This window comes from Rhincodon typus, chromosome 7, assembly GCF_021869965.1.
Source record: "Rhincodon typus isolate 14 chromosome 7, sRhiTyp1.1, whole genome shotgun sequence".
Lineage (NCBI taxonomy): Eukaryota > Metazoa > Chordata > Chondrichthyes > Orectolobiformes > Rhincodontidae > Rhincodon > Rhincodon typus.
In genome coordinates, this window is record NC_063338.1 from 14,242,808 (window position 1) to 14,314,896 (window position 72,089).

The 72,089-nt window shown below is 43.0% G+C and overlaps 2 protein-coding genes across 2 annotated transcripts; both read right to left on the reverse strand.

The window, feature by feature from the left end:
* Nucleotides 1-17,507: 17,507 nt before the first annotated feature.
* gbx2 (gastrulation brain homeobox 2) lies at nucleotides 17,508-19,421 on the reverse strand. The gene is made up of 2 exons (XM_048599421.1): nucleotides 18,872-19,421; nucleotides 17,508-18,064 (listed from the first exon to the last, which is right to left on the reverse strand). Exons 1-2 carry the CDS (start codon nucleotides 19,419-19,421, stop codon nucleotides 17,508-17,510), a joined length of 1,107 nt encoding a protein of 368 aa, XP_048455378.1.
* Nucleotides 19,422-30,855: 11,434 nt separating this feature from the next.
* asb18 (ankyrin repeat and SOCS box containing 18) lies at nucleotides 30,856-50,905 on the reverse strand. Its single transcript, XM_048599485.1, is given in 6 exon segments — nucleotides 30,856-31,041; nucleotides 33,472-33,585; nucleotides 36,973-37,474; nucleotides 41,204-41,471; nucleotides 44,229-44,296; nucleotides 50,661-50,905. Coding segments are annotated over 6 exon segments (1,383 nt in total).
* Between the last annotated feature and the right edge of the window lie 21,184 nt (nucleotides 50,906-72,089).

The window sequence follows — 72,089 nt, forward strand, 5'->3', positions numbered from 1 at the left end:
CTTTTGGACTTGAGCTTTGCAAATCAGAATGAAATTTTGTTTGGTGACTGAAATAAGTTTTACTGTGTTGTAGGCGGTTTATAAATGCAAGTTGTTGTTATTGCGCCAATGGTACAAACGCTGGTCATTAAGAACCTGAAGTCATTGGAAATTCATAATGGACCTGACTGTACTAAAAGAAATGAGGCTGGCAGTGAAGGAATTGTTGCAGTAATTTTTCAACGCTCATTGGCCACAAAGCTGATAATAAAGGAACATATGATGCTTGGAATTAGAGACCTGTTAGCTTGACATCTACAATGCAAAAAATATTGGAGGCCATTAAAATGAAACAATTCAGGAGTGGGAAGAACCAATGAATCCGAACCATCGTGGATTTAGGAAACGCACTTGGGCAATGATTTTATTGGTATATTTATTTCAGAGTGTAACAGTTAGTGGGTGAAAGTAATAATGACGATGAAATATATCATTTGTAAGCACTCAAAACAGCTCACAGAGCCAGGGAGGAAGTTACAAACCAGATAAATGGGCTGAACAATGGGAGGACATAGGTTCCAATTGTACGGTTTGGTACTTGGAAAGATTTGTCCTGGGAATGCTGATTTCACTGGGAGAGAACCGGACTGTCACCTGGTTCAGGTGGAGCTAGATACCAAGTGATATAACTTGGGGGGGATCTCCTGGTAAAATCAGAGAGGAATTTTTCCAATCTTTCTTTCCCCTTTAATTTTCTTCAGATTTGTTTTCCTCTTATTTGCCTCTTTGACAACATTATATCCTTTTCAGGATGGGACTACCTAGGTGGTCTTTTCTTGTCAGACCCTTCTTGCTCGACAAACTTATCTTCAAAGTTTCTGGATTTAAATTGCCTCTGTCTTTACTTCTCACTTCCATCTTTCATTCTGTTTTCCTTTAACTCTTAATGTTGTTTTATTTAATTTCTAAAATCCCAATTGCCCTTAGCCCACCGAGAGCAATCATTGTCATGGACTCTAACCTCCTTTAGCATCAACAGAACCTTGACTTAAAGGATCAGAACTAATTCGCCTAAAAGGATTGGTCTTGCTCCTCAGATCACTAACCTTTAATGATATCCCGCCATGGCAAGGTTGCATCTAGGTATCCATCCAAATCTTCCATATTTCCTGAATCTGCCCTTTAATGGGTTTGTCTGGTTTAAAGATGGTCGCTTCCCAGTTAAACTCCTGAATGAAAATATTCAAAATTTCAATTGTCTCAAATCTTGTCTGATTTACCAGTGATGTGGACTTACATGACATATTTTCACTAACAATGCCTTGCATTTCCTTCATATACAAGTTCATGGATTACTTAATTGGTTGATACTCTTCATTAGATCCACAATAATAACAACAGTTGGCATTTATATAGAGCCTTTAGCATAATCAAACATCCCAAGATACTTTTCATGAGTGTTAGCGAAGAAAATTTGATCTGCCCCACACCTTGAAGGGCTTGGCCCACATTCCGTTGGTCCTAAGTGTCAGATGTGCCATTTGACAGCACGAGTAATGAAAACAAAATGTAAAGATGAGAGAGGAGGACCCTGCACTTCTGAAACAGCCCAAGAGAGAGCATTAGGAACAGTAATAAAGAGAAAAGTGGACCTGTGTGAGATGGGCAGCAGTAGTGGGAGATAAAAAGTCAGCAGCGGAAAGCCCCTTCAAGCTGTCAGAACTGAACTGTGACGTCACAGGAATTGATGACTGGTGGGTATTTCTTCTCTGTCTCATTTGATTAGCCAAGTGGTTTAAACCAAGAGATGTTGTTGCAGCTATAGAGTACAATTAGAACTTCATTTCTAAAATACTTAGGATCCAAATAAATTAACTCAATGGAATAGACAAGGCCGTGCAGGCGATGTGTTGCAGCTGCAGTATGTGGGAGCTGGTGGACTCCAGTGCGATCCAGAGGTGAACACATCTGCAGCAAGCGTTGGCTGGTCAAGGATCTTCAGTTCAGAGTTGGTGAGCTGCAGACACTGCAGCACGTCAGGGACAGGGAGAGGTATACATGGATGCTGTGTTTCAGGTGACAGTCACACCCCTTAGATAAATGACATCAAATTTGGTCTGTGGTCATGGATGGGAGAGTATGACTGTGAGTGATTAGGAGCCAGAATTTAGCTTTCGTGGAGACTCAGCCACCACCCTTATTCAATAGGAACAAGGTTCTTGCTCCCAGTGTGGAACGAGGATACGGGTTGAAGGAAGGATGAGCAAACCTCATGGTCCAGACGGCCATTCAAGTGGAGAGAGAAAAGAGAAATATAGTAATAGGGAATAGCATAGTTAGGGGAATAAATACTATTCTCTCCAGTAAAGACAGAGAGTCTCAAAGATTAGTTACCTACCTGGTGCCAAGATTCAGGAAATCTCTTCCATGCGAGAGAGGAACTTGCAATGGGTGGGAGATGGGAGTGCGATGTTTGGGGGAAGGGGTGATAAGGATCCAGTTGTCTTAGTCCTCATAAGTACTAATGACATAGATAGGACTAGAAAAGTGGTACTGCTGAGGGATTAAGAACAGCTCAAGGCTAAACTAAAAACCAGAATTCAAAAGTAATACTCTCAGGATTCCTATCTGAGCCACATGCAAACTGGCATAGGGTAAATGAGATTAGAGAGGTAAATGCATGGCTCAAAGATTGGCATGTGAGAAATTGAGTCTGATTCATGGGGCACTGGCATGAGTACTGGGGAAAGAGAGAGCTGTTTCAGTGGTAGATCTTCATTTGAACCATGCTGACTCCAGAGTCCTGGCAAATCAAATAACTAACATTGTAGATTGAACTTTAAACTAATTAGTGGGAGGGGTTGGGAGAGGATTCAAATGACGTGAAGTATGAAAAGTGAAAAAGGAACAAAAGAGCAGAAGTGTTGGATGATAATCAAAGTTTGACAGGAATGGGTAGAAAATAAATGCAATGGTGTGTAGTAGAAAAGAGAACTGGAGTAAGTTCTACTGGTAAAAAGTCAAAGCTTAACGCTAAATGCATGCAAAAGGATAGATAAGTCGAAGGCGCAAATAGAAACAATGGACAATGACTTGATAGCTATTTCGGATATGTTGTTGATGATCAAGACTGGGGACTCAATATTCAAGAGTATTCAATGTTCCAGAAGAATAGACAAAATGGAAAAGGAGTTGGGGTAGCTTTGTTAGTAAATGAAGATATCAGTGTGGTGGTTTGTAATGATATAAATGTAATGGGTTGTGATGTGGAATTGGTTTGTGTGGAAATAAGGAATAGTAACAGAAAGAAGTCATGGGTAGAAGTCATCAATAGGCCCCAAAGAATTGCCTCACTCCAAGACAAAGTGGGAGATAATGGAGGTGTGTAAGAAGAGTCCTACAATTGGCACTGGTGACTTTAATCTGCATAGTGACTGAACAAATCAGATGGGTGAAGGTAAATTTGAAGATTGTATCACTAATTGTTTCTTAGAGCTGTACATCACAGAACATAACCAGGAACAGACTATTTTAGATCCAGTAATGTGTAATGAGTTAGGATTAATAAGAGACATCCTCGGTAAGGATCCTCTAGGAGGTGACAATAACAACATGGTAGAAGCTCAAATTCAGGTTGAGCGAAAACAACGCGGGTGTCAAATCAGTGTCTTCAACTGAAATAAGGGCAATTACAGCGGTAGGAGGAAAGAGTTGTCTAAAGCAGACAGGAAAAATAGGCTGGAGGAAGGTCAGTGGATGAAAGGGGCTAAACATTTAAGTAGATATTTCATAATATTCAGCAATACTTTATTCTGGTCAAAAAGACAAACATTTAGAAGTAGGATGAACCAGCCGTGATTAACAAAGGCAGTTAAGGAAAGTATGCATTTGAAACATAAAACATAATAAATGACAAAAGCCAATGGTAGGTGACAGGATTGGAAACTTTTAGGAACCATTAGTGGGTGACTAAAAAGCTAATCAAAAAGGGGAAAACTGATCATGAAAGTAGAAGGCAAGAAATATAAAAACAAACAGCAAGAGCTTTGGTGGGTATATAAAAAGAGAGTAGCTAAAGTATGTGAGGGACACTTGGAGGATGCAACTAGGAATTAATAATGGGGAACAGGGAATTGGCTGATAATTTAAATAAATATTTTGCATTAGGTCTTCATAATGGAAGACATCCAAAGGTAACAGATAAGCAAGGTATTAATGTGAGGAAATATCTGGTAACAGTCTCTATTAAGAGGGACAAATATTTGACAAACTAATGGGGTTGAATACAGACAAGTCACCAGGACCTGATGCCTGAATTCAAGGGTTTTAAAGGACGTAGTTGCAGAGGTCGTAGAGGTGTTGGTTGAAATATTCCAGAACTCACTGAGGATAGTGTGATGTCCCTGTTCAAGAAAAGAGGAATACAGAAAGCAGGAAACTGTAAGGCGATTAACATAATACCTATCATTGGGAAAATGCCAAAGATAATAATTAAGGAAGAAATTGCAAGGCATTTAGAAAAGGTTAAAAACTGAAAGAAATGCGGATGCTCAGAACTACAGAAGGGTCACCAGACCCGAAACGTTAGCTCTGATTTTTCTTCCCAGATGCTGCCAGACATGCTGAGCATTTCTAGCAGCTTCTGTTCTTTTCCCCCCTATATTTAGAAAAGATTAACACAATCAAACAGAGTCAATGTGGTTTTGTGAAAGGCAAATGATGTTTGGCAAATTTGCTAGAGTTCTTTCAAGATTAACGACCAGAGTTGATAAAGGGGCACTGGTAAATATAGTGTATTTGGATTTCCAGAAGATATTTGAGTAGGTGCTGCATTAACGGTTATTTCATAAGATAAGAGTTTGTGGTATTGCAGGTATGCTATTAACTTTAATTGAGGTTGGTTAACATATAGAAGATAGAGTCTGATTGCATGTGTCTTTTTTTTCGGTTGAAAGAACATAGCTAATGGAGTGTCACAAGGATCATGCCTAGGGCCTCAGTTATATACTCTCTATATTAATGATGTAGAAAAGGAAACAGAGTGTAATGTATCCATATGCATGATATTATTTATATTTATATAGTTCTCCTATAATAAAGAAGAATCAGTGGGAGAGCAAAGGACCGAAGGAATCTGCAAGGGCTTATAGACAGGTTGAGTTACAAAAACTTGGCAGATGGAGATTAATGAAGAAAAGTGCAAAGTCATGCGCTTTGATAGGAAGAATTAAAGGATAGGCTATTAATTAAATAGAGAGACACTCCAAAAAGGTGTAATACACAGGGATCTGGGTGTTCTTGTGCATGAAACACAAGAAGATAGTATGCAGCTGCCACTTGTAAACAAGAAGGCAAATATAATGTTGACCTCTATTGGAGTTTAAAAACAGGAAAGACTTGATACAACTGTATGGGGTGTTGGTGAGGATGCATCTGGAGTACTATATACTGTTTTGGTCCTGGTATTTAAAAAAAAAATACTGATAATGGAGACAGTTCAAAAGAGACTGATTCCTAGGATGAAGGAATTGACTTATCAAGAATGTCTAAACAGCTTACACCTTCAGTCATTAGAGTTCAGGAGAATGAGGAGTAATCTTATTGCAACTTACAAGATTTCAAGAGGGGTAGGCAGAGTAAATGTTGAGAAGATCTTTCTACCAGAGGGGGAATATCAAACTAGGGGACACGGTTACAGAATAAGGAGGCATTCATTCAAAAATGAGAGGCGAAAAAGTTTCTCCTCCCAGACGGTAGTTAATGGTTGAAATTCTATACCCTAGAGAATCGTGGAGGCTACATCACTGAAAGTATTTTCTCTGCTCTCCTGGTAACTGCTGGCTGTGATGGAGTTCGGATTTAAGTTTGTTTTAGGAATCCTGTGTCAGGCATATGGGCAATGGGACTCACTCAACATAGCTGATCGATTAGGAATCTGTGCCTCAATACTGAGGGATGTCGGCTTGAGAGAGGACACTGATAACGGAGCACCGACCCTGCCAGTGGATTGGCAGGATGTCACAAAGACATTGCTGGTGATCTTTCTCAGGGGATTCCTGCACGTTGCCTATGCCTCTGACACATATAGCTGCCCTGTAGACTACAAGCTTGGTGTCAGGCTTGAGATCTATCATCAAACACACTGTTCCTCATGTGGCCAAAGGCTGTACTGACACACTGGAGGTGATGTTGAAGTTCATTGTCAATGTCCATCCTCACCGACTGGAGTTCATCAGGGCATGAGAATTGATCCATATTGTCCAATGCCTTGCTGTGGATTTTGATGATCAAGAACAGAGTCAGATGCCTCATGAAGTCAAATAAGAAGTTCTTGCTGCTTTCTGCATGTTCCTTGGACTTGTCTTGCTGTGAAGACCATGTCCACTGTGTCCATTGATGGTTGGAATCTGCTTTGTGACTCCTGAAGCTGCTCTTCAGTCACTGGGAGGAGATGATTGAGGAGGATCTTTGCAATGACCCACCCTGTGGCAAGACGGCAGGAAGACACCCCTGTAAGTTACCACAAATGGTCTTATCTCCTTTCTCATAGTTAATCATAGTTATGGCATATTGGAGATTACTTGGCATGCTCCCAGTTGGGGAGAGATGTCATGTATTCATGAAAGCTGAGAGTGTTTCTCCACTGTATTTCAGCAGGGATTCTGTCTGCCCTGGGGGCCACTTTGGTTCTCAGCTTCCAGATGGCCTTTCCAGCTTGATGTCGGGCTGAGACAATGACAGGGTTGAATGCTATGGCTGAGTGCACTCACATGGAAGACTAAGTCATGGTCGAGGAGATCCTCAAAGTGTCCCTTCCAACAAGGGGTGACTGCCTCAAGTGAGAATATGCCGGAGAAACTCAGCAGGTCTGTCGGCATCTGTAGAGAGAGGAGCAGAGTTAACGTTTTGAGTCAGGTATGACTCTTCTTCAGAACTGACTGAAAAGTGCTGTCTGCCTTTATATCCTTGATGAGGCTCACAGTGGTAATATCCAAAATCTGGACCAGAGGTCTGGATTCAAGTCCCACCTTCACATGTCGAAATATGTTATTTAAAAAAGTTACAACTAGTTAAACAGTGGGATAGGCTAGATGGAATGAATGGCCTATCCCTTTCTACCTAGAGAGAGGTACCTCTAACCCACTATATGGGTGGTTTAGCCACGGGAAATGCAGGGTTACTGGGACAGGGTAGGGGGTTGGGCCTGGGTGGGATGATCTTCGAAGGGTCAGAGTGGACTCGATGGGCTGAATGGCCTGCTTCCTCACTGTAGGGATTCAACGATTCCACATTAATATAGGACACTCAGTCTGAAGAAGGGTCAATGGACCAGAAATGTTAACTCTGATCTCTCTTCGCAGATGCAGCTTTTCCAGCCATTTCTGTTTTTATTATTGTTAATGTAGGATACTATCTCTGACTGTAGAACCATTATCCCTGAAAGTAAATCATTAAGATTCTCACAGGAGATGAATCAACCCCCAAGTGCTGCCTCTAGGCACACAATGAAATGGTGAGCTACAATCGCAGTCACAACATTTCTAGGTAAATACTCGAACAGAATTTCAGGGCTCCACATCCAGACAGCAGAGGATCTCGCTCAAACTCAGTGGAAAGTGTGCCTGCGTTGCGAAAAAGTAGCTTTTTCTTCCTCTCTGTTAAGTGAGTCTGCAGACCAGGCCCGGAACATCATGCAGATTGATTCCAACTATTAATGGGGATCAGTTCAGTGTAATCCCGCTTGATCCGTGTGTAATTCAAGCAATGCCTCACATCACCGCATTCACAAACTGGAGGGAAGGAGCTCTTTAAACAAGTGGCGGTCACATCACAAAGGCAGCGCTGTCTGTGGGACAAAGGCGGCAGAATCAAATCCTAAAGCCGATTAGAGTGAATCCCGCAGTCAATGCACTCCCGGGAGGGAGGCGAGAGGGTTCAGCTCCTGGCGCCGCCCCGTGTCTCTGCTCAAGTTGTGTGTTTTGCATTGCTATAGAAACGGGCCACTTTCAAAGTCTGTGTCATTGGACCAGCTCCCCTGACCACAGAGAAGACTGTTGCTGATTCCAACCGCTTGCGGAGCTGATTGTGGACAGCCGAGACAGATTCGAAGGGCTGAATGGTCTCCTTCGGTGCTGTAACCATTCTTTGTGCATTTACAGTGGTTAGAACCGGTTAGTGTGCGAAATGTTTCGGTGCAGAAGGAGGCCTTTCGGCCCATTCTACCTGTACGATTCCGCAATACCGTACCAATTCAGCACATACGGTGGGCAACATACTGGAACAATCGGTGTAGAGTCACTGTACTCCAGTGTATATTTGTAACTTTCAGTGTATCTCATTAACATCTTATTGTTAAAGGAAGACTTCCATTTCTGTGGCATTTTTTTTCACAAGCACTGGAGGTCTCAAAGTACTTTTGAAATGTGTCACTGCTGGAATTGAAGCAGCCAATTTGCGCACTCTTGGAGGATAATGTGATCATTATCAGATAAATGTAATATTGATTGAGGGGTAACCATTAGCCAGTACACTTGGAGTAACTCCCCCCGCTCTTCTACAAAATAGTGCCATGGGATATTTTCCACTCACAATACTGGGCAGATGGTCCTTTTGCCTAATGTCTTGTCTGAAAGACAGCACCTTCAAAATGTACATCATTAATAGTCAGTGTACATTCATCGGAGACAGTGGAAACCTGTAAAAGTCAGCACACATCAAAAATTGACAGTAAGTAACAGTCAATATACAGGTGTAACAGCCACTTTTAGCAGTTAGTATTCATCAGTGACAGGCAGTGTACAACTGTAACAGTATATGTATAAAACAGGAGTATCCTGTCAACAGTCAACTTACATCATGTAATGGTCAGTACCACCAGGAAATCTATAATAGCTGGTATGTCAGTGGAATACACAGTGTAAAGTTGTCATAGTCCTTGGGGACCATAGGCTGCTCTCTCATTTGAGAGACGTGACTGGTGGTGGTTTAACTTTAGTGTTACCACACCTCAGGTGAGGGGAGACATTGAGAAGGACAACCCTTCATGGTAACCTCAGTTGGTGCAGGAATTGAATGCATGATATTGGCATCATTACAAGCTAGCCACCCCCCAAAACACAGCATACATGATTAATAGTCAGTGTACATCATGAAAGAGCAGTGTGAAAATGTGACAGTCAAGGTACTTTGATAATGGTCAGTCTGTAACTGCAACTGTGAACATCGGCTATAGTGTACCCTTGTAACTCTACACACGTAGTATATCAGTAGTAGTTAATGTACACCTGAAATACTCAGACGATATTATTAATATATTACTCAGACCATGTACACCTATACTGGTTTATGCATGCCTGAAGCAGTCAGTGTTCATCTGAAACAGTCATTTTATATGTGTAACAGTCTGTGTGTCAGCATTGACAACAAAATGCCATGTATATTTGCAGCTTCTAGTGTATGTCACTGTGAGGGCAGGCATGCAACAGCGAGTTTGGTAGCTGTAACTCCAAACACTCATAGTAAATAGCTGTGATAGTATACATTGTATTAGTGTTTACTTATACCTGTCAGTCAACAACAGTAACAATCAGCAAACATCTGCAACATTCTCTGTACATGTTTAACAGTCAGTGTACAACAGTAACAGACAGTACAAATCATTGCTGGTCAAAGTCTGCCACTAAGTGTCAGCATACATCAGAGACAATCAGTGAAGGCCAGTAACAGTTACTGTGCAATGTTAATGGTTATCATAAACCGGAATCGCTAATTGTAAATTATAGTCAGTCAGTACGAACAGCCAGGACACAACATTCAGCTTTCACCTAATATGGTCCGCATACATCAGGACCAGTGAGTGTAAAAATAAAACAGTGAGTGACTAATTCTTTATACTCAGATTAATAGTTAATGTACAGCTTTAACAGTTGGTGCACATCAACAAAAGTGATTACCCCTAGCCATCAATGAATGTCAGTAACAGTGAGTGAACATATTTGACATTCAGTGTGTACACCTGTAATAGTTTGTGCACACCTGTAACAGTTGATGTACATCCATGATAGTCAATATCCACCAGCTCCAATCAGCTTGTGTCAGTGTAGATTTATAACAGTCAGTGTAGAAATATAACACAATAAACCTGAAACACAAAGTGTGAGTCATTAGCCGTCCGTGCACAATGAGAGCAGTAAATATCTTCCTTTAAATGTCAGTATGCACCTGGAAGAGTGACTGCTCGTCATGACTAGACAATGTATAGATGGAAAAGTGAGTGCACATCTGTAACATTTTGTGTACACCTATAACAGTCAGAATACACCAGAAACTGTGTGAACTTGCAACAGTGTACACAGTGTACATGTGTAAATTTCAGTATATGCCTGTAACAGTCATTGTTCATCTGTAAAAGAGTGCACATTGGTAACAGTCAATGCACACTTGTAATTGTCAGTGTAGATCAGCAATAGTCAATGTACATGTATGACATTCAACATAGAGCTGTAACAGGCAGTGCAAATATGTAATAGTCTTTATACATCAGTAACAGTTAGTATATACTTGCAGCATTCTGTATACAACTATAACCATCAGCATTCATCTGTCACAGCTTTAGAACATCAGTAGCTGTCAGTGTTCACCTCTAACAGTCAAGCATACATCTGCAACACTCAGTGTTTACCACTAAATGCTAATGTAACAGCAATGGTCAGTACACATCTATAACTGTTAGTGTACGCTAATAGCATTAAGTGTATTGTTAACAGTCAGTGTACATCATTACTCATCAATGTACTTTAGTTACAGTTAGGTTGTCTAAGAAACAGACATTGTACACCAATAACAATTAATTTAACATTCAGTGCACATCTGTAATGTTCACTGTACTTCATTAACAGGATGTGCCTGTTGGTAACATACAATGTATACCTGTAGCATATGGTGTACAGCAGTAGTAGTGTATTCCAGAACAGTCACACCTACCTGTAACAGCCAGTGTATACCTGTAATAATCTATATACACACTAACAATCAAAACATGTGAAACAGTTTGGAAAATTAGTCACAGACAGTTTAGATCGGTAACAGTAAGTGTACATCAACAACAGTGTACATTAAAAGCACTGTATATTTTACTACTTAGTGTACTTAAGTAGCAGTTAGAATATACCTGTGGCAATCAGTATTCATCGGTAACTAGTGTATAAAAGCAACAATTAGTGTCCATTTTTAATAATCAATGTATATTACTTACAGTCATTATGTTCCTGTAACAATCACTGTGCATTGGAAGCAGAGTACGTCAATAACACGTGGGTTACTGTTAGCTAAGTCACAGTGCCCCTTTAACATTCAATGTTTACAAAAGCCACTGTGCATGTGTAACGGTCACTGTGAACATGCACAATATGTCAGTGAATACATGAAACACTCAGTGCACACGTCACTTTCCGCATACTTTCACTTTCCGTAATGGTGGTGTATATTGTTATCATTAGTACATTTGTCCTTGTCAGCCATCAGTAACAGGCAATATACACTTGTACTTGTCGGCATACACCCGTAAGCGTCAGCTTACACATAAGATAATCAGTGTAAATCGGTAATACTTAATGTATACCTCCAACACTTCACATGGTAACATTGCCCATCTCTAACTGTACATCAATAATCAGTGGGGTATGCAATAAAAAGTCAGTGTGCGCCCATAATAGTGATTGTGAATCAGTATCGGTGCAATCGGTCACAGTGTAACGACAGTGTAGCACTCCGTGTAAATCAGCAATAACTTCTTTATGTCAGTACCAGTCAGTGTCCATCTGTGACTGTCAATTTCAATCACGTCGTTCATCTGTACCGTTCAGAATGGGTTATGGTTAAGGCACATCTCAGATCAGTAAAGCGGTGAACATCTGCAGCAAGCAGTCTCTTTTTTTTAAACCGTGCGGACTGAAGGAGTCTGCGAGCATTATTGCTGGTTAGTGAGCATCTGCGCCCCTTACTAGAGTGTCTGTTACAGAACGCGTTTGAAACCATTTGTCTCTGTGAACGAACGAAGTGAGCTGTCAATGCAGGAACAGCCCCTGAGATCCCGGCGAGAGTAAAACAGAATCTGGAACTCGGTGTACTCACAGTCATTCGCATTTGGACCTTTGTTCCTGGTTTTCCACTTTTCACCCTTTGAACAGGGCGGAAGTTTGGTATTGATTTGAGCTGTCATTGGGAGCCACATGCAATAACAGAGCGCTCACTCGCACTGAACTGGCAGGTTTGGGGTAGATGAGGGATTGTATTCCTGTAGGCTGCACACCAATTTCATAATAAACCCTACACCTCTATCCCAGTAGCAAGGTCATTCTATATGCCTCGCCTCTTCCTCAGGACGGAGTATCTGCAGCAATAAACTATTGAAATAAATATTTGAAAGACCGAGGCTGGGTGCATTTGTTACATCTTGATTTTGCTTTCATTTCACAACCCTTGAATGCTTACGGTTTATCAGATGTCACTGGCTCCCTGGTTAACAACTGTTAAAATGCCCGACTCTACAGTGTGAACCGCTCAGTGACTGGGTGAGGGGAGAGAATCCTTAATTAACACCCTTTTCTTCGGGGAAAAAGAAACAAAACCTGACATAAGCAAATCATGTGTTTCGAGACCTTGATGAGCTGTGAAGTTTAGCCTGTCTGGTTCTGGTTCCCTCTTGCATGAAACCTCTCGCTGTAGAGACACACTGGAGTTTTACGATCATTTCAGGCTGGTGCAGTGAGTTCAAGACACAATCAGCGCGAGGTGGGAGAACAGATCTCCATTAATATCTGTCTAATAGGTTTTTATTAGGTTCTATCTCGCTTCATTTTAACAGTGAATATCACCCGCACATATATTAAGCTCCCTTGCAAGGCACCCGGCTGATGCCAAGTCGCAGTGAGACAGACAACTTCTGTAAGCCCCTGCGCGCAGAACAACGTGGCCACTTCCAATGCAAATATCATGTTATCTGAATGAAAGCGCACCTCGACCGTGCACTGTATCCTATCATGAGGATCGGCCGCTAGGTTCAAAAAGCTGTAATTCGAGAAATGAATCCTCCCATCTTTATGTCTGCCCCCACACTTCCAATGCCCATGTTGCTACACGTGCATTTCCCCCTTCCAAAAGATCACAAGTTTCCCGTGACATTTCGGTTCGTTTCAGCGAGGTTTATAAAATAGACATAAACCGATGTGTCGTTGAGTTGGTCAGGAACTGATGTGTTTTGGGAGCGCCTGTGTGAATGAATTCCTGAGGCAGGGATGAAAGGAGAGAAGACACACATCCTGCACTTAACATTATTGCAGAGTTGAATTCCTGCTCCTGGAGCCTTTTGACTATCTGGGAGTATCGCCCGTTGGCGGGTAAAGGGGAGGAGATGGGAAAGGTCTGCTTTCAGACTGCTGCCAGCTATATGCCATGTACATCAAGACCCGGAAGACCATTCCAAATAACCCTACATATCTGGTCAAAGTCATATTAATAGGTGTCTCTATCAATTATTTTATAAACAAGCCAAAGCTTCTTTTCGGCAAATGGTTCTTTACTCATTTCCCCGCGTTGAATACTCCTATTAACTTCAATCAATCCTGGACATTGTCATGCAGCTTCTAACTACACACCACCGTTTCTTCAAACTCTCTTTTTTTGTTCCCTCTCTCTGTCACTTAAAGATTATGCAAATTGTTAAACTTCTAAGATCACCGAACCCGCCGCCCAACATAAATACATCGGAGATGGCTCAAAAACTCGATTTTGAGTTCGCCCTGGCCCACAATTTCACAGCAGTTGGGCGTTTTCTGTCATGTGGGCTGGGCGTGCGGTTTTTGTTTTGCGCCAAACGGGCGTTGATGAATGCTGTTTAATCAGAGCCACTCTCTAATTATTGCCCCTCTCCAAGTTCCAGGTAATGAGCTCATTAGATACAAAGGGCGATTAAGAAACCTTTTCTTCCAAAAAAAAACCACTGGCCGATGACCCCTGTGATCCATGACATTACAACCAGACACGATCCCTGCCAAAAAGAGCAGCTGTCCAGGGGGGAGTGAAATTATTAAGTATTTTCAGAGAAGCGAGAGTGGGTTTCTATTGGAAATGTGAGCAAGATAGCTTCGAAATGGATTTGTATATAGATACCCCATGTATGTTCATTTATCTCCCATCTACACAAGAGAGTTCAGTCACAGTGTGCTTCCTGAAGTGTTGTCATTATTAATAGTTTTCTGACTTTAACAAATAACCCCTCCCCCCGGCGATTTATCGGTTGTAAGTAGGCAACTTACACAAGGAGAAGGGAATAATATTCAGTGCTGAAGCCCTGTTCATTGTAGGAAGCAGCGCGGGCCAGTAACTATTAGGACGAGCTAGTCTATAGCCTCCCCATCAAAATTAATCATTTGGACTTAATTTTAAGCGCAGACAAGTTGCTGTTAATTTAGTGCAGCGTGTATGAGATGTAATGAAAAGCGAGGTGCTGCTAGCTATCTCTCCTGGGGCCCATTAATCACTGGGCTGAGACGTTCGTGCTTGATTACAATTTGCGAAAAAATTCATTAAAAGCCACGGCGATTGACAATTTTTATCTCTCCCCGTGATCTGACTCATTAGGCAGCCAAATTAAAGCGCTGATGATGGCGATAGTGACAGCGATCAAATGCCCCGTTGTTTATCTTGTACTCGCTACATCCTGACGTGTATCGTTTATTCTGGGTCAGGGCTACAACAATACAACACTGTCACCATTGCTGCCAACACTTTGGAGTGTGCGTGTGTGTGTGTGCACTTGTAAGAAGGAAGAAAGTGTGTGTGTTAATGTGTGGGAGGCAGAGGTGCAGAGGCAATTTTGGGCTTTTTCATTGTTGGTGGTGGGGGCGAGAAATTGCTGAATGTGGGGCTAAATGATTTTTCTCTCAATCGTTTTGACCTGTAATTTGATTTAGCCACGGGGACAATCAGGAAGTTTAGTAACTGCTGTGTGTAGCAAGTGATCATTGGCATTTTCTTGTGTGTGTTAATTCTACCGATTTGTAGATAATGTTTTCTCTCTGGAGAAATCACAGCGTTTTGGGGGGGTGGGGGGGTGGGGGGGTGCGGGAGGCGGGGGGAAACGCACAAGCAACTCTTATGAAAACAGCTCGCCCCAGACACGCTTGAGCATCGCTGCCCGCCTTGTGAGCTCGCTTCACTTGCAAGTCTCCGGCCTCGCAAAGTCACCCCATTTGCAAAACGTGGCCCATGTATGCAGACGTGGCTCCACGTTTTGAGCTCCCCAACAGACTAACCTCTGCCAGGTTGAACCCTGTGAAAGCTCAGCCAAGTTACTGTTATTTTAGGTTGGTTGTAGCAAAGTGGGGTTGGAATGGGTTGGATGGGATGGGGGTAAGGATAATGTCAAATAGAAATCCTTGTGGACAGGTATTTGACCAGCTGCATTTCCTTTAGAATTGGAAGGAATAAAACCACTATCGCTTGCTTATTGTCAAACATTTTTAAACGACTAACGTGTTCATCTGATGAATTCGATCCCTGTTTTATCTTTGTGATAAATCGATTGACATGACATACAGAATTGGCTCAGCATATTCCAGAGCTTTTCTATATATAAATCATATAGTCAAATCCTGCAATTTAGGTATATGATTTGAGATATATAAGTAAAGTCAAATCACATGATTTGAGTTATGTGATCTGGTTATATCTAAACTCGAATCATATAACAAATCATGAATTAAATTTATATATTTCATAAATATATATAAATTTATATATATAAATATGAACTTAATTATATATAAACTCAAATTGTTAAAAACACAAATCATATATAAACTGAAATCATAATATAAACAGTCAAATCATTTCTATATCTCAAATCGTAAAGAACTCAAATCACAATTTATGTTTACAAATATGATTGAATTTATATGACAAATATATAAACTTAAATTATAAATAAGATTTGAGTTATATACGATTTGAGTTTATGTGTGATGACATATATAAACTCAAATGATATAATCTAAAGATGTGAGTTTATGATTTGAGATTTAAACTCATCATATATCATGGTCTGAGTTTGTATATATTTCAGCACAAATCATATTCATCATAGGAAACACAGGCTTCTCAAATCAGGTTTCTCGAATCATTTATGAACTTAAATCATGATAATGCGTATGATTAGATTTCATATTGATGGTTTGAGATATATAATCTTAAATCATATGTAAACTCAAATAGTAATTCGATACAGAAACCAAATCACGAATATATTACGGTGGAATTTCTGGGTCACATGAAATACTGTCAGTTTATATAACATCTCGGGTTATTTATTCAAACTCAGAGACGCCAAGGTGTCTTATATTAGTGATTTGAATTTACACGTGGCTACGAAACAAGTTTTGTGTTATAAAATTAAGAGGACAACGGTTTGATGACTGTGGTCATAGGGAGGGCAGCTTCATACAGAATCGCGTTCAGATCATTTCAATCGTTTCCCTGTTTACCACCCGCGAATCTGTGAAACTTTCTGATGCCTAGAGATCGCCCCGGTCATTGCTCGCCAGTCTGGGGCCTTTTCCTTTCCCTCGTCCAAACCAGTGGTTCCAAAACGAAAATAAAAGCAGAGTCTCCCGTCTCGAGAAACTATTTTTTTTTGGCTGCTTCACCATACCCGCTCAATCCCCGCCCCTCAACAAAAAAAAACGCCCCTTAAAATCTTTAACCGGAAACCTATAGAACGGAAAACTTGGCAGTAACTACAAACGCTGACTGCGTTATTTATGGAACCGCCGTTCGAGTTTATTCACAATTGTTATCTGTTACGTGATCTTTTTTTGAGAATTTTCGTCATTTGTAAGAAATGTGCCACAATTTCTTTCCCCAAAAGACAAAACGTAAAATAAATTAACACCATCCGTCTTATACATATGTACATATACACACACACATTTCTCTTCTCGTTGAAAACAGGAGCCGCAATTTGGAAAGCAAATTCTGCTAGGAACAAACAGAAAGTATTATATAGAATGGGGGGGGGGGAAATCCCACAAAGATCTATCACAATGGAAAGGTCTGCGGTTACAGATTTTTGTTTTAAAAATAAAGTATTAAATAGCAATATTTTACGGAAATTTACCTTTTGGCATTTGATGGAACAATGCAAACGGGTGAAAGAACAATGTTTTGAGTTGAGCTAAATGGTGAGGTTATGGCGGTCCCTTCTCTCCAGAATGTTGAGCATTGTGCAATTCTCACTGTACAAAGTTTTGGTCCACAAAACAGTCAAAATACTGCATATAGCTGATGCATTTTTTCTCTCTCAGTACTTATATACAAACAGAGTATACTTAATCATTTATAATAAATAGGGAAGTCTGTCCATTGGCAAGTCTTCGATTCTCACTCAGAAAAAGAAATCGTTTTGTCCTTTTGTGTGTGCGTCTTTTTTTTTCAAAAATAAGTCTTGTAAAGTGTTTGAAAGTTCCTTTTTTTTAAGGTCTGGGTTGTTCCAACTGTTGGTGCTGACTCCTGATGGCAAACCTGCTCACGTGCACGGGTATGGGAACCACAATCTTGGGATTCCTGGACGGTTCCCCGGATTTGGAGTTGGCATTGCCAGCTTTCACCCGTTTCCACTTGGCCCGCCTGTTCTGGAACCAGATTTTTACCTGCACCTCGCTGAGTTTGAGGGAGTGGGCGATCTGGGACCTCTCGGTGAGCGACAGGTATTTCTTACAGTGGAACTCCTTCTCCAGCTCCAGGAGCTGCTCGCTGGTGAAAGCCGTTCTCCTCCTCCTGTTTTTGCTGCTGCTGCTGTTGCCGTTCCCCGCCGTGTTGTTGGTCGGAGTGGCGGCGTGACTGTGTGAGCTCTCCTCCACCAGACCCGGGCACGCGTCCTCTACCTTGTGAAGGGCCGGCGCCGCGCCGTTCTCGTCGGAGCTGTAATCGAGATCACTGTCCATGGAGAAACTCTCCTCCTTACTCCGGTAGTCATCGTCTGCTGCCTTCAAATCGTCCTTCCCTTGAGCCCTGCCGGGGGTGACAGCACCTGGATAGAGGGAAGAAGACAGAGAGAGAGAGGCAGAGAGAGAGAGAAAGAGGAAAGGTGACAGATTTCTCAAATCCCAAAACAAAGGTCAACGATACACGCGATTACAGCTAATTATTTATAAAAAAAACTTATAAAAAAACTCAGTTTCATTACGTGCGAGTTTAAACTCTAGGCGATAAATCTTTTGAATTAATTAGAACTCGCTCACATAATATAGACTTACTGATACAACGATTCAAAATGAATTTTCTGAGCGGGACAGTGACTGCGACACACACTAAACTTATAAGCAATTAATGTGTTAATGATGACCCGTTCCCCTTGCAAAGGCCATTATTGTCCCTTATTTCCATTTGTTTTGGGAGAGAGAAAAAAAGACTTTTCCGGATGCCCCCTGGACAGTATAGGACTGAATGACCAGCGGCGGCTTGTGTTTGTAGTTCTCCTCCCTCTCTCTCCACCCCCCACCCCAACCCCACAGCCTCCCCTTCCACACGCACTAAACAAAACCCCTCAGCCGTCGTGCAACCTTTTATTTCCCCATATCCCCAAGTTTGGTTCCTTTAAAGAGACAATTTTTTAAAAAAATGCGTTGGCATCGGGAATTTGCAAGGGGAGGGGAGGAAATAAACATAGACATGGGGAGGGAGGGAGGGAAGGAAGGGGGGTGGGTTTGCTGAATCCTGACCCTGAGCAATTCCCAGTCCCCCACCCCCAAACACACACACACACACACACACATGCCCCCACCTTTCCCCATCTCAGATCCGTGGCGTGAGCCTGTTCCCACTCTCACTCACTCACCGATCACTGCGTGCACCGTCTCCGTCGCAGGGAAGGAGATAGCCGAGCTGTCCTTGCACAGGAACGCCTTAGCTTCCTCCCCGTCCTGCTGCCGCCCGCTTTCCGCCTTGTCGAGGCCGCTGCCCAGGGCGGCTTGCAGAAATTTCCTCGCCGGCTCCTGGTGCTGGTTGGACGGGAAACTGCGGCTGCCTTCCCCGGTGCCCGGCAGAGTGGCCATGAGGGTAGTGACGGCCATACCCTGGCCCAGGCTAGTGCAGAAACCGTTGGAGATAGAGCCGGCGAGGTTGCTGACCGGGTGAGAGTGAGGGTGGGGGGATTGGCCTGGGGGCACGGCGTGCAGGCTGTGTTGCAGAGACGGTTGGGCTAGAGCTGCAGGCGGCGGCGGTGGCAGCACCACTGGCCGGTAAGGCATGAACATGGGGTAGCCGGTGTAGACGAAGTGGCCGGTGCTGGGAGCAGGGTTGGTGCCTATCAGTGAGTCTATGCTGAAGGCGGTACTGGTCCCCAGCGGCCTCTGCATTACAGTGAGCGGGCTGGAGTCGGCACACATAAAAAAGCCCTCAAAGGTGGGCACCGGCCTTGGAGGCTCACAGAAGAGTGGTGGGAAAAGGGAGGAGGGAAGGGGGGGAATGTGGGAGAAGGAGGAATGCAAAAATGCTGCCAACTCCTGCTACAACTCAATTCCTCGCCGGTAGAGCCAGGCGGCGATTTCCTCTGGAGAGCATCACTCTTTTGGATCCTGGGATGGGGGTTGAAGCAGAGACAGGGGATGGGAGAGAGAAGGGTGTTGTGGGTTAAGGGAGATCTGGGGCAACTGGGCTGGGGATGGGATGCAGAGAGGGTATGCAGACAGTGTGAAGGAGGTTACCTCCCGGCCACAGAGCAGCTCACACCGCCAGCTTCAAATCCCGCTCGCCTTTTCCCTCTCATTCACATTTTCTTCCAAACTTGCAGCTTTTCCCGGGTCACGTGGGCCCGCCCTCCTCCCCGTGGATTGGCGGCGCCAGGAGGGGTAGGGCGGGGCGTCCCCTCATATCCCTCGGACCCTCCCACCAAAGCATCCTCCCCTACACCTTGTGTTAGGCCCCCCCCAAGGCATGTCCACCTACTCCGCCCCAAACTCTCCTCATTGTCTCTGCAACATTCACCAGCACCCCGCCCCCACTTCTCAAGTTATAATTCCACTGGAAACTTTTTCTGTGGCTGTTTAAATAGTGACTGAGGTGCTTGTTTATCTTTCAGGCGTACCTTCCGAATGGTACACGCAAGCAAGCGACACACGATAACATTGTACCGCGGAAACTGGACGTTTCTGAACCAACGAATAAAAAAATCTCAGAAGATCACGCAGCTTATGTGGAGTGAAACACAGTGGAAGTTTCAGGTCGATGAACTTTCGCGGGCCTTTCGGCCTTCCCGGCCTCTGCTAGCTCTCTGGACTCATTCCTTTGAGCTTCTCCTCGTTGTCCCTTGCAAGCAATTACATTGATTTACATATATGCGCACACAATTATCTGTTATTTCTTGTAATGGAATGCTACACAATGATGTTTGGTCTATGCTTAAATGTTGCAGGCGAACACGTGCAAACTTTTTAACAGTAAATGCCTCGGTCGGTAATGGTGGGCTGCTAAACGGCCAAGATCTGTAGTTCGAAGCCGAGTGCACATCTATCTTTGGGACAAACTATAACTCCCTCCGAGCTCCGGGAGCGCAGCGTCTGCGGCCCATGATCCAGGGGCTGTTTTGGGGGGGAAGATCTGGAGGAAATAATCAGAGTCAGACTCACTCACTGATCCGGGACTGGTACACTGGCAGACAAACCTCTCCGTCCAGGTGCAACTACATCAGCAATAACATATTTTTGTTTTATAAAATGACCTCTTCATATACTTTATTTATTAAGTATGTTTCTGCATTAAATATGCATCGCAGAAGTAAGCTAAGAGCTCAGAAATTGGTTTGAAAGCTTGCAGGACTGGGAAAAGAGCGTGGAGTTGAATGGCCAATAACCGTAAATCGCTGTTAATGGGCACCATCGATCGAAAAGTCCTTGGGAGCTCTATCTCTCTGTGAGTTGAAACTGCTTCTACATTTCTGCACGTCCCTCCATTAACTTGTCGAACTGGGGCGGGGTGGGGGATGATGCCAAACCGTTCGTACTGACATAAATATAAACAAAAGGTCTCACATTCCGTCAAATCAGCAGTAACCCAGAGGGGTAATGCCCTCATCTAATTCTCTGTTTCCAGCCCCGAAACCGTAGCAGACAAGGATTTGACCACTTACTGCACCATGCACCTACTACCACGAGTGAATTATCAGGTTAGCTGGTGTCAGGGAGATTCCACTATTTATTTACATTCTGGGTGTCGTGGGTTTTATCACACTCGGTGTGTGTGTGTGACGTGTGTCGTGTGTGCCTTTGGGGGAGGGTGGTAAGATTTTATTTTGCTAATTTTACTTGGTGCAGAAGGCAAAGCAATCGCCATTCAGCCGGGCTCTGGTAGAGAAGAATTGCCTTAGTGTCCGGGGTATTGGGATTACAAAGGGCTTGTTGTGTATCGTTTGGGCGTCAGACACACTAATTTGCGAGACGCGGACCACAAGTTAAACTTTCTTATTCATTGCATTTTTTTTAACTGAAGGGTAGAATAGACTCCATGTGGTTCTAAGTCAGCCTCTGGCTAGCTTTGAAATCGGTGCCCAGCAATTATGTAAACGAGTTATTCACTAACGTGATAGCATTAAATCGATAAGGGCTGCTCTTTTTCTCTCTGCCACTGTTTCGTGTGGCTTCCAAGGCAGATGCAACACCGTGTATTTCTCCTGCACTGAAGAACCAGAAAAAGAAGAGGGGATCAATATATATATATAAACCGCCAGAGAAATTGCTGAATGAACGCTCTGAAACCATTCAAAAGGATTTAACACCATTGAATCCTGAGTGTGCGATGTTAAAACCAAAGAAAGATAAAAACAGCAAGATTGTGAAGGGAAGAATGAGAGAGTTTCTCTGTGTGTGAGAGAAGACAGCAAGAAGAAGGAAATTGTGTGTGTATGTGTGTGAGACAGAGAAGACTTTTTAAAGTGGACGGGGGAGGGAGGGAGAAAGGGGAAAGGTGAGAATCGAGAGTCTAAAACAAAACAGGCTGAACGAAAATAAAGAGATAGAGAAGAGGGTGGGAATAGATAGTGAAAAGATGGAGACAACGAAGCAGATTGAATGAGAACGCAGAGTAAGCGGGCTAGGAAAGTGAGAATGGAGAAAACGAGCAAATGAGAAAGTCGAGATTTGCAACAAAAGACACGGAAAAGAAGTAGTGTGTTGTAGAGTAAGAGGAGTAGAGATTCCAAGAGAGGGGGGAATGTACCATCACGCGAAAGAGAGCGAGTCACCTTCACTGCCGCGCCGCCCCCCCCCCCCCCCCACCCCGAAGAATTGCCGGAATCCACTGTTTTGGGGTTAATCATCGTTTCTTCCAGCTCCGATTGTGAAAGCCTTTGCGAGTGAAAGGGGAGGTTGTTGCTAAACGCCCAGAAATGCTGGACATAATGAAGACATTTCAAAAAATATTTTAAGAAAAGCACCACCCGCCCCATCCGTGGTTTGATAATTCTACTCAGGCACTTTAAGCAATCTCTCAGGAATTTAAAAAAATAATCGACTGGACTGAATTGTCAGATTGGATCTAAACACCTAACTAGGCAAGTCACTAGCAGGCAGCGAAAAAAAAGTTTGAAAATCGTACTTTATTTTTCTCCAAAACAAAAAAGCAAATAACGCCGGGTGTTTTATTCCCAGGAAGCGGACAGCCTTTAATAACCAGGCAGACTTTAAGGAATAAAAGGCTCTAAACTTCTTTGACCTCTGGACTGTCAGGATTTGAAGCCCTTCCCCTACCCCCTCCAAGTGTCCAGTTTCCTGGTGATCTAGCGGGTGTGATTCTGGTGCAGGTCTCTAATGACTGGGGTGGAGTCAGGCGGTAATTCAGATCACGGAGTGATCCGTCAGAATGGGTCAAACGGAGCTATCAATGTGTGGGATTCAGGGAGTTGACAGTTTTGTCACTAGCCATTCGTACAAGTGCTGTTTTGAGACATCTCAGTTTTCCTCTCTCGGCTCTGGAAAGGATCTCGCTATCCACAATCTTGGCGCTTTGGTCTCGTGGCCCGATCCCCCTTTCGCCACCAAAGCGGTGAAAGTTTGCACATTTAAAAGTCTGTTGCCCCAACCCTTGCCCTTCCCCCTTTTGTTCTGAACAACGCGCCTTCGCGTTTATGTCCAGTCAATGGTACGTCTTTATCAACCCTGCCCGGCAACAAAAGCGCAAGGAGAGGACGCCAAACGGCCCGTCGCTCCCGTGCTGGCCCTTTACAGCAAGCCAACCACCGCAATCCCCGTCCTTTCCCCCAACAGCGCTTGCACAATGATCTCCCCACTCCACCCCTCCCTCCCAACCCCAGTATTTACCAACTGCCTTTTGGAGAGTTAGCCTTTGAGGCAGCGAGTTGCGGATCAGTGTTTAGAAATAGTTCTTTACCCTCTCACTAGTTCGCCAGCCGGGCAATTACTCTTCACCCATTTGGATTCATAACGATGTGTCACCATCATAAGCTGGACGTGAGCGAACCGAACTATCAGCTGGTTGAAGGCTGGACTGATGCAAATAAATAGGCCCATGCTGTTTGACAGGGCCCTTATGAATCGGTGCAATCAATTAGAGACTACTTTCTTTTCTCTCCACCACGTCCCCCCCTCCCCACAAAACAAAACCTGAATCCGCCCCAGCCCTCTCCACTGTAAGGAGTCACTCTCTCAGGGAGAATTCAGGGGCAGGACGGTGGCTCAGTGGTTAGCACTGTTGCCTCACAACACCACGGACCGGGGTTAAATTCCAGCCTCGGGTGACAGTCTGTATGGAGTTTGCACGTTCTTCACGTGTCTGCATGAGTTTCCTCCGGGTGCTCCGGTTTCCTCCCACAGTCCAAAGATGTGCAGGTTAGGTGGATTGGCCATGCTAAATTGCCCGTAGTGTTTAGGGAGGTGTAGATTAGGTGGGTTATAGGGGTACGGGTCTTGGGTGGGATGCTCCTAGGGTCGGTGTGGACTTGTTGGGCCGAAGGGCCTGTTTCCACACTGTAGGGACTCTATGAATCGCCACCCGCCAGAGGTGGCGGTGCAGAAGGTACACCTGTTTGCTGAAATGATAGTTTAAGGGCAGTTCAGTGAGGTGATGTTAAGAAGGACAAGCCCCGAGGAAGTGGATGGGGCCGAGTGGGCGGCAAAACAGAGCCAGCGCTGCAGGTCCACAATCGAAATAATTCCTGCGGTTTGGGAAGCTGGGCTTGAGCTGTTTCAAACCAAACTGACCCCGATTGGACCCAGCAAACGGTTCAAGCAGGAGGTCACCGAGAAAGTGATTGTGTGTGAGGAGGTGGCGTGTTTCTATGTTTGGTAGTGTGTGGGGTGTGGTGCAGTGTGTATGTTAGTGTGGGTATGCGTGTGTACTGGAATGAGGTGTGTGTGTGTGTGGTAGATTTGGGGAGAAGGTTCCTGGCTGTCACTGAACTATTTCGAAAGGGCCCCTTTGCAAATTTCCATGCGTACGGCATGTCAGCGGGAGAATGAGTGTAACCTTACATAAAAAAAGCTGTGGGTTAGCAGGAAAAAGTTGGAGGAGGGGTGGGCAGAAAAATAATCTATTCATCTCCTCACCGGCCAGGCGCTCACCAATTCATGTGTCCCTTTGAAGCTTTTCATCAGCACCTTGTTAATGTGGGTTTCACCCTTTATCTGATTTTCTATTCTTCATTATTTAGGCACATCAGAGCTATGCAAATTCTACAAACAGCTGTGGAAAAGGTGGAGAATTGCCAGGTTAAAGGGGACGGAACCAGAGAGGGTGGAGTTCCCCCACTCCCCGACTCCCCGAATAAACACACACACACATTTACAATGTAGTGAACAAACTGATGTCGGCCACCAGTTGAGACGCGCACTTTTAAGTTCTCTTTCAGCCCGTGTTAAGCGAGGGATTTGAACAGTGTGCAGAATCCCATAGCTACCAGCTCTGAAGCGAAACCCTACTGTACCCACTCTGAGAAAGGAAAAAAGAAAGCACAGATTAAAAGAACATTTTAACAGCGTCCGTAGGGTTGAATTCACTCTGCAAAAAGTTCTCGCTTAAGCAATCAAAGGCACGTTTAAGAAAAAGATCGTGCTTATATGGTGCTGCTCTAGAAAGGGCGACTCCCAATAGGGAGGCAGTAAGAGTTGTGCCTGGGGGTTAGGTGTGACGGACAGATGTGGGCTCTGCACAGTCCCAACTCTGCAGATGTTTAGCCCCAAACAATCTCTCAGGTCAGTTTAGTCCATGGCTGCAATCACAGTTCATATCCTTAAGGGGGTGACGCAGTGACAAGGCGCTCAATTTACAAAACAAACAATAAATTTAAAAAAGATTCATAGTTTTAAAGACAACCCTGAGTAATGTTTGTCAAAGATTCGTCCTAGAGTTAGAGGGTTATGAGGGTTAATACAGTGCACAGTCGTTGCCAGATACTATGAATTCAATATCATTTTGAACATCGACGCGCATCAAGTAGAATCTATTCCAGAACATTACCATCAAAGGCAACCACATTTTAATTACACTTGTTGGACCCCACCACGACCCCCGGGACAATGCCCTCCCGCATTTACCTTTACAGAGGGGAGTAAAGCGTTAACTTAAATCAACGTCCAGAAGTATCTGGTAAAATGCAGTTATTATTTCATATCTACTGTAGTATAAAATGCAGTATTTTCAAAAAGCAGTCAGTAGCTCAGTTTCAGAACGGATTTCGCATTTTTGCCTAGTGCCGATATGAAAGGCGTGATAAATCGCGACAATTTATTTCCCGGCTTTTTGTCTGTGTGGATGTTTGGGGCTTAGTTTTTAACGGAATCGGGGTTGAGAATTAGGTAGAAACACATAGCCGGCGATCGTTGAATAAACAGCCCGCGAAAAAAGTCCCCCGTAAGCGAGAAGTAGAGAGTTGATCCGTCTATCAGTTTTCCACCTGACGCAGTCATCGTGGGGTGGGGGGAAAGAAATTTCATAGATCGGTCAAATATTAACCATGTCTGTGTTGGTGTCCAATGTGACTATCACCCCTCTCTCCTTCAGCCGCCCGTCCTATTCCCCATCTAGGGAATGCACACTTTTAAAAGTGCAGGGAAGTCACAATTCAGCTATATTACAGCGTAGCTGCTGCCGTGAATGAGCTTCTCAAGGCATTAAAACCGTCCATCCTAGACCTGCAGACACTGATCTCCCAGGACATTGGCGAGGTTTTACGACCCAGCAACGTGTTCCAGTGATTAAGGCTACTCCTTGTTATCATCCTGTCTGAAATCGTGGCGGTCCGCTTTTTGCCGAATCAAATAGTTTTCCGAACAAAACAAAAAAAAAGCCTGTTTTCATATTAGCAAGAAAGCGCCTTTCGTTTCTCATTGAGGCCGCCAGATTTATAAAAGATTCAAATTTGCACAAATATTCGAAAACATTAGCTGTCCGTCTGTATAACACACATCGATATCGGTGGCGAATTGAGCATTTGAGGTGACGCTTCGGACCAGCTTCGAAAATGTCATGTGCAGAAATGAAGGATAAACGGAGATTAAAACGGGATTTCGTGATGGGGGTTGTTTGTTGTAGGGAACAAGGGGCTAGTTTTACAAAGAATCTCTGCTCTTTGCTCTCTCTTATCACAAACCAAACGGGCTCCCAAACCGGCCAGCGACAGCACCGCAGCACAGAGCCTTTAACTGAAGGAAGATTTGAGGTTGATTTTTGTTTGCAACAATTATTTTTACAAAACGATTTCATACACAGTCGCCTCCTTTCTGCCACTTCCTGCAAGATGGGCTCATTGCCATTCAGTCCTCCCCCCGATCCCCTCCATGGGTTATAGAGTGGCTATCACACATAAAAAAAGTGTCATTACTTCCGCCATGTCACCTTCGGATGTCGCCTGGGGAATTGATGTAAGTTTGAAGCGGCGGAAAAGTGGCAAACTCCCAAGTTAGGCATTAGCTTTTTTAAAAGCTGCACTACATTCAGTCTGAGACATCCTAAACGCAGTGTTATTCAATTACATATGACGGATTGAAACACATAGACTTCACATATTACCATGAAATGAGTCATGGGTCATTTAAAAAGTGAATTTAATCGCACAGTCATTAGACAAATAGTGTACCAGACATTTTTGAAATTGTAAATCATTACCCCAAACGCATCAATATAGGAACTGGAGTCTTAATGATTTATGATAACATTAGAGCACGTTCAGGGAGAATATGCCATTTTTTCCCCTCATCAAAAATTCTCTCTCAAAATATTTGCAATTTGCCGCATTCCGTGTAATGCCACGAATTTATATTAATGCTAATGCATTTTAAATCGACAAAGTGTTTTGCCTCTTACTTGGCGTGTTAAATATTATTAGAAAGACGAGACGCGGAGGGTGAAATAGAATGACTTTTTTCATATAATACTGCCCGTCGATTCGTGTCATTATCCGGCAAATCCCCATGACAATTAAATACATCGTCTTGTTAATGTTTCCATTCCCCCAGCCAAACCCTTACCCTCTGCCTTCATCCCCAGCCCCCACCCCACCACCCCCACAACCCCATCCTTCCAATTTAATTAGGCTCGTTTTGGAAAGTTGTGGCCACACAGAAGTTTAATTTTGCCAAATAAAAATGTTTGAAACTACTTGCTGAAACATACAGGAGGCTGACATTTTTTTTCGGTTGAGGGACAAGGTTGCGATTTCCCTGAGATTGACGCCAGGACAGCCGAGAGTCCGGTGACTTTTCCCGCATTTCTTTCAAAACAGAATTTCTTTTTGTTTACAAGAGAGAAATTGCTGGAGAAACTCAGCAGGTCCGGCAGCATCTGTAGAGAGAGAAAAACAAGAGTTAACGTTTCGAGTCCAGTGACCCTTCTGGACACTTCAGTTCTGCTCCCTCTCTCTCCACACATGCTGCCGAGAGAGAGAATTTTTGATGAGGGGAAAAAATGGCATATTCTCCCTGAACGTGCTCTAATGTTATCATAAATCATTAAGACTCCAGTTCCTATATTGATGCGTTTGGGGTAATGATTTACAATTTCAAAAATGTCTGGTACACTATTTGTCTAATGACTGTGCGATTAAATTCACTTTTTGTTTTTGTTTCAGGTATAGTGCCACCTGGTACTTACACAAGAACAACAACATGCCCATGATATATAAAAATTGGAGCACAAGCCTTTGGATCTTATTCCGTTAGCTTTTCCCTGTCTGACACGAGTTGTCACCATTCCATTAAGGTTTGAGCTGAACCCCATATTAATGAGTCCTGGCTCTGACAGACTTTTCATTGACACATCACACATCACCCGCTCATCCTAAACACTAAGACAACTTAAAATGATATATTCACATTGTTTATACAGAGCAAACATATCTATATTTCCCATATCCATATGGAGATGGGCAGTAATGACTTGCATTGTCGGTTCTTCAAATATCCAACAACGCCCCCCCCCCCCCTTTTTTTTTCAGAACCCCCTTCCCCTCCCCATTTCTGAAGAAGGGTCCCGACCCGAAATGTCAACTTTCCTGCTCCTCTGATGCTACCTGGCCTGCTGTGTTCCTCCAGCTCCACACCTTGTTATCTCAGACTCCAGCATGGCAGTTCTTACTATCTCCAACAAAACCTGTTTTTTTTTAATGAAGTGCTTATATATGATTTTTAAAGGTTTAACACCAAGATAGTTCAAACAGGCCGTTGCAATGCGACAAGAACGGAGGATATCTTTCAATGTTTTTTTGTAGAGGTTGCGAAACGTCTTTCATTGCGCCAATGATGTGGTCCACATCGACGTGCATTCCTTCAAGGGTCAGCTGGGAGCGATTTGAAATCCCGCGGCTTCATTGCCCTCTGCAGGGCAGATCGAGGCAAGGCAAGGACACCACGGAACATTCGAGCTAGGTACACCGTATAGCTCACTAACGGGAGGAACCTGAAAAAGTCATCGCGCGACATGACAACATTATAATTAGGAAGGCTCTCTCCCTTTGATTAGAGAGAACAATAAGACAGTCACTGGAAATGAAACAGGAAACAGTACGTACTTTTATTCTTACATTTGCTAAGACAAAAAACTTAGGTTAAAAATCTTATGTTGTTTCGAATCAGACAGTACAGACACCCACATTTGTATTGTAAATGAAAATGTAATCTCAATACTGATATCTTCTCAGCTCTGAACATGCTATATATGTGTGCATAGGCATTACAAACAGTCACTGCAACATTGTGATTTGATCTGTTGCATCCATGTTTATTAAACAAGGTTAAAATATTTTCCAACTTCCATTTGAGAGATCACATCAAACCGACTCCTGCAGCTGCAGTGGGAGAGTTGATCACAGAACATAGCTACCTGTACATCTGCTTAAAAAAAAGTACCTGAAACTAAGCAGCGAGAGGAAGAAAATACTTCTGCTGTGACTTCTTGATTACTGACTTGTCATCGTAATTGACCTCTATTGGAGAGCCTTTGTGTTAATGTTCATGTTAATGGTCCTGTATCTGAGCGTGGTGCCCTGTGATGGAGTCGTGTCAGATCTAGCTCAGTGGTTAACATTTGTTTTTGAGCCAACAGGTAGCTGGTTCAATCGCCATTTCAGAGACGGGCGTAGATAATCTTAGCCGATGCAGCACTGAGGAAATGCTGTACAGCTCTCTAATGAGATAATTAATAAGGTGCATAAGCTCTCTCAGGTGAACATGAAAGTTCCTGCAGCACAATTTCAAAAAAAAAGATTAGGGGTGCTCTCCCTGATGTCGTGACCAAAACGTATCCCTCAATCAATGTCGCTAAAACAGATGATCTGATCGTTATCACATTTCTGTTTGTGAGAGTCCTACTCCCTACTCTGAGCAAACCGGCGGTTGCAGTTTCAACAACGCAATAATGGTTGTGTTTCATTGGTTGTAACTGACTTTGGGAAGCTGTGAACCTGTGAAAGGTGCTATATAAATGCACGTCTTAGGGTTCTTGTGGTGGAGTGGTAGTGTCCAATGTCTGGGCTAGGAGACTTGCGTTCAAATCCCACCTGTGCCAGAGGTGTATCAGAACATACCTGAATTGGTTGTTTAAACATATCTGTAAATGCAAACTTTGCTCTAAATCTCGGAGTGAAGACACAAACTGTGTTGGTGTGAAATGTTCATCTTTAATCTGCAGTTTGAGGGGCAATCACTTGGGCAGATGCTGAAGACATTCCTACTGGTAGGAGGCTGATCTTGAGCTAGAGATTCTAGCCCCTGGAGAAGTGCAGGTGGGTGGTTGAGGGAACTGGGGGAAAGGGTCAGGAACTGGGGTAAAACTAAAGTTATGCACAACCACAGAAATGCTTGGGTGGTGATGATTTGAGGACCATTTGAAATAATTCTTGCCAATTGCATGTGGAAGCATCTTCCATTAAGTCAAAGATCTTTCCAAGCCTTTGTGATTCCAACTGTTCTGCTGGAATTAGTGATTTCTTCTGCAGTTAGGAATGAGAGAAAGACATTCAACCCCTCAAGTTTGTTCTGCCGGTCAGTTCAACAATGGCTGCTGCATAGCTTAACTGCATTTACCCTCCTGGGTTCTGATTTTATATTTATGGCCACTTGTTCTAGAGTCACTGACCATGGGCAATAGTTTCTATCAACATATCCACACCCTTAATCATCTTAAGCAGCTAAATTAGATCATCCCATAATTGTCATATTCTCAAGGGAATACAAGTCTAGTCTGTGCAACTTGTCATTATAACTTAAACCTTTGGTTCTGGTTCCAATGTTGGAGACTCCAGACAGTCTTTTAGACACTTTGCAGTTGGTGCTATGTTGTGGAGTGAAAGGGATGATGGAAGAATGCGAGTGAAGGACATTAACACACCAGGTCCTCTGGCTCCAAGAGTAGGTATGCACGCAAACATTTTGGCATTGGCAGCCTGGGGATAAGGGCGTGGCACTGGTCACCAAACAGCTTCCTGGCAGCGAAACGACACAGGTGTTGCAAAGAACGAGGACTGCAGGCTAGAGCAAAGAGGGATTCATAGAATGGCCGGTGAAGCTAAGGGCAGAGAAAAGAAACACCAGCATTGTTAATGTTCACTCTCAAATCCTTTGTAAACAGAAACCAAAACTAACACTATCCAGGGTCTTGCAAATTTGACCAATCTGCACTTCAGTGGGGTGCTTCAGGAGGTGATGAGCCTCACTGGAGTGCCCTCTCTGCATCACAATACAATCAACGGAGTCTCCCACACTCTCAACATTACTAATATTGTTCAGAGGAAAGGATAAACCCAATACAGTCCTGGGAGAGAGGGTAGTGCACTGACCTATAACCCAGAAGTCCAGGCCAGTGCTCTGGGGACATGGGTTCATATCTCCCTGGCAGCACCTTGTTGAATTTAAATACATTCATAAAATTTGGAGCATAAAGTTAGCTAAATGGTGAGCATGATGGTTATCATTGTTTTTGTACAAATCAACCTGTTCAACCTGCACCTTCTCTGTGACTGTAACACCGTATTCTGCACTCTGTTCTATGACCCTGATACACTTTGTATGGTACAATCTGCAGGTACAACACGCAAACCAACACTTTTCACTGTATCTCAGTACATGTGATATCAATCAATCAAACCAGCTATCCTTAGCTGGTCTGGCCTACGCGTGACTCCAGGCCCACAGCAATGTGGTCTTAACCGCTCTCTGAGTGCCTGAGCAAGCCATTCTGTTCAAGGGCAATAAGGAAGGGTAATAAACGTTGACCATGCCAGTGACACGCAAGTCCCGTAAAGAATTTTCAAAAATACTGTTTGTCAGCAGCAGTGCAGGAGGAGCTGCTCAACAGTTGTCTGACAGATGACAGGTTACTCTGTGGAATTCCAGTCAGGATTCTTTTCTCAGAGTTAACACTCTGAGCCATCTATTCTCCTGAGATACCCAGGCAATGGGGCAATTTATTCATAGCGGGGAATCTAGTTTGTGGACCAGGGTGAAACTGCACATTAGTGGGCCTGTATGTCAGGGAGCTGGATCTCCTCTGAGACTCCTGCGGTTCAGCCCAGATTCACAAAGTCATAGTCTTTGGGAGGCACTACGTAGGGCTTGTTGATGAAAAGACCATTTACTGATGACTGTGGCTTACAGACTCAGTTCTCTTTTACACAATACTGGTACTGCTGGCCGAGAGTGAGGGCTGAAAAGTAGGAGGTGATGAGTAGACAAACTGCAACTAATAGACTTCTTGCCATCATTTAACTGGAGACATACAAATATGGAATGAGAGTTAAACAGACACACAAGATGATAGTCTGTTCATTGAAGTGAAGCTGCTATTATTGCTGGGGCACCTTGGTTTGTTCCAACTCCTGGATCAGGCAGGAGCAGGTTTGAAGCCCCTACTCCATTCCACCACATTTGTATCCAGGATATACCAAGCACCATTAACAGATTTCTTACTGATAAGATCATATATTATCCTTTAGATTAGAGGACTTCAGTTGGCTTCAAGTCCAGACCAGGGAATAACAATTGCCCCCTCTCTTGATTCTTGGAATTCAGTTTGAAATGAATGTGGTTTGTATTACCAAAATAACAAAATAATAATGGCTACGATTCTTTGTAAATGAAATTCAGGATATTGCTTGAGGCAGAGGTAGAGAAGGACAATAGAGATGGGAAGTGGCACCGTATTTTGTTCAGAGTAATGTGGGAGCAGATTGACCCTGACTTCCCTATGTTGGGATACAATGCATAGGAGGGATGAAAAGGGCTAGCCTCAGTGAATTCATTGTTTCATTAAACGTTGAATGAGGTACAGCAATACTGCAGAGTGGCAAAGCTGCCAATGTAATATTTCCATTCAAAAACGGAGAATGGGATAAATAGGGTATCTTAGACCACACTGGTCATGAATGCACTTCTATATTCTACAATATGGAATCAGATTAAGACTCAGTCAAAAAGACATGAATATATTTGGGACAACTTTCTTTAGAAAAGAGGAGACTGAGGAGTGAGTTGATTGAGGTCTTTTGAATTTTGAAGTGGGGGAGGTTAATCTGGTCAACGTAAAGATGCCGCTTCCACTCATACTGCAACTGAAGGCGACAGATATCCAAGAACTACTAAAAATCCAATTGGAAATTCAGGAAAACTTTCCTTCCTCAGGGTGTGGTGAAAATGTGGAATACCAGGAGTAGTTGAGATAGGTAGCATTGATGATATAATGCCACATTAATGCATAGAGGAGAAAAGAATAGCAGGATAAGTGGGGTGGGGGGTGTGTGTTGTGGGTGGAGGCATAATAGTTGAGGCCAAACAATCTGTTTCTGTGCTGTTAATTCAAGGTGCAAAACCAGCATACATTTGAATGAGGTAAATTGGGCAACTCCACGAGAGAACCAACACAGAAACAGTGCTCCCCTCTGTTGTACAATTCCATCATATTTCACCAGAGCCTGTTGGGGAGCTCTGCATGAGCTGCTACCTGGAATAATTCCTCTGGGACCGCCTCCATCCATTCTTCAGTCACTTGGATTTGTTGATATGAATTAAACAAAACCTCAATCGTCTTGGGAGAACCTGCACAGCTTTTCAGCACCTAGGGAGCAAAACAACATCCTGCAAGTGACTCGTGAAACGTAACAGTCACAGATTCACCCATCTCTTAGCTAAATTCAAACATTTCAGTCCACAACTTCTCTACACGTCTCTATAACCTGCAAAAGAAGCAAGGATGGAGCGAGAAAAAGCTTTTTTTCCCTCAGTGAGTAATTAAGGTGTGGAATACACTGTCTGGATGTGTGGTGGAGGTATACAAGAGGGCACTGGATGATCATTTGGATAAAAAAAATGTGCAAGTGTATGGGGAAAAAGCAGAAAATTGGCACTAGGTAATGATGCTCATTTAACAAATCAGTGCAGGAGGCACAATGGGCCAAATGGCCTCCTTCTGCACAATAACATTTCTGTGATTCGGTGAACCTACTCCCCTGTGAGATACAGGGTACTAAGCTATTATGGACAGCTCAGATTTTCACTCCTCCTGTCCTGAAGAGGTCTCTGTATAGATCCATTGATGCCAGCCAAGGTTCATCTCTTTGCCTGTGTCTGTTGTGTGTGAACCAAGGTAATGAATATTGGCCGAATATTAGGCACTGGCGGATAATATCACTGAGCGTGACTCCAGCCTTGCACGAAGGATCCCTGGCTGAGTGGGTAGCCCTCTTGCCTTGGAGACAAAAAGTTGGGTTCAAATCCTTTTCTAAGGGGTGTGAGTGAAAATTCAGGCTAGCGCCACCAGTGCAGCACTGAGGAGTGCTTCAACGATGGAATCATTATCTTGCAGATGCGAAGTTAAGTCAAGGCAATATGTCAAAGACTAGCAATAAATTTCTCCCTGGAGTCTGGGCCTATGTTAACCAAGATCTCTAAAAAACAGAATATGTGGTTGCAATCACATTGCTGTTGGTGGGAGCTTGCTGTACTTAAATTACACCAGCCACTATGCTTCCAAATGATGTAACTGGCTGTAAGGCACTCTGGGATGTCCTTAGCTGGTACAAGGTGCTATTGAAATGCAGGATTTTCTTTTATTATCCGCTGATGGGGACCGGACCTTGATGAATTCTTTGGGTTCTCTACCCCGCTGGGGGCCAGAGGGCTCCAGCATTTTGTGTGACATGACCATTTAACGGGCAGCTTCTACACTATCAATCCCATTCGGAGTGGCCAAGTATGGTCAGGAGATGGGAGCTGGTTGTGGTGGTGGGCAGCTGTTGAAAAGGTGTCCATCTGTCTTCAAAGTGGATGCAGCAAGTGTCAGGCCTGAGGGAGCAGGCTGTCAGCACATTAAGATGGTCATTTGCTGAAGTATGGTGACCTCCATGATCAAGCGATGTTACCCGAACACCAACAGACCCCCTTCTCTCTGCACCTGTAGCTCATGCCAGAGGCAGTGAGAGCCAACAATATACTGCAACATGAGGAAGTTAGCCAGCAAAACTGAGGAGCCTTGGCCAGAGAGGACAGCACCACCGCTTCCTTCAGTACCATGGTACTGTCTATGTTGCTGTGAATGTTGCTTCTTATCACTGCTCCAGACTAGTTCTCATTAGATAACAACACCCCCCCCCAACCCACTATCCCAACACATCCACAGTAACAAGCTCTTTAGATGCTTAGATACGTTGGTACCTCATTGTGACCATGACTAAGCACAGAGCCAATCACCCTCCCATCCCCGCTCCCTTTCAGCATTCTGAGTATGACAGCTGGATTTCCTCACTAACATGTCTGTAGCAGTCCATAGCTCCTCTTTACTCATTGCCCCACAGAAGCGTCATTGAATGTCCACCCAATGTCACAGCCAACTCAACTGCTTGGGAGAGGGTCTAACACAGTGTGGGACCTGAGCGCTGTTGGGAATATTGTAGACCTGAGAAAATAGGTCGTGCCACCAATGTTATAATGAGTTCATTTGATGTCCCCTTCTTCCTGGTTGGAAGCCTAGTTCCCTGAGATGCAACCTCAGGAAAAATCATGCCGAGGGGGCAACATGTTAGGGAATGGCAAAATCCAAACCGTGGGCTCGTTTGGCTTTGAGCCATGACTTTATTTTTGAGGCGTATTCGCGGAATCAGTAATGGCTCATCACTTGAGAAGGGCTTCAGTAGGGTGGCTGATGTTGAGTAGATTGGCCTTTTTCAAAGCACTAGCTGCAACGCCAACAGCACAGTTGGCTGGACAGCTGGTTTGCTACACAGGGAGATGCCAAAGGTGTGGGCTCACTTCCTGTGCCTGCTGACGTTACCATGAAGGACTCTCCTTCTCAACCTTGCTTCGAATGAAACATTGTGACCTGCAGGATAAACCACCATCAGTTGCCTCTCTCTAAAGAGAGAGCTGCCCTATGGTCTGGTCAGACAATGAGAACTCTACCTTTACAGTTGGAGCACGACAGTAATCTTCATGATTAATGTTAAGGAGAAGGAAAGGAGGCCAGGATTAGTGTTCCTGGCCAGCCTCTATATTCTAGTCTAATGCTTCCTTCGTGATCTATTTAGTTTGGACAAAGTGTCTTAAGAGAAATTCAATATCACGTAAATTCCAAACATTGGCAGTGATCATTGGCATGAGCTGCTGGTGACTGCAGCATAAACCAACGTGTTTTGGAGAAATGAGGAAAATATTGTGAAGCAGAGTTTCACCTAAACACCACAACCACTTGAATGCAGGCCTTGCCAAGCCAACTGCTGATAACTGGGCCAAGTCATTGGGCAGGTTTTGCAAAGTAAAGTTTGAGACACAGAGAAGACACTAAAGAGTGCAACAGCTTCGATGTAAATCTACAATACGAGATAGTGGAGCCAAATGCATTGGGAATGGATGCACCAGCGCCTGCACCTAACTCACATCAAGTTCTGTTGACCCCTCACCCCTGTGCTCGCTGACCTTTATTGACTTCTGGTCTGGTAATGCCTCAGTTTTAAAATTCTCTTCCTTGTTTTCTAATCCCTCCATGGTCCCATGCTTTCCCATCTTCGTAAACTCTTCCAGCTGTATAATCCTCCAAGATGCTCCTTTAATTCTGGCCTCTTGAGAATCTCCTACTTCAATCATTCCAACATTGGTGGCTGTGACTCCAACTTCCTAGGCCCTTAACTGAGAAATTCTCTCCTTAAAGCTCTATGTCCGTCTACCTTGATTTCCGCCTTTGTGATGCTCCTTAAAACCCATGTGCTGTACCAAATGTTTGCACGCCTGACCCAATGTCTCCTGACGCAATTTGGTGATAAAGTTTATTTGATCACCACTTTTATTATGTTAAAGGTGTTGTAGAATTTTAAGTTGTTGTTGTGGGCACGCTACGATGGGGCAGTTATGGGAGAGGCATTAGTGGAGACCAATGCTCATCCTAGTTTAAGTTTCCACGTCATAGTCGCCTGTCCCCGAGCAGGTTCCATTGTATGTGGTGTACAACTTTTACCTTGGGGAAGGCAGCAGGCCACACCCTGCGGGAGCCATGGTTGAGTAAGGTTTGGACGGTGCGGTGGGGATTGAGTTCTTCCTTAAAAGGTGCTGTCTGGATCACGTTGGTGAGGGGCGAGCACCCATTGTAGTCAATGGCATTGACGTCGGCTTTGTACTTCAGCAGCAGGTGCACCAGCTGGAGGCTGGCATTCTTGGATGCCTTGTGCAGCGGGCTGCGGGTCTCGTCGTCCACAGAGTTCACGTCGGCGCCGTACATGATGAGGACCTTGCACACTTGGAGGTAGTCTTCCTGACTCTCCGGGCTCCACGCGTGGCCGCAGGCGCTCCCGAGCGGTGATTCCCGGTGGACGTTCATGGCGTCCACGGCGGCCCCGTACCTTAGATAGAGATGGACATGGTTGTGCAGGCCCTGCCTGGCCACCACGTGCAAGGGACTCTCCAAGTCCTCGGTCAACTGGTTGACGTCCGCACGGTATTTCAGCAGCAGCTTTGCGCACCTAGATGGAGGGAAGGCAACCCGAGAATGGTATTACTCCCCTGCTTCATTATCAGCAAGCTCCGGAATTTCCTACCTAAGGTCACCACCCTTCTCTCACTCCATAGAATCCTTGCACTGTGGAAGCAGGCCATTTGGCCCATCAAATCCACAACGAACCCCCGAAGAGCATCCCATCCAGACCCACCACACCCCACCCTATCCCCATAAGCCTGTATTTCCCGTGGCGAATCCACCTAACCTGCATACCCATGAACACCAATAGATGATTTAGCATGGCCAATGTGCACATCTTTGGACCGTGGGAGGAAACCGGAGCACCCAGAGGAAACCCACGCAGACACGGGGAGAATGTGCAAACTCCACACAGACAGTCACCTAGGGCTGGAATTGAACCCGGGTCACTGGTGCTGTGAAATAGCAAGGCTAACCACTGAACCGTTGTACCACCCATCAAACTTCTTAAAACTTAGCTTGTTGACTCATTTTATTGATCATCAGTCCTAATTTTCATTGTGTGGCTCAGTGTAAACCTTTGTTTGATAGACTCCTGTGAAGCCTCTTGGGACATTGGCACTAAATGAATGCAAGTTGTTATTGTTGATGGATTAGCTGCACATGAAAGGTGTGCTCCCATTGTGCTACTGAACTGGGGCAAATCCCGTACTGAAATTTAGAACTCTGGCTGATTGTTGGAGGGTTCTCATCTCTGGCATTTGTAGAACGGTTCCCACAAAGAAGGAGATCTTTCATTTGTTTGGAAAATATTTCTTATCATTTTGCTATTGCTTCTTCTAGCAGTCACCTTAACTCACTGCCTCTTTCCACCAGTGGGAGCACCTTCTCCCTATTCAGCCTGTCCGGACCCCTCATGAGTTTGAACATGTCTAGCAAATCTCCGAACCATATTCTCTTCTTTGAAGAGAAATCAAATTAAATCCAGCCTGGGTTGGCAAGATCAAAATCTCTGCCATTTGCTGCCTTTGTGTAAATGTCCTACACAAAATGAGCTGGATTGGTGGTAATCACCGACACAGGGAGCTGTTTCTGTTTTCAGAGTTAGATGATGATTAGTTCGTGTTGAACGTGCTCTGAGAGGTTTCATACCATGACTTCCAGCCTACAACCGGGCCACCATCACACACCTCCTGTTGGCCGCCTGAAATGTCCAACATCATGGTGCGCCACCAAAGACCTCTGTTATAAATGGGCAATCCCTTATTCTGAGATTATGCCCTCTCGCCTGAGACTCTCCCATGAGGGGAAACAACCTTTCCACATCTCCCCTGTCAACTCCCTGAAGAATCTTGTATGTTTTGATATGGTCTCCTCTCATTTGTCTGCAGTCTAATAAGTACAGGCCCAATCCACTCAACCCCTTCTCTTAAAACAGTCTCTTAATAGCTGGTTTCAGTCTAGTGAATCTTCTTTGGATGTCTACAATGCCAGTATATCTTTCCATAGATAAGGGACCCACAACTGTCCACAGTATTCCATCTGTGGTCTGACTGGCGTCTTGCATAGTTTTAGCAAAACCTCCATACTTTCATACTCTCTTCCCTTTGAAATAAACCTTGTGGAACATGAATAGGCTCTGTTATTCAATTGGTTAACCCTTGATTGCCAGTCAAATTAGGTCCAATATTCTTCAAACTTTATCAATGAAAGCGATCAAAGAAAATGCAGGAAAAGTGCACAAACTTTTAAAATGCCTCTTCTTTTATCTGTCAGGTTTGCTTGCTGCTACTAGGAAGCTCCAGCCCAATTTTGAAAGGTTGACAATCTGAGCACCACGGTCCTATTAACAATCTTCAACTACAAGCTGAGAACAGATTAACAATGGACATATATTTAAGATAATTGGCAAAAGAATCAGAGAGTGAGGAGGTGATTTATTGAATGAGGCATCGGCATCTGGAATGCATTGCTCAAAAGGACTTTGGAAACAAATTCAATAAAAACTCCCAGAAGAGAATTGTATATATATTTGAAAAGGGAAAATGTGCAGGATAATGGAGGAAACGCACGGGATTGGGACAAATTGATTTGTTCTTTCTAATGCAAGACTTACCGTTATTTCCTTAATATTAGGTGGCAGTCCTTATCGTGGGGAAAGGTGACAACTAAGATCCTCTATTTTTGAAAATAAAAATTAACCCCATGATGATACAACTTCTGCAGGGAAAATGTTATGTTGAATTATAGAGATTAATTTTTCTGTGGACCTATATTTACTAGGTACTCATTGGCTTGAGACTGACCCAACCTACATTCCACTGGTGAAAGATTTGTATCCTGTCCACCCTGTGTGACATTGTCTCTAAATGTTGCATTTTCCAATAACTAATTTTCCATCTTACTAAACATTGACTTATATCCCATTCACCCATGCAATTTTAATTATGGCAGAGATTAGGATTAACTCCAAAATCTAGAGCACAAATCTTTGGCCAACACTTCCAGTCCAGAACTGAGGAATTGCTGCACTGTTGGAAATGACAACTTTCCAGTGAGATGTTGAACTGAGGCCCTACCTTATCTCTCATGTAAAATATCCCATGGCACTATGTCTGAACAGAAATGCCTATGATAATCTGGCCAATACTTACTTCACAACCAACAGATTTTCTACCCAATATCACAATGTTGGCTGTGGGAGTGGTTCTGTTCAGTTTGGATGCTGTGTTTCTTATTAAGAGTCTTTTGGCCCGTCGTGTCCACGTTGGTCATCAAACACCCATCTATTCTAGTCCCGTTTTCCAGCAATTGGCCTTGTATGCTATGGTGTTTGGACTGTTTGTCTTTTTTTATTCATTTGTAGGATGTAGGCATCACTGGCTAGGCTGGCATTTATTGCCCAGAGGGCATTTAAAAGTCAACCACATTACTATAGGTCTGGAGTCCCATGTAAGCATGGCAATTTCCTTCCCTAAAGGACATTAGTGAACCAGATGGGTTTTACTGACAATCAACAATGGATTCACGGTCATCATTAGACCCCTAATTCCAGATATTTTATTGAATTCAAATTCCACCATCTGCTATAGCAGGATTCGAACCCAGGTCCAGAATGGTATCTGGGTCTCTGGATTAACAGTCTAGCAATAATGGCACTAGGCCATCACCTCCCAATGCAGAGATGTATGTCAAGGTGTCTCTGATCCTTTGTTCTTCCTAGGGACCTTATATTCAACATGTGCTCCCTTGTCTTGTTAGTCCTCTCAAAAATGTATCACGTTTCACTTTTCAGAATTAAGTTCCATTTGCCACTTTTCAGTCCATTTGATCAGCTCATCTATATTGTCGTCTAGTCTAAGGCTTTCCTCCCTGCTATTTACACCACAAATTTTTGTGTTATCTGTGAACTTAAGAATCAAACCTCCTATATTCATGTCTACATCATTACTGCAACATTGCAATCAGCAAGGGACCCAGCACCAGGCCCTGTGGTTATGCCACTGGATGCAGGCTTCCAGTCACAGAAACACCATTTGAACATCATCCTACGTTTCCTGCCAATAAGCCAATTTTAGATCCAATTTACCACATTGCTCTGGATCCCAATGGCCCTTAGCCTTTCAACCATTCTGCCATAAGAGACCATCAGTGACTAATTCAAAAGTATTCAATTGCCTATTAAACACCGAGGGAAACCATGATATAGAGCAAGGTGCTATATGAATGTAACATTTTTCTTTCAGCCCTTTAGCTGCCACCATGTTGCCCTCACCGAAAGGTCTGTGCGGTGTTGCAGAGGTGCAGGGCTGACAGTCCGTCCTCTGTGAGCAGTCTGGGGTTAGCTCCATGTTCTAGCAGCTGCTGCGTACAATCCGTGTGTGCATTCTCGCAGGCTGCATGGAGGGCGTTCTTGGTCCCCACAATCATATTGGGCTTGGCCCCTCGTTGGAGCAGATACTGCAGGCAGTCAGTATAGCCGTGTCCTGCAGCGATGCAGAGGGGGCTGGTCAGCTCTTGCTTGTACTCCAGAGACCAGAGACCTGCAGTGTTACAAGAGAGTGAAAAGTTCAGTGCCCGTGAGAAGGAGTGGTCACTGACCTTACACCTTCTTCCCTTTCATCTATATGATTACTCACAACAAGATATGCTTTCAGTGTTTCAAGTTGTCAGGTGCCCTTTATTTAACTCACCCAAGGATGTGAATTTTTTTTCTGAAGAATGGTCTAGGCCCGAAACGTCAGCCTTCCTGCTCCTCTGATGCTGCTTGGCCTGCTGTGTTCATCCAGTTCTACACCTTGTTATCAAGGATGTGAATATGTGAGTTCAGGCAATGAATGTCAACCAGGTTAATTTTGGTTAATTCCTTAATTCCATGATATTACAAATCTCATCCTTGTATTTAAATCCCTTCATGGCTAAAACCATCCCCCCCAATGGCCCTGCCTCCCCTTATCTCTGTAGCTTCTTCCAGCTCGATAATCTTCTGTGCTACGTCAAACTAGACGGAAACCCATGCTAGTAGCAGCAATCCCAATCCTAGGCATGTTATTGCACACTGGGGATCGATTCTGGGAAGCAACGATTGTATGGACCATAAGTAACACAATATCTGCACATAGGACCAGGAGTGAGCCATTCAACTCCTCAAGCTTACTCTGCCATTTAATTATTTATTTATTCATTTGTGGGATATTGATACTGCTGGCTGGCCAGCATTTATTGCCCGTCCTCAGTCGCCCTTGAGAAGGTGGTGGTGAGCAGCCCTCTTGAACTGCTGCAGTACACCTGCTGTGGGTTGACCCACGATGCCATTAGGGAGGGAATCCCAGGATTTTGACCCAACGACAGTGAAGGAGCTGCAATAAATTTCCAAGTCAGGATGGTGAGTAGCTTGGAGAGGGAACTTAAAGGTGGTGGTGCTCCCATATACCTGCTACCCTTGTCCTTCTTGATGGAAGTGGTTGTAGGTTTGCAAGGTGCTGTCTGAGAACCTTTGGTGAATTTCTGTTCTGTTCTGAAAGTTTAATTAAATTTTATTTGCTAAATTTACCCGCCTTGGTTCCATAATCCTTAAAACTCAGCCATCTATCACCCCAACCTCAACAGACATTGGGATTTTTCACTGCCTTTCAAATGGACAATTAATAGTCTCTGGTCTCAAAACTGCAAAAGCTTTAAAGTACCTCAAAGTCTGATTATAAGGTTTACACATTTCCAGTTGGCAGTTCCTATCTAACACTGCACTTGACTCAGTCAGCTTTGCAAATGGGAGGATCTGCTGCTTTGCACATAAAAAATGGGATAGTGAGCACTAATGGTAATTAAACACACCAGGATTAGTGTAAATGTCTGCCTCGAATAATCCTCCAGCTCATTATCATGAACACTTTTTAATTATTATGATATACAGCCCTGGGGCATTCGCCAATTTTAAGTAAATTAATTATGTCGCAATTTAACACTACAACAGGCTCCTTGCTGTACACGAAAATATGTTGTAGTGTGAGCTGTGGTAGACAGATGTATTTTTACAATGGGAGATGTCAACAATTTACAATATCAAAATTCACCCGGTGTATGAGACAGTGGAAAAGATACCACAAAAGCGATACTTTTACTATTTTGACAGTTTGTCCTCTTTTAAACCTCTTTCCTCTTTCAGTTTTCTGATGATCCAAGATATCTGTTCCCCTTCAATCAACTCTCCTTCTGTGTCCCCAATTTCTTTGACATCACCATATGTGTCCCTGCTTTCAGATGCATCAGAGTCCCAGATTCCCCCTCACTCTCTCTCCTGCTTTAATGCCATCCTCAATACTTAACTGCTTGACAAAACATTTGGATGCCTGCCCTGGCATCACCTTCTAGGCCTTCTAGGCCACTTAAGAAAGAGTCAACGACTGCGTGGGTATGGAGTCACATGTCAGCAAGGTTAGGTAAGGACAGATTGCCCCCTGGAAACAGACAATAGTGAACCAGATGGGCTTTAAAAACAATCAGTGATAGTTGTTATGGTCACCACCGTATTCCAGAGTTAATAGTTTATTTCCAAGTCCTTCAGCTTCCATGATATGATATGAACTTACACCCCAGAGCATTGGCAGTCCTCATCCAGTGACATTACCACTTCCCTCGATGATTTTGGCTTTGGAATTTTGCATGATTTACGTAACAAGGATTTCTGTTTGACAAAGTTGATGGTGGAAATTTTAGCATTTGTCCATGCACTTTATTTTACACTGAAGTAGTTCAGAGGTTTGAGCATGATTCTATCTGAGCACCAATTCCTTTTGGGAAAGGATTTCGTCTGGACCAGGAGTAGAGCGTAGGCTTTAGCCTGCCTCAGTGACTGACCTAAACCAGGCCATGGTAGGGCTGGGTGGCAGTGGAAATTGATTTCCAACTTCTCCCACCATCAGTGGTATCAAATCAGGGGCCAAAAGCAAAGCCATGCAATGCCACCCACCCAATGGTGGGGGCGGTGTATTAATAATTCAGAAGCCCAGGCTAATTCTTTGGGGACTTGGGTTCAAATGGCTACTGTTGGAATTTAAATTTATTTAATAAAACCTGGAATTGAAAGTTAGTCTCAGGGATGGATGACCATGAAGCTATCATCGATTATTGTAAAATCCCATCCAGCTCACTAGTATCCTTCAGGAAGGGAATCTGTCGTCTTTGTCCAGTTTGGTCTACATCTGACTCCAAACCCGTAGCAATGGGTTAATTTGACCTCTGAAATTGCTCAGCAAGTCACTCAGTTCAAGAGAAATTAGGGATAAGCAACAGATACTGACCTTGTCAGTGACACCCACACCCCATGAAAGGGTAAAGAAAAACAAAATAGGCATCTGAAAATGCATATACCGGAGATCAAAAGAAAAACAAACAGAATGGCAAAAACCCAATATTGAGGTCAGTTTTAGTTTCAATTTGATACATAAATTAAACAACCATTTATTATATAAGCAAATAATGTATTCCACAAAAGACGCTTGGTAACTTGCCATCTTAAAAAAATGTTGAATGTTTGTTTTGCAGCTTGCAATAGTTTTTATTTTAGGCATTTTCTTTTAAAAAAATACATCTCGGGTAGAAATGATTATACCGTCTGACGAAAGTACTCTCTAGGCTTTGGGAAGAGTCAGTTTGCTTTCTTGCTTTCTTGATAATCTTTACTAATTTTCTATTTCTTTTGGAGTCATCTTCAACCCTTGTGAATGGTGCAAGGTCAGATATATTCGCCAAAACAGTAAGTGAGCACCGAAGAGAGGCACAGGCTTTGCATTTAAGGGAGGGGGGAGGGATAACGTCATCATTTGGTCCAATTAATCCTAACTTTGTCTTTAATTTGTCCGAACCAAATGAAAATGCTACTGATTTAATAACATCTGATTTTGTATGATGTGAAAGTGGTAATGGAATCTTTAGAAAAATTACCAGTCATTGTGTGTCTCCAAGCCCATTTCATACTTTGCAAGCATCTAATGAGCCACTAAACTAGAAGAAAAGATGGGAATGTGTGGTTGATACAATTATATAATGAATATACAGTGCCATGTTATATTGATGGAATCATAGCCCTTCCTATTAAACTATGCCATTGGATTATTGGTAGGTACCTGGATGGCAATCATTGATGCCCACACTTTAGCACATGGACTGCAGCGGCTCAAGAAGGCAGCTCACCACCACCTTCTCAGGGACAACTAGGGCAATCAATAAATGCTAGACACCCACGTCCCATGACAGAATGAGAGAAAGGGTTTCCAATGTCGTCTCAGACTTGCAGTCACTGTTTCTGCTGTCACTCCTGAAATGTATATGCCTGAATACATGGTAAACTTGAATATTAGTTTTATCTTTGGTGCAGCAGTGAATTACACTGTGCGTGGCTATAATTATTACAGACTATGGTTATGTCCACCTCGCATCCAAATCTCCATAGCCCATACTCATAGTAATTCCCATTCACCCATCACTTCGGGCCTACGTTGTATTCCAGTCCAAAAAGGCTTCAATTTGAACTTTTTTTCAAATCCTGTCATGCCTTCCTACACCATCATCTCCTTCAGACCTCCAGATCTAAATCCCTTTGAGATATCTGCACATACTTCTAACTATCCTTGCTGTCTTGTTGGTGATCATGGTTGCATTATAAAGAGTTAGTAACTTTAATGCTAATTGGTGGAGTTTATCACCAGTGAGGTCAGATCAAATTCAGCTGGAAACTGTGAGGAAGAGTTTCTCATGAAATCCTGCAAATATCTATCTTGTAAATTGTGTAAATATCAAATAAATGTTTATTACCTTACTACAACAAGCTTTCCAGCTCTTCTATTGAAGGCATGGAGACCCCAGTTATGGTTTTAATGCAGTTGCTTCATTTGCTTAGGTCTTAAGCTCCGGAATTCCCTCCCTAGACTTCCCTGTTTCCCTATCTTTCTCTCTTTCTCTCCTCCTTAAGAGATGCTCCAGAAAACCTGTCTCACCAGTTATATCTGAAATTTTGTGTCAAATTTAAGAGTGATAATTGCTCCTGTGAAGCATCCTGTGCAGAAGCTGTTATATAATGATAAGATATTGTTTGAGGGTGTTACAGTTATAATACTAACTGAGCAGTGGAAAAGAAGGTAATGTAACCATGCTGTAGAATTTTGTAAAAACCAAAAGAACTGCGGATGCTGTAAATCAGGAACAGAAACAGAAGTTGCTGGAAAAGCTCAGCAGGTCTGGCAGCGTCTGTGAAAAGAAAATCAGAGTTAACGTTTCGGGTCCGGTGACCCCTCCTCAGAACTCAGTTCTGTAGAATTTTGTGTTTCTTTTTAGATGTGAATTGGAAATCTTTGAGTCTGATTTGTAAGCATGATGCAAGAACACATTCTGCAGCATTAACTATACTAAAACAGGCCATTCTGTAGCATTAACTAGATTAAAACAAACCATTTAATTGGTCCATTCTTCACTCCACTACTCCTGCGTCTCTTCATTTGACCCGCTGTCAGTTACATTCTTCCTCTTAATCATAGAATCCCTACAGTGTGGAAATAGGCCATTCTGCCCATCAAGTCCACACTGACTTTCCAAGGAGAATCCTACCCAGGCCCACCTACCCTATCCTTGTAACGCTACATTTCCCATGGCTAATCCACCTAGCCTGCACATTCCTGGACACTGCGGGCAATTTACCATGGCCAATCCACCTAGCCTGCACATCTTTGGACCGTGGGAGGAGACCAGAGCACGCAGAAGAAACCCATGCAGACACAGGGAGAATGTGCAAACTCCACACAGACCATCACCCAAAACTAGAATCAAACCCAGGTCCTTGGCACTGTGAGGCAGCAACACCACACCACTTCCACCTGGTTGCAAATTTCACATGCCCACCACCTTCTGGATAAAAGAGTTTCTCTTGAATTCCCAATCAGATTTGTCGATAGCTAATTTGCAGTCTATGATCCTGAATGGGGAAATATCTTCGCTACACTTAACGACGCTGTGAAGCAAAGCATGATGAGAAATAAATTACAAGGGAATGATTCTGTTCCGATGCTTTGTTGCCGATCACTATGGAGAGCTCCCTATGACTTTGCCCCTCAGCCTCACCCACAACCATCATTCTCCTCCATCCTCCAGCTCTTCTGATCAAACATTTTCCCTTCTCCTGAGTCCTTCACTCTGCCCGGTGCTCCCTGTGTTCAAACAATTCGACTTTCTAAAGAGATGGAGAGACCAGCCGACCATTGCACATCATAGTGATGGGGGGCGAAGGGGGCGGGGGGGGGAGGGAGGGAGGACTAAGACAAGAGAGTCCTGGGTTGTGCCCCTGACCCAGTTAATTAACCACACCTTGGGGGCCATGAAAAGTGCCCTCAGCATCCATAGGGTTCAGACAGATAAATGTTAGGTAGAGTTTGTGCTGACAGTCAGGTTGCTGCAATCTATGCTTGTGAAAGTGCATAAGATTCAGGACGGGGGTCAGGATGGGGTTCAGATACTGTCTAAACTTGCCTTTGGCCCTGCTATTGGAAATCTATCTGAAACTGTGTAGCTGCACCTGAATTGTTCTTTTGAGGACATCAAGGGAGGCAATGAATTAAATTTTCGACTCTCTGCTTGGGAAATTCTTGGCCATGACACTTGATAAGAGCTAAAGAGGGTCTATGAGGATTGAGAACCACAGTGACCCAGTTCATCTGATGTTCTGGAGTAGATTTGTAGCTCAGGTTGTGGATGCAGTTCTTCTGATGCACAAACTTTGTGCTGCCTGCTCATTACCACGAGAGGAACATCAGAGCTAAGTGTATGCTGCTGAGTGGCTGCATACCTCAGCACTAAGGGAATAATCATGAAAGGTCGACACCACTTTCGGGGAAGATTCATTTTTGTTGCTGCAAGTGCTAGAAGAGGCTATGGGAAGATAGTCTGAGTGGGAAGAATGCTGAAAAAATGGTTCAACCTTGCAGACAGTGTGCTCCATGGTTATATGGAATCCCCATAGTGTAAGTACGTGTAGCATATTAATACCGTATGTATCCATTTGGCCCATTGAGTCCACATTGACCGTCCCAAGAGCATCCCACCCAAACCCATCCCCTGACCCTATAACTCTGCATTTTCCATGGCTAACCCACATAACCTGCACATCTTTGGACTGTGGGAGGAAGCCAGAGCAAACCCTCACAGACACGAAGAGAATGTGCAAACTCCACAATCACCCAAGGATGGAATGGAACCCAGGTCCCTAGTGCTGTAAGCCACCATGCCACCCCACTGGAGGCCTTGGTGTAAGTTATAGACAGGATGAAAGAGGTCCCACCAGCAGACCCTGGGAAAAAGACCTTGGCTATTCACCCTATCCATGCCCCTCATGATTCTATAAACTTCTGTAAGTTCACCCCTCAGCCTCCAACACCTCTTTCCCAGATGGCCTCATTGTGTATCTGGCTGAGCTCCAAGACTCACCAATGCCTTGAAATCTGTAGGATTGTTTACAAATATTGGAGGAGCCCTCTATCTCTATATGTTTGATGGCTATGATGTTGTAATAATTTATTTTATTGAAATGGTTTTCCATATTATCTTAAATCACTTGAATCATGATAGATACGCCACTCTATTGTAACTGATAGCTTAATACTAACCCAGAGAATTTTATGCCTGAGAAATGTAATATTTGTATATAATAAACATATAAATAAGTAATAATAAAGTGTCATAAAATTCTTTTGAATTCTTCAATACCAAGATATCTGTGGGATATGGGAGATAACATAAGAATTACTGTATCAAGTAAAGCACACTGTAAGAGACAAGCTCACACTATGGTAGCAAAAATGGCTGTCTATAAAAGATTCCAATATCTTGGTGGCAGATATTTGCAAAACTAAGTGATGTCCAACTAATTGAAGTTTTAAATTTACACTGATATGAAGTCAGGAACATATGTGGGCATCCAGTGACATCTTTACTGAACTACTGAAGCACTGGATACAGACAGGGTCCTGACCTCCCTGTGTTGCATTGAAGAATTGTGCTGCATGCCTAAGTCATACTTATAACCCAACTGTTCCACGTACAGCTTCAACACAGTCATCTAATTATCAGTATTAACAACTGTCCCATGTGTTTCCTGTCCATAATAAGCAGGACTGTTCTATACAGGCCAATTGCCATATCAATTCATGTTTGATCTTCAGCAGATGGAAGGTATTGTCAACAGTGCTATAAAACATTAACCTGCTCCCCTGATGGTCAGTTTGAGTTCAAGCAGGGGCAATTGACCCTTGATGTCACTAGAGATTTGATTCAAATAGACAAAGGAGTTGAATTCCAAAGGTGATTTGAGAGAGACTGCCCCTGAAATGAAGGCAGGATTTGATCCAGTATGTCTTAAATGGGGGATGATGGTGGTTGTGGAGTTTGTGAGAGAGGGGTTTGGGGGTGACTTAAATCATTTGGCTAAATAACTAGCATGCAGTTCAGAATAATGGCAAAAGCACAGGTTCAATTCCCATTTTGGCTGTGGTAGATTTGGGGTCTGCTTCCTCATTCTGCCCCCGAGAGTGGAAGGCAATGGCAAGCCACCACTGACAAATTCCACCAAGTGAAACAGCTCAGGATGAAGCAATGGAAAACAACAAGCTAATGAATGAATGGCTTTAATGGTTCCCAAAAAAAGTTGGAGGCAATGGGACTTAAGGGAAATCTCTTCACTGACTAGAATTATATCTACTACAAAAGAAGTCAATGATGTCAGCCCCTGCGATGCAAAAAGTCTTCAGATTAGTGTCCAAAAACCAACTACCTTCAACTGCTTCATTAATGCTATCTCATCCATCATTAGGTCAGAATTTGGGATGTTCATTGATGATTGTACTTCTGAGACAATGTAGCAAGACCTGAACATTGAGGCTTGGATGAATAAATGAAAAGGACCATTAATAATACACAATTTCCAGATAATGAACACCTCTAACGAGAGTGATTCTAACCCTGTCTCCATGAAATTCAATGGCATTACCATTATTAAATCCTCCATTATTCACAAGAGTAGGTCAGAGATTGGAATTCTTTAGCAACTACCTCCCCTTCTGACTCCACTAATCCTGTCCACCGTCTCTTAGACATAAGTCAGGAATGTGACGGAATATTCCTCATTAACCCAGAGAAGTATGGTTCCAACAACACCTAAGAAGTTGACACCAGAAAGTATTCTACTTAGTTGGCACCCCATCCACCACCTTCGACGTTCATTCCCTCCACCACCAGTGCACAGTATCAGCAGTGCAAGCCAACAAAAAGATGTAGTGCAGCAACTCAGCAAGCACTGTCTAAGCCCACAATTTCCACAGACAAGAAAAGTAGACACATGGAAACACCGCCATCTATTTAAGGCACACAACATCCTGATGTGGGAATATATTATTGTTCCTTCGCTGTCACTGGACCAAAATCAGAAACCCTTGTCTTGATGGCACTGCGCCACACAATCTGCAGTGGAGGTGGCTCCAATTATCTTCTCATGGGCAATTAATTACAGTCAATAAACACTCACATACAATGAATGAATTTTAAAACTGCTACCATGACCACTCAATCCACAATGCCAATATTATACACAGGTGCCAATATTACACACAGGCGACAAGCCATAAGGCTAAATTCCATGTTGTGAATTCAACACTGAGTTGTACTAAAACCAAGGAGGTCACAGCCAATGGTTACCTGAAACCCCCAGGGCCACCGGTTTTGCCTGCCACTCCATTTCCTTGGTGCAGACCTCGAAGACCATGTTGACATCTTCACGATACTCACTGACCATGACCTTGAGAAGCCTCAGGTCACCGTGCACTAGTGCCTGGTGGAAGGCCTCTGGACCCCGACGTTTCATGGCACAAGAGGGCCAAGAGTACTGGTTCTGTTCAGAGGCCAGGAATATCTGCGATCGCTGCACAGTGTCTCTATCCATTGCCTGGAGAGAGTTGTGTCTGGAGTTTATTTTAGCCCTGGCTGCTTTATTTTATACACAAGGACGCAGGCTATTGTTGTTCTATAAATATACCCCTACTGAGCAATTACTGATCTCACTGTCCATTGTGCCTCTATAAATACTTAAGGTTAAGCAGCAATCTCATTATTGGCAGAGTTCAAGATGGTGCATGACTTGTTTTCATTGACTGATTTATAATAGTCAAGTGGATTTCACTGAAGGCTACTGGAAGGTTCTGTCTGCTGTGGGCTCATATGTTGACAGCTCCTCTCTTCAATTGCTTTGACAGGGTAATTGTGTTTTGTCAGCTGTGAAGGGATTGGTCTTAAACCTGTCCAACAAGGCTGACCTTTAGACCCCTGACCGCTGTCCAGCCATTTTCTGCTGGTTTAAGCTGGTGTGAATGTCAGCTGAAGAATCAATCAGGCTAGGACATACTGTCCGCCTCCCCCCCGCCGCCTCCCAGTTAATAGACACTCAGTGTCCAGGCTGCAATGTAGATGCAGCACTCACAGGGATACAGTTCCAGAATAGGGACTCCTCTGATACTGAAACACTCCATGATCACATTCGGCAATAGCAGACTAGCAATCAGGCTTGAGATGATAAATGACAAGTAAATTTTGCACAAAATGAATGCTAGGCAATAACTATCTTCAACAAGAGAAAACATAACAATATCCCCTTGTTGTTCCATGGCATTACCATTGATAAATCCCCCCCTATCAACACACAGAAGGCCAACTTTGGCCATAGTCTGAACTGGGCCTGCCATGTGAATACTGAGGCTACAAAGACAAGTCAGAGGCTGGGAATTTTGTAGTGCTAACTCACCTCCAACTCCCCAAAATCATTCCACTATCTACAAAACACAAGTCTTATGATGGAATACATCTCTATTGCCTGGACAATAATAGACATGTAGGTAAATGCCATTCAGTACAAAGCAGCCCTTATGTTTGGTGTCCTGCATTGCCAGAGACATTCCATCTCTTAAAATTGGCCTACAGTGGACGCAGTGTACACCATATGTAGGATGCACGACAGAAACTTGCAAAGATTCTTTTGGCAACTCCTTCCAAATCTGTGACCTGTACCATCCAGAAGGGCCAGGGAAGCTAATACACGGAAACATCACCACCACTGAAAAATCCCCTCCAAGCCACTTACCACCCTGACTTGGAACGATATCACTGTTCCTTCATCGTTTCTGAGACAGTATCCTGGAATGGCCTCCCTGAATCAATTGTGCATACACTTACATCATAGGAAATTCAGCTCACTGCTACCTTCTCAAGGTCAGTGAAGGATGGGTAATAAATAGTGATCTAGCCAACTCAACAAAGTCCAATGATTGAATAACAAAACAGCTGTACCTCTGGGATACTGCGCAGGGTATCAGATTAGGATACGATATCAGATAAAGTGCCAAGATAAAACAACAGCTAGCAGCACTGGAATAAAAAAAAAACTAGGACATAGGACTGAGATGCAGCACAGGGATAAAGTACCTGGATGGAGCATCAGTATAGAATACTGGGATATACTACTATGATTCAACACTGTGATATTGTATCAAAGCTTTGTACCGGGATATAGGATTCGGAAAGACAATTTGGAAACAGTGGAACCATAGAATAACACAGAAAGAGGCCATTCAGCCCACCATGACAGTGCCAGTTAAATAGACTATTCCAGTCCCATGTTTCTGTAACTGGTCTGTAGCTTTGCAGGTTACAACGTTTCTGGTGCAGATCTAGCTTCATTTTAAATGAGTTCAGTGTTTCCACCTCAACCACCAAACTGGGCTAAGAATTCTAGACACCCACTCCCTACGGATGAAAAGGTTCGTCCTCATATCCCCTCTCAGCCTTACACCAATCACTTCAAATCTGTTTCCCTGGTAACTGACCTCTTCACGAGAGGAAATAAGAATTTCCTGTCCACTCTATCCTAGTCCCTCATTAATTAATGTGCTACAATTAAATCATCCCCTCGGCCTCCTCTGTTCTAAAGGGGAAATAAAATCCCTAGTCTATCCAATCTTTCCTCAAAGCTGCTATTTTCAAGCCCTGGCAATATTCTGTAAGTCTCCTCTGCACTTTTCCGAGGTCAATTACATCCTTGCTGTAATGTCATGACCAGAACTTTACACAAAATCTGCCTGTTACCTATCCAGCGTCTGATATAGTTTCAGCATTACATCTCTGCTGTTGTATTCAATTCATCACCCAATCAAGGAAAACTTCCCATAGGTTGGCTTTATTACCTTATCTACCTGTCTTGTACCTCCGTGGACCTGTAGGCATGCACGACAAAGTATCTCACTTCCTCTTCCTCCCTCAATACCCTTCGTTTATTGTGTACTCCCTTGCTTTGTTTGCTATCCCCAAATGCATCATCTTGCACTTCTCCAGGTTGAATTCCACTTGCCACTTTTTCACCCACTCGGCCAAACCTTTGCTATCTTTCTACACTCAACAGCCATCCTCTTCACTATCAACTGTATGGCTAATTCTTGTGTTTTCTGCAAATTTCCATATCATGCCTCTCATACTTAAATTTAAACTGCTTTCTATTCAACCTGTTCAGAAATATTATCACACACCTTTGGGCATTTGGGACTTGAACCTGGGCCTCTGGGCTCAAAGGTAGGGATGTTACCACTGCATCACATACATACCCAAACAGCAAGGGATCCAGCGCTGATCCCTGTGGAACAACACTAGAAACCACTTGCCATTTGCAAAGACATTGTCACACATTGTCCATTGTCCCATATCACTGTTCCAATTTTGGATCCAATTTGTCACATTTCCCTGTATCCACTTGACTTTAATTTTTTTTGACCAGTCCTCCACACAAGACCTTGTCAAATACTTTCCTAAAATCCAGGTAGACAACATCTTCTGCACTACCTCATCAATCTTCTAGATTCAATTAAGTCTGTAAGACACGACCTCCCATTAGCAAAACCATGCTGACCATCCCTGATTAATCTGTGCCTTTCTGAATAGTTCATTCTATCTCTCAGTCTTGATTCTAATAATTTGCCCACCATTGAGGTCAGAATGACAGTCTCTAATTACTGAGCCTAGCCCTCACACCCTTTTTCAATAATGGTACAATGTTTGCAGACCTCCAGTCTCTGGTACCTGCCTGTATTGAGTAAAGTTTGGAAAATGATCTTCAGAGCAGTCACTATTCCCTCCTTGACTTCCATTAACAGCTGAGGATACAATTCATCCAGCCCTTGTGGTTCTGCACCTTCAAGACGATCAATCTTTCCAGTACTCCCTTCTCATCATGTTTATCTTATCTAGTACTGTATTTAGTATTTTTCTAGTAAATTTAACTTCATCTTTAACTAGAAGTTTTCCATCAGCCCTCTGTGAAGACAAGACAAAGTCATCATGAAGAACCATGTATATCTCTGATAGCCCCTACCCTTTCCTTAACCATCCTCTTTCTTTAATGTACTGATAAAGTATCTTTGGATTTTCCTCAATTTTACCTGTCAACATCTTTTCATATGCTCTTTTTGTTTTCCTAAATTCCTTTCTCACTTTACCCTATACATTTCTTGAGCCTAATCTTCCTAAAGTATTAATTATTTTGAGGTTGACAAAAGCTCTATTTTTCTAATTTATCTCAACTCTTACATTGCTAAATAGGGGGCTGCCTGGGTCTTCTAGGTTTGATAGTATCATTGGTTTATTTTTGGGGGAACATGCCTAGACTGTGCAATTAGTTGCTGATTTTCCTTCAGGTTGCTATAACAATTACACTTGTACCAAATCATTCCTCAGCTTTGTAAAGTTTATCTTCGTTCAGTTTACAATTTTTATCCCTGATCTATCTTTGTCCCTTTCCGTAATGGTGCTAAATATAACTATTATGATCACTGTCTCCAAAAGGATCACCCACTGCTACTTCATTAACCTGCCCAGCTTCATTTCCTAAGGCCAAATCCAAGTTGTCCCCTTTCTCATTAGGTTTGTAACAGCTGGTTGGAAAGGTTCTCTTGAAATCAGTCCAGGAACATTGTGCCTTCTGTATCTTTCATGCTGTTTGCATTCCAGTTGATATTTGATAGTTTTCACATCCATAACTATTAGAGTCATAGAGTCATAGAGCTGTATAGCACAGAATCAAACCCTTTGGTCCAACACACCCATGCCAACCAGATATCCTAAATTAATCTAGTCCCATTTGCCAGAATTTGGCCCATGTCCCTCTAAACCCTTCCTATTCATGTACCCACCCAGATGCCTTTTAAATGTTGTAATTGTACCAGCCTCTACCACTTCCCGTGGCAGCTCATTCCATACACGCAACACCCTCTGTGTGAAAAAGTTGCCTCTTGGGTCCCTTTTAAATCTTTCCCCTGTCACCTTAAATCTATGCCCTCTAGTTTTGGCTCAGACACATATTCACTTCTCTGTCTCTTTGCCACTCTTTTGAGGGCCAATTGTATATACCTTGCAGTTACTGCCCGTTTTCTGTTTCTGTTTCCCTCATTCGATACTTAATTTGATACCTCATCTCTCCTCACAAACCAATCTTACTATGCCCCTTTTTGTTTTAATCCCTTCTCTATTCCACCTGAAAGCCAGAGATTTTGAGCTGCCATTCTTGCTAGTCTTTAAGCCAAATTTCAGTTAAAGTACTAGGAATACTTCAAGGATACTGCACTCAGATACAATGCTATGATACAATACAAAGGTATTGGAATACCATACTGCATACAGCACTTTTTCTGTGCTGGGATGCAGTACTGTGATACAGTGATGGGATTTTTTTTTCACTAGGATTCTTACTGAGACATAGTTCTGGGAATTTGTTCTATTACACAGTGCCAGGATACAGTGCTGGGATTCTGTACTGAGGCACAGTGCCAGTATACTGTATTCAGATTCTGCACTGGGATTCTTATAATCAGAAGTTGTGGAAATTGTAATGGGGAACAACAAAATGGCAGCAGAATTGAACACACACTCTGCTTCAATCTACACAAAGGAGGGCAGCTCTCAGAAACTTTAGGGAATCAAGGATCTAGTGAGAGAGAGAGAGGAATTGAAGGAAATCATATCAGTAAGAATATTTGCTGGAGAAACCAATGGGTATAAAGGCTGACAAATCCACAGTGCCTGATAATCTCTATTCCACCATATTAAAGGAAGTGGCCCAGGAAATATTGGATGCCTTGGTGACCACCTTCCAAAATTCTATAGGCTCTGGATCAGTTCCTACAGATTGGAGGGATAAATGTAGCCTCACTATTTTAAAACGGAGAGAGAGAAAACAAAACATTGAATTACAAACCAGTTAGCCTAGTGGGAAAATTGTTAGAGTCTGTTATAAAAGACATCATAACACAATGTTTGGAAAGCATTAATGTGATTGAACAAAGCCAGCATGTATTTATGAAAGGTGATATATTTGGATTTTCAGAAGACTTTTCATAAAGTCCTTTGGAAGAGGCTAGTCAACAAAGTTAAAGCATATGGGATAGGGGTAATTGGCATGGATTGATATTTGGCTGACAGACAGGAAACAGAGAATGGGAATAAAGGTGCCTTTTTCTGAGTAGTAGGCAGCGACTAGCAAGGATCAGTGCTGACCTCAACTCTTCATGACATACATGAATGATCTGGATGAGGGAACCAAATGCAATATTTCCAAGTTTGCTGATGACATAAAACTGGGCAGGTCTGCGAGTTCTGAGGGGGATACAAGGAAGGTTCAAGGTGATTTGGGCAAGTTGTGTGTGTGGGCAAACACATGGCAGATGCAGTACCACATAGCTATATGTAGACTTAAACACTTCACTGTGTAAAGAAACAGATAGGCCATGTATTATTTAAATAGTGATATATTAGAAAATGTGGATGTACAAGGGGATCTGGACGTTCTTGTTCACCAGCCAATGAACGTAGTCATACAGCTACAGCAGGCAATTAGGCAAATGGCATATTAGCCTACAGTGCAAAAGGATTTAAGGTCAGAAGCAGGATATCTTACTGCAATTATATTGGGCCTTGGTGAGACCACACGTGGAATGTAGTGTGCAGTTTTGGTCCCCATAGCTAAGAAAGGCAAAACTTGCCATAGACGGAGTGCAGTAGAGGTTCACTTGGCTGATACCAGGGATGGCAAGACTATTCTATGAGGAAAGATTGATTCAACTAGGCCCATGTTTTCACTAGAGTTTAGAAGGATGAGAGGGAATCTGACTGAAATGCATAGAGTTGTAACAGAACTGAACAGACTAGATGCAGGAAGGATGATTTTCCTGGTTGATGAGTCTAAAACCAGAGCACACAGTCTCAGAAAATGGGGTGTGACCATTTATGTTTGAGACAAGGAAAAATTTCTTCACTCAAAGGGTAGTGAACATGTGGAACTCTCTCCACATAAGGTTGTGGAGGCCAAGTCACTGAATATATTCAAGCAAGGGATTAATACATTTTTAGATTTTAAAGGCATCAAGGCGTATAGGGAGAAAATGGGAATATGGCATTTAGGCAGATGATCAGCCATGATCGCATTAAATGTGGGGCAGGCTCAGAGGGTCGAATAGCCTACTCCTGCTCCTAGTTTCTAAGTTTCTATGTTTCTATGATTCTGTACTAGAACATTGTACCAGGATACAGACTGGTATTTTGTACTGGGACACTGCACTGGGACACAATACCAAGATACAGATTGATATTTTTTACTGGGATACTGCACTGGGACACAATACCAAGATACAGACTGGTATTTTGTCCAGGGATGCCACACTGGGACACAATGCCAGTACACATAACAGGGATAAAGTTCTGAAATACGGCATCATCTGACAAATAACATTTTCAAGCAGTCGACTTTCTAGCTGCACAACAAGAGACTTAAATTTGCTCCGGGGCAGTGGCTGTCCAAGCCCACCTTCTGTGGTGCCTCTTTCAACATCCTGCATTTAATTAACTTCTCTGCATGGATCTCTGCTTCTCTGTGGCTCACTGGTGATTCCAACTGACCATTCCTGATGAGTGAGATGATGATCTAGCTTAATCGCTAAGTCCAGAGAAACTCTGAAATGGGCCTTTGGTGTCCTTTTATGGATAAACAGTTCCAATGGACGTTGTGTTGTTACAAATATCTGTCTAAAGCACCTCTTGTTGAACAGCCTTTTGTTAAAATCAGATTGAGGATCATTTTTGACTGAGATCCCTATCCATCAGAAGTGGCGCACTTTGTCCTAAATGTTGAATTGGCTAGCCTCAAAGTGACCTTGCTTTAGAAATCCAATATTTGAATTCTCCAGTGAAGAGAACTCTGTTTCGCTCTCCAACAGACACTGCCAGGCCTGCTGAGTTTCTCCAGCACTGTCTGCTTTGTATTCCTTAAAGGGGTGGAATGTTCTAGGCCTAGATATCAGAGAAAGGCCTCCGATTGAAGAAATGACTGAGGAAGGGGGATGAGAGTGTGGTTACTTTCTCCTGGGCGGCTGTGAAGAGGCAGAGAGGCTGCGGGACAGGAAAACCTCCAAACATTAATGAATTGAACTGAATTAGCTTTATTGTCATATGCACTCAAATGAGTACAGTGAAAAGTTTATAAGTCACCTCTTACAGCGCCATCTTAGATATAAAGTTACCTAGGTATAGCCTCTTAGTTACATTACAGCTATACACAATATAACCATAGGTCAGAAAAACAAGAAGCAAAGTTAAAAAAAATCACAGTCTCTGTCCACCGGCTCTCCACAGCAGACCAGCTCAGGGGGCATCCATGTGGTCTGACTGCTGACTGCTCCATGCCCCACACTGAGCTGCTGCCACAAATTCGCACCAGGAGACATTGCAGCGTGAGTGATTGCTGGGAGCATTGCGCTCAGGATTTGACAGCAATGCCAGAAGAAATTCAACAATCTTGCCAGGGTCTTTAAGGTAGGGCAGCCGCTTTTTATCGTCCGCTCATTTAAATTGCAACACTCCTGATGTTTTCACATCACTCACCTACAATCAGTGCTTTCCTCGTCTTGCACTCCAAATTGTGTGCCACCAATCTTACACAACTGTCAGCCATGCCTCATACTCACTATCGGGCATTCTGTTACATATTTTACACCTTTGGTTTTCCAATGCAGACACTAATCTTTTGCATTCAGGAACATAGTTTTCTACCTCCAAGTTCATGAGATTCAGAAGCTGCTTCCTGAGCAATATTTGAGTGCATGTGGGTAAAGTTTCCTGCCTGACCTCTAAAACATAAACCACTAGGGGTTGGCGGGGGTTGCTAGGAGGTGGAGTTGCTCAAGTTTGACTCAAATGGTCAAGGGCAGTGAGCTCCTACCCCAGCTTCAACTAAAACTCTGCAATGTACATCAGAAGCACAGCATTGCACAACTTCTACACTTCCAGAACTGCGCGTGTCTGTAGACAATTACATCTCATTCCGACCTTATTAGGTACCATCAAACTTGGAATGAGGAGCTGGGTCACAAGATCTCACTTTGAGCTGCGCTGTTAATCATATGTCTGTGTATTTTGTTTCCATGCAAGCCACTCCCAGGTTCCCTCAATCTGTCTGGCAACAAGGTTTGAATGTATTTGCAGCCCTGTGATACCAGTGTTGCAAGTGGCTGAAAATAGAACATTAAGTAAATGTGTTTTCTACATGCTTATGCCTGTCAATTTCTGACCCTGGATAGAGGAACAGTGAGACAAGCAGAGAATTGTTGGCTAGAAGTTAAAGCAGTGTTATTGCTGCAGAGATCCTCAACCAGGATCTTTACTGAGTTGGTAGCAAATACTCCACATTTTACCGGGCCAAGTTGGGCATGGACAGTGGGCAGTTCAGTGGGTCGTTCACCCTGACTGCCTGTTTTTTTTTCACCATTATGGTTATTTGTTTATTTTATTTACACAAAGGATTTTAATCAGCCTCACTTTTAAAACAATATCATTCTCTGGATATGGGCATTGATGGAAAGGCTGACCTTTACTAACCATCACTGGTTGCCCTTGAAAATGTGATTAGACCCTTTCCATGACCTCCAGCCCTTATTATGTTGGTGCATGAGATAAATGTGGGCAGTGGACGTTGATTCCCTTATGCCTGTGATTTTGTGTTCTGGTTACTGTTTTCCCTCTTACAATGCCACCCTAACTGTACTCTCAACTTTCCTATGGGAGCCACGCCTGACGCCATTTTGATAAGTTTGTGGACTAGGCAGATGGTATTGTTGATCAATGTGCAACACTGATGTGGTGTCAATTCCTTCTCTTAATCTCCTGCAGCTAAACATGTGTACAGCACCTTCCCCAACTAACAGCCGATTTGTATTTGATGCAACTACTGCAACTCCCCCTGAGGTTATGCCTCACCAATCCTATCGGATAACAGGTCGCCCAGCTGCTGTGAGAGCCCGAAAACATTGTGCACACGGGTATCCAGGACCAGTGTGCGAGGTATTCTGAGTAGCGTGCAATATCCCTGCATCTGAGTCAGAGGCTCTGGCATTGGGTCCCACTCCAAGATTCGCTGGCGATGGAAGCTGTGACCATAAGTGTGGAAAAAACAAGGGGACAATAAACCTGCAAATCTTTCCAACACATAACAATGGCAGGCAGCAAGAGCGGGTGAGATACGTTGTCAGCCACATGATGGAAAGATGACACACACTATCACTGTCTGTAGCTCTGGACTACATCATGCAGGAAAGTCTGCATGTCGCCACAGCAGCTTGGATTCCCTGAGTGAGCTGTGGCATGTCACTGATAGCAGCAGACAACTTACATGACTTCACCTGAGTGCTGCAATGGTAGACACTGGCCATCTGATTCTTTAACATAGTTGGGTCAGCAATTGTGTTAATGGAACTGACCACTATCCTGAAAAGGATGGACTGCATGAAGCCCTGTGCCAAGCTCATTCGGGGCTTGCTTCTCCAGCATTGCCTGGGCATGTGAACATCTGAATCTGAGGGCAGGAATAGACATTCAGCTGCTCAAGCTTGCTCCATCATTCAATATGATCATGGCTGACTGTAATCTCAAATCCGCACTCCCACCTACCCTCTAATTACTGCTGCATCAAAAATATCCAAGCCCTCTGCTTTCATCACTTTCTCAAGGAAGACAGTTCTAAAGACTCACAACCCTCTGACAATGTAAGAAAAAAAGAAATAGGACCATGAGGAGGCTACTTGGTCCTCCGAGCCTGACCAGCCATGCAACAAGATCATGGCTGATCAGCCTCAGGCTTCAACTCCTCCTAAATTCCTCATCATAACTCTTAGCTCCCCAATGTTTCAAAAATCTGTCAACCTATTTACTTCCAGTGATGTAGCCTCCACAACTCTCTGGTAGTGAGATTTCCAGGCATTCATTATCCTCTGGAAGAAGAAATTCCTTTGCATCTCAGTGTTAAATGGACATCCCCTTAGTCTGCAACTATGTCCCCTAATTTGAGACTCCCCCACTGATAGAACGATCTTCTCAACATCTACCCTGTTTAGCCCCTTCAGAATTTTTCAATAAGATTACCCCTCATCCTTATAAACTCTAATAAATGCCTAATCTGTTCAGCTGTTCTTGATGAGTCAACCTCTTCATCCCGGAAATTAGCCAAGTGAATCTTTTTCGAACTGTCTTCAATGCCAGTGCATCCTTTCTTAAATATAGGGATCAAAACCACACGCAGCACTTCGAGTGCAGCCTCACCAAAATCCTGGACAGTTGTAACAAAACTTCCCCATTTTGAAACTTCAATGCCCAACCAATAAAGACCACAATTCCATTGGTCTACTTAATCCTTGATGTTATCTGCATTGTAAACATTTGTGTTTCATTCACAACAACTCCCATATTCCTCTGTGCTGCACTTTTCTGGAGTCTCTCTCTCTCTCATTAAATAATAGTCTGAATTTTCATTGGACATCCATTGGCTTTCCAGCATTTTACTCTTTAGAAAGTACATTTTTTTAAATCCTTCTTAGATGCAAAATCCAGGTTTGTATCTATTGAAATCCTTCTGCCACACTTTTGCCCATTCAGTTAATTTATTTACATCTCTGTGTGATTTCATGTCTCCATCTACACAATTCACAGTGGCTCCCATCTTTGTGTCATTGGCAAGCTTGAACATTTTTCTTTACTATCGTCTCCATCACTAATAATCCAGTGAGGAGTCTCGTCCTCAATACTGATCCTCGCAGGTCACCACCAGTCATATTCTGCCGTAGAGTCATAGAGTCGTACGGCACGGATTCAGACCCTTCGGTCCAAATTGTCTGCGCCAACCAGATATCTCAAATTAATCTAGTCCGGTTTGCCAGCATTTAGCCCATATCCCTCTAAACTCTTCCTGTTCATGTACCCATCCAGATACCTCTTAAATGTTGCAATTGTACCAGCCACCACTGCTTCCTCTGGCAGCTCATTCCCATACATGCACCACCCTGTGTGTGAAAAAGTTGTCCCTTATCTCCCTTCTAAATCTTACCCCTCTCATCTTAAACCTATGCCCTCTAATTTTGGACTCCGTATTCACCTTATCCCTGTCCCACCTATATTCACAACCAAATCATTTGCCTTTTGGAAGCACATATAGGTAACATCTACAGGCATTCCACTGCTATTGCTTACAGCCAAATTGGGAGACAGGCCATGACAGTATTTGAATAGTTACACCTAGTGTTAACAAAGGAACAGGCGAGGCTTTAAGAAGAAGATGAGGACTTCTCATCACACTTAGCCACTTTTTTCAGCAAATAATATCTTAACCGGGGGCCCTTGGTTGCACTTCTGAGGACTTCTCAATAATTTGGGGCGTGTTACTCATTTCTGCTTTGTTCACTGTGTCCCAGTGAATTGACTGGGAAGCCATTCCCAACTCATGTTTGTAAATCATTTTATGTCTTTTTCTTGATTTACCATAATAACCTGCATTTATATCACACCTTTAAGTAAAATACTCTCCAAAGTACCTAACAAGAATCTAACAAAACACCACGCCAAGTCACAAATAAAGATATTAGGATAAGTGAACAAAACATTGCTCAAATAGCTGAGTTGTAAGGAGCATCTTGAAAGTGGAGGGAGAGATGGAGAGATTTCAAAGCAAATTACTGTTTTGAAAACTGACCAATATTTATCAGCAACTCAATAAAGTTGAAAACTTCAACAAAACTATAACAGTGAACAAAGTCAAGGTGGGGTAATTAACAGTTTGGGAGCAATCCGGGGTCAGCCATGACTGACTAATGACACTTATGCCTCTGGGTCAGAGGTTGCAGGTTCTAATCTCATTGCAGAAACCTGAGAAATATCATCTATCTGACACTCCATGGCAGTACTGTGGAAGTGCAGTATTGTTGGGGTTGCTGACCTTTGGATTGATGTAAAGAACCCCAGAGCACTATTTCAGAGCGACCTGGAATTTTTCCCCTGGTGACCTTTATAGCTCAACCAACATGAAACGGATAAACTGGTCAGAATCAGATTGCATTTTTGTGGGAGTTGCTATGTACAAATTGGATGCTGCATTTCCCCCAGGACTACAGTGACTACACTTCATTGGCCATTAAGTGCTTTGGATGTCCCATACTACAACAATTCTAAGCCTTTCAATCAACCAAAAGGCAAAATAACTGAAGGGAAACAGGAAGTTGTTCAGATATCCTTGTTAAAAACAGTAAAATATAACGTTCTTGAAGCACAAATGAATTGTACAACTGCTGACCAAGCAGAACGAGAGGGTCCAGTTGGGCAGATGGATCCTTCATCCAGTCATCGTTGGAAAGTTCGATGATGGCATCCACGCATTTAACACAATGTTGGAGGAGGTGGCTCACCCGTTCCTGGTCCTGCTGCTCAAGGGCGCACTTTAGATCCTGAACAAATTTCGAGCCAACAGGGTGATCGGGAAAGGAGCCAGGCCCTGGTTGGATCCGGCATCTTTCTCCCTGCTTGCTCTTATCGGCCATTGGAGGGACAGGCACAGCAAGTTGCTAGGGTTACCTCCTGAAAACTGAGGCAACTGTGTGAGGAGCAATGTGCAGCTCAGATTACAGAAATGCACCACAAATTGCAGAGGAATGGAAAGCTGTGTACAAAGCTGTCATCTTCCCACAGGCAAAGGTCTTTCTGTTTGAAACCAAGTTGCTCTGAGCTTGTGGTTATTCCTCCTCTGATACAGAAGTTTCTTTGGGTTTGCTCTGTATAAGAATAATGCAAAATGATATCGCGTAGGAACCATCTGACTGGACTATATTTTTATCTCTGGAAATTAAAGCCAGCAAAACATTTACTGCTGTAACTTGCATTAGGTCCTGTTCACTCATCACCACTGCGCTCAATGAACTATATTGATTGCTGTTCCAGCAAAGCCTCAAATTTCCAACTCTCATTTTTGTTTTCAAGCTGCTCCATGGTTTCACCTCACCCCTGTTTACGTCAGCCCCTGCACTCCCAAAACTCTCCAAAATATCTGCATTTCCATAACTCTGGCCTTTTTCATATTCCTGAGTTCTTTCCTACTCACTGTCACTGTTGTGTATAAATGCAAGTGTTCCATTTTTTTAACGAATGAATCTCACTGACAGGTATAGCCCGGGTGAAGAATCCTCCAAGTAATAAAAAACAAGGTTGTGAGATTGGTTTATAAAGCTTACAGCATCTTAGATTTTATCAATTTTTAAGGGGAGGTGGTGGCCTAGTGGTACTATGACTGGCCTGTTAATCCAGAGACCCAGGTAATGTTCTGGGGAACCTGAGTTCAAATCCCAATGTTAAAAACTGAAAGAACTGCTGATGCTGTAAATCAGGAACAAAAACAAAGTTGCTGGAAAAGCCCAGCAGATCTGGCAGCAACTGTGAAGGGAAAAACAGAGTTAACCATTCTGAGGAAGGGTCACCAGACCCAAAACATTAACTCTGTTTTTTCCTTCGCAGATGCTGCCAGGCCTGTTGGGCTTTTCCAGCAACTTTGTTTTTGTTTTCAAATACCACTGTGGCAGATGGTGCAATTTGGAACCTGGAATAAAAAGTCTAATAATGATCACAAAACTACTAGTGATAGTTTGGGGAAAAACCCATCTGGTTCACTAGTGTCCCTTAGGGAAGGAAAATGCCATCCTTACCTGGTCTGGCCTCTGTGTGACTCCAGACCTACAGCAATGTAGTTGACTCTTAACTGCCCTCTGGGTAATTAAAGCTGGGCAATAAATGCTGATCTAGCCAGCAACGCCCACATCCTGCAAATGAATTTTTTAAAAAAAGGGGCAAAGTGTTTAAAATCAAGGAGGTTATGTTGAATTTTTTTGGAACACTGTTTTGGTCTCATTTAATGGTACAGTTCTGGGCATTACACTTTAAGAAGGATGCGAAGGCATTCGAGAGTGTGTAGAAAGTATTCATAAGAATGGTTCCAGGATGAGGAACTTCATTTACGTGGCTAGATTGGAAAAGTTGGGACTGTTTCTCCGAGAGAAGAGAAGGTTGAGAGAAGATTCCGTTGACCTGTTCAAAATCATGAGGAGCCTGGACATAGGAGATTGGAAGAAACTGTTCCCATTAGTGGAAGGATCAAGAACCAAAAGGCATAATTTAAGAGAATTGGGGAAGGAAGCAACAGTGACGTGATGAAAATCTTTTTTACATAGTGAATGGTTACAGTCTGGAATGCACTGACTGCGAGTGTAGTGGAGGCTGACTTGGATTTTTATCTGAAAGGGAGATTGTGCAGTGTTACTGGCAATGGCATTAGGAGAATTTGCTTATTTGGCAGACCAGAACAGACATGATGGGCCAAATCATGATTGTTTTCACTTCATTTTCATTAAATATTTATATATATTAACAAAAATACATTGCAGGTGGTAAAAACCAGCCAGTCGTGATGATTAAAAGAGGGAGCTGATGATGTTCTGACCTGAAATAATATACATCAACCACAGAGTCATGTGAAGGTATTTGCTTCTGCAGCCACAGCATAATAAATATTGGAGTGAAGTTTGAAAGCTGGAACTGGAAATCAAGTGCTTGGAAGATTAACACTGCGCCTGTTCACAAAGTGTTTTCATGTTGGATAAAGAGCCCACTCCTGACTGGGTGGTTCAGTGGTCAGCACTGCTGCCTCAGAGCACCAGGGATCTGGGTTCAATTCCAGCCTCGGGTGACCGCCTGTGTGGAGTTTGCATGTTCTCCCTGCGTCTGCATGAGCTTCCTCCAGGTGCTCTGGTTTCCTCCCACAGTCCAAAGATGTGCAGGTTAGATTGATTGGCCATACTAAAGTGCCCATAGTGTCCAGGGATGTGCAGGTTAGGTAGATTAGCCATGGGAAATACAAGGTTACAAGGATGGATGGATCTGGGTGGGCTGCTCTTCAGAGGGTTGGTGTGAACTTGATGGGCCAAATGGCCTGCTTCCTCACTGTAAGGATTCTATGTCTGCAGTCATATATATTGATACAAAATCCCTTCCTGGGTTGTGACCCAAGCACAGGCACGAAACTCTCTGATGATCCTGTTTGATTTTTTCCCCTGCAACATTCCTCCTCTGGATATTTGAAGCTTAAATCTTCCCTGAACTCTGTTTCTCAGTCAAAAAATACTCTTGAGAAAGTACAGCACCCACCATCACTCCCCTGTGAACCCACTGTTGCTCAGCAACGGTGTTAGCTCAGCTATAGTACTTGTCAGAGTTTTAGGGTTTGTGACTACAGTTGCCTAAAAAAAACACAGTCAACCATTTGGAAGAAATTTTCAGATAGTATATTAAGTTTTTTAAGAAGTAGCATTTTTGATATAATAGTGTGGGATTCAACATTCCAAACATTGACTGGAACTGCCATAGTATTAATGGTTTGGATGGTGAAGAATTTGTTAAATGTGCTCAAGAAAATTTTGTTGATCAATATGTAAACATTCCTACTAGAGAAGAAGCAAAACATGACCTTCTCTTGGGATAAAAGGCAGGGCAAGTGACTGAAGTTTTGGTAAGGGAACACTTTGGGACTAGTTATCATAATACTATTAGTTTTAAAATAGTTATGGAAAAGGATAAGTCTTCCATAGAAGTTCAAATTCTTAATTGGAGTATGGCAAATTTTAACAGTATGAGACAAGAACTTTCAAAAGTTGGTTGGAGTAGACTGTTCATGGATAAAGGGATGACTGACAAGTGGGAGGCTTTCATTAGTGTTGACAACGAAAGTTCAGAAGCATTATGTTTGTGTTAGAGTTAAAGGCATGGATGGTAGGGAACAACGGATGAATAAAGAATTTGAGATTCTAGTCAATAATAAAATGAGTCAGGAAACAAAACAGAAATCACTGGAAAAGCTCAGCAAGTCTGGCAGCATCTCTGAAGGAAAAAACCGAGTTAACGTTTTGGGTCTGGTGACCCTTCCTCAGAAGATTTTAATAAAATGAGTCATATATTAGATACCAACAACTAGGTTCAAATTAATCTCTTGAGAAGTATAACGGGTGTAGGGGCATTCTTAAGAAGGAAATCAGGAAAACAAAGAGAGGATGAGGTTGGCAGATGAGGTTAAAGATAATCCAAAAAGATTCTACAAATACATTAAGAGGAAGAGAGTAGGACCCCTTAAAGATGAAATGAGGTTGGCTTTGTGTTGAACCTCAGGAGATGGGAGAGATAGTAAATGAATATTTCACATCAGTTTTTACTGTTGAGCAAGAAATGGAGGTTAGAGAACTCAGGGAAATTAATATTGATGTTTCGTAAACAGTTCACATTACAAAAGAGGAAGTGCTGGAGGTTTTAGAGAACATGAAGGTAGGTAAAGCACGGGGACCTGATGAAGTGTATCCCAGGACGTTGTGGGAAGTGAGGGAGGAATTTGTGAGGCCTGAGGCAGAAACATTTGTTTCATATATACACACAGGTGAAGTACCAGACGACTGGAGAGTGGATAACATTGTGCCATTGTAAGGAGAAGTCTGGAAACTATAGACTTGTGAGTCTGACATCAGTGATTGGTAAGTTGTTGGACGTGATTCTGAAAGGTAGGATTTACATGCATTTGGAGAGGCAAGGATGATTAGGGATAGTTACCATGGTTTGTGTGAGGAAAATTGCATCTCACAAACTTGAATGAGTTTTTTAATGAAGTAACTGAAAGTTTGATTGGGGTAGAGTGGTAGACGTTATTTATGTGGACTTTAGTAAAGCCTTTGACAAGGTTCTGCATTATAGACAATTAGCAAAGTTAGATCATATGAGAATCAAGGTGAGCTTGCCAATTGGATATAAAATTGGCTTGATGGTAGGAAACAGAAGGTGGCGATGGAGGGGTGTTTTTTAAACTGGAGGCCTGGGACCAGCCAAGTTCCACAGGGATCAGTACTGGGTCCACTTTTGTTTGTCATTTATATAAATGATTAGTAGTATAGTCAACTAGTGAAGAAGGTTGTCTAAGATTACAAAGAGATCTTGATCAGATAGGTCAATGGGCTGAGGAGTGGCAGATGGAGTTTACTTTGGATAAATGTGAGATATTGCATTTTGGTGATACAAACAAAGGCAGGACTTATACAATTAATGGTAGGGTCCTGGATAGTGTTGTAGAACAGAGAGACTTAGGGGGTTCATGTACATAATTCTTTGAAATTTGTATCACATGTAGATGGAGTAGTTAAGAAGGTGTTTAGCATGCTTGCCTTCATTGCTCAGACATTTGAGTATAGGAGTTGGGACATTATGTTGAGGTTGTATAAGACATTGGTGAGGCCTTTTCCTGAGTGCAGTGTCCAGTTCTGGTTTCCCTGTTATAGGAAAGCTACCATTAAACTGGAGATGGCTCAGAAAGATTTACCGGGATGTTGCCAGGAGTGGAGGGTTCAAGATATAAAAATAGACTGGAAAGGCTGGGACTTTATTCACTGGAGCTTAGGAGATTGACCTTACTGAGGATTATAAAATCACGAGGAGCATAGATATGGTGAATGACAAGGGTCTTTTCCCTAGGGTGGGGGAGTTCAAAACTAGGGGGCATATTTTTAAGGTGAGAGGAGAAAGATTTAAAAAGTACATGAAGGGGCAACATTTTTACACAAAGAGTGGCTCATGTGTGGAATGTGGATGCAGGTACAGTTACAATGTTTAAAAGACATTTGGCTAAGTACATGAACAAGAAAGGTTTAGAGGGATATGGGCCAAGCACAGGCAGGTGGGACTAGTTTAATTGGGGAACATGGTTGGCATGAACTGGTTGGACCGAAGGACTGATTCCGTGCTGTATGACTCTATGGCGATGCTGGAAATCAGAAACAAAAACAGAAGTTGCGGGAGAAATGCAGCAAAAATGAGTTCTGAGGAAGGGTCACTGGACTAGAAATGTTAACTCTGCTTCTTCTCCACAGATGCTGCCAGATGTGCTGTGTTTTTCCAGCAATTTCTGTTTTTGTTTAAAAAAAACCGGATTCCTTGTGAGGACTGTCCAAGACTACCTGATGAGGACTGACCTGCAAAGCTGAACATGTGTTCATATATCCCATTTCCAGAGGCTGCTAGTTTACACTGTGGCAATCACCCATTTGAATCCTTCTATCCAACGGACACTGTACAATGACTCACAATGTCAGGATAACCATTCCCCCAGTTGCCCACCTTCAGCTGCTGAACTCTCCATGATGTCTGTGTCCTCCAATTCTGGCTACTTGTGTATCCCCACTTTTAACTTCCCTCCATTGGTGGCCAAATCATCAATTGCTGAGCTGTGGAATTTCCTCCCCCATTAAGCGAGTAGGTTACAACTTGGCAGATGGAATATAATGCGGGAAAAATGTGAGGTTATGCACTTTGGCAGGAAGAACAGAGGAGCTGAATTTTATTTAAATGGAGAAAGACTGCGGAAAGCTAAAGCACAGAGGGACTGGGAATCCTTGTCCATGAATCACCAAAAATTAGCATTCTAGCTCAGTGGGCACTCAAGAAGGCAAATGGAATTTTGCCCTGTAGTTCAAAGGAAGTGGTGTATAAAAGTAAGGAGGTTTTGCTACAACTATACAAGGCAGTAGTCAGACCACAGCTGGAATACTATGAACTGTTTTGAGCCCCTTATCTAAAGAAAGATATAAAGACCATAGAGGAAGTACAAAGAAGATACCAGCTGTGGAGGGACTGTCTTATCAGAAGAGTTTGAGTAGATTGGGCTTTTACTCATTGGTGTGTAGAAGAATGAGGATACACCCTATTGAAACAAGCAAGATTCTTAGAGAACTCAAGTGGGCAGATGTGGAAAGGTTGTTTCCCCTTGTGGGAGACTCTAGAATTAGAGGGAATAATCTCAGAATAAGTGATCACATGTTTAAGACAGAGATGAGGAGGAATATTTTTTTCTCTCAGAGGGTAATGAATTTGTGGAATTCTTTCGGGCTGTCGAGGTTGGGTCATTAAGTATATTCAAGGCTGAGATAGGCAGATTTTTAATCTGTAAGGGAATCAATTATTCTAGGGAAAAGGCAGGAATTGGATGATCATTCAAAGGCATGATCTCACTGAATGGCAGAGCAGGCTCAATGGGTGAAATGGCCTACTTCTGCTCCTATGCCTTATGATGTAACACTGTTCTCCTTGATATGTCTTTGTCCTCTTTGACAGCACATTTCAAAGCTTTTTGACCAAGCTTCCAGTCGCATGTTTCAATATTTCTTTAAGTAAACTACTACAGATGCTAAAAGTCTGAAGTAAATGCAGAAAAAGCCGTAAATATTCAGGCTACATTTTGAAGTGTATAGTAAAGTTTCTGGTCAATTTAAAATGCAGACTGAGTTCTAATGAAGAATCATTGATCTGAAATGTTATCTTTGTTTCTTTATAAATGCTGCTGCATATTTCTCAAATTTCCTGTTTTTATTTCTGTGATCCCAGCATCATAGAAACCAGTCTTCGGCTAATTTGATTCACTCCACATTACATCAAGCACACTGGGCTCAGAGCAAAAACCATAGGCTACAAATACTAAATTAGAATGAAGACATGGTCTCGAACTAGCCTTTAGCCTAGGACAGCTATAACACGAGAATTTACCCGACAGTGTGGACAGTTGCTCAGGCATGTCATGTTGACAGAAAGAAGGAAAAATCCAATCCCAGCTGATTGCTGCCCAATCCGTCTACTCCTGATCATCGTAAAGGGTCCTTCGACAGTGATAAATGGCATTCGCTTTGCGATAACCTGCTCACTGGCAATCCGTTTGGGTTATGCCAGGGCTACTCAGGTCCTCACCTCATTACAAACAAACATGGGCAAAAGAGTCCTCTGGAATGACTGCCCTTCACTTGAGGCATCAAGGAGTCTGAGCAAAATAGTCAAGGGGATTCAGTAGGAAAACCTTGCTTTAATTAGAGTCATATCTAGAACAAAGAAATTTGATTGTGGTTGTTAGAATTCTGTCATCCCAGCTTCAGGATATGCCTGCAGGAGTTCCTCAGGATGGTGCCCTAGGCCCAATCATCTTCAGCTCTTCATCAACGACCATCACAAGTTCAGGGAAAGGATATTTACTGGTGATTGTACCATGCTCAGCTCTATTCGTAACTCCTCAGGTGTTGAAGCGATCTGTGTCCACATGAGTAAGATCAGGACAATATTCAGACTTGACCTGATAAGTGACAAGGAACATTTGTGCTAGACAATACAAGACAAGAGAAAATCTCACTATTTCCCTTTCAATGGCAGTTCGTCACTTAATATCCAATGATCCATATCTTGGTGGTGGTCACTATTGACCAAAAACTTAATTAGACTATCCATCCAAATACTGTCGCTACAGAGCAGGTCTGATACTTGGAGCTCTGTGACTTTTCCAGAATCATCCCCAAAATATTTCCACCATATACAGGGCATAATAGTCAGGGAGCTCAACACTGTCTAGGACAAGGGAACTCACTTGATCAGCTTGTTCCACCACACATGGATGTCTACCATCATGTAAAAGACAGACTCTGGCAACTTGACAAGGCTTCTTCAACAGCACCTTCTGAACCTGAGATCTCCACATTGAAGGAGAAAGGCAATAAACAAAGCTCCACCCCATACAAGTTTTCCTCTAAGTTGTGCACTATCATAGCTTTGCTGTTCTTTTGTTGTGGCTGAGCCAACTTTCTGAAACAGCTGCCCAACATCCCTGATCACTGTGGGTA

What these genes read in the sequence shown, in the direction of transcription:
- gbx2 (XM_048599421.1), bottom strand. Translation starts at nt 19,421, where the DNA reads ATGTGTGCCGACTCCAGCCCGCTCACTGTAATGCAGAGGCCGCTGGGG. An exon ending in GACGGTGCACGCAGTGATCG is followed by an intron (nt 18,065 to 18,871) that starts GTGAGTGAGTGA and finishes CCCTCTATCCAG; the next exon opens with GTGCTGTCACCCCCGGCAGG.